Here is a 72,089-nt window from a genome sequence, read left to right on the forward strand (position 1 = left end):
AAGTCCTTCGTTAAATTATCACCTGCGACAAAGAATATGTTTTCTATAAGCTGTACAGAAATTGCTAATAGTAGCTTATTCTCTGTTGAACTTAGTAGGATAACATTTTGTATGATTTTGTCAACTCATATATTTTTACACATGTAGAAGTTAAGATTAGGCACATTTTGCTGTTAATTGTGTAATTGGAAACTGTTTACATTTTTCTGCTTCGGCTACTTTCAAAAATACAACAGTCAGGAAATACCAAAAGTCAGAGTATTTCTAAGCTTTAATTCATCTACTGATTGAGTTTTTAAGACAGGAAAGGCAATTACTTTAGAATTATCAAGCCAAGATGGTATAAATTCACTTAGAAGAGGTCAAAGTTAACAGCAGAGATCCGGCTGTGATTGTCGCATCGCAACATAAATATTTATGAAATTGCTATAAACTGGCAGTTTATTCTAGCCCTGAATTCGAAAAACTCTCTAAGGAGGACTTACCACAGTGATCTGATCTGCAGCGCCAGTAGCTCTTTTTAAACGGAAAAAGTTGAAATCCTTGTAACTGCGTGACTCTGACAAACTAAGGCGTGATCAAAACCGAACTATCTTCCCACGCGCTACGAAGGCGAACAAGTAACAAACGACAAACAATTCCGTATTTTACCTCTGTAAATATGTAGTTCTTCAAGTTCCTAAACCAGCCGTCTAGCCAAATATACACTCCCCGTGCTTAAAAACGCTCCTTTTTTTTCTTGGCGGGGAGGGGGTGGGGGGGAGGGAGGTTCCTTGCGCGTGAGAACTAGCGGACGTTTAGAACATAGCTTAGTGCCCTTTTTTCAACAGCCATTGTATAAATTCTACTGTATGGCACTTATCTTTGCAAATATCAAGAACGAAGTGGACAGTTACCATAGTGTTTTCTAACTACAGCAAAGGCTAACATCATTGGGTGGAGGTTCCATGTATGAAACAGTAGCAAGATGAGAGTAGACATTTTCCTGCAAGAAACGACCGCACATGATCCTACGACGGACCAGCGCACAAAAATACTGTTTTGCAGCCTAGCCTGTTCCAAGCTCCAGAATAGTGAGAACCGCGAAAACATGAACCCGAATTTAAAAGCACCCTCTCTCTGCACAATTCCACTCATTTTGTTTCCTCGGGTTTTGGGCGTTCTCACAAACTGAGAGCTTTGAGGGCCTCTTCATATGATCCCGGTTGACCAGGCTAGCCCGCTTACCGAGATCTCGCCTCACTCTTATTTCTTTTGTAAAAAATTCGATGTGTTCATATGAGAAGGCGGGCCAGCCCGGTCAACCGGGATCATATGAAGAGGCCCCGAGATCTCGGGAGCCCGGGACGAAAAATTTCTCATATGAACACGGTATCCCGGTTACCAGGATGAAGTCTATAACCAAACATTCGCGTCTTAGAACGGATAGATTTGATTATTACGGCTCATTTCTGAGATGTTCTAGTTCACAATAATTCCTTTTCGTAGAAGAGATAAAGATATTATACTTTTGAGGTTTGTAGAACCGATAAAAATGAAAAATTCTTGCCGGGCTTGTTCGGTAAATGTCACGCTCGATTGACCGCGTCACCACTTTTCATCTCGGTAACCGGGATGAAATTTCCCATATGAACGGACTGCAAAATTCATCCCGCTTACCGAGCCATCCCGGTTACCGGGATCATATGAAGAGGCCCTGAACTGGCTAATGTTCAACAAGCTAGTGTCTAGGCATAATTTTAATTATGCCACATGAACATTAGCCAGTAGGAAAAGAGAACTCCAATGACATTCCATGCTTTTTGTGTTTCTCCGAGTTCCGTATCTGCACTTGAAAGACAAAAATTTGACTATTTAGCAGTCAAGGAAGATGCTACGTGTAGATATAAAATGCAGGTGTGGCCCCATAAAGCTTGCAATGTCTATTCTACTTGCTACTGTATCATAGATGGAACCTCCAACCATTAATGTTAGCCTTTTGCTGTAGTTAGAAAACACTATAGTAACTGTCCACTTCGTTCTTGATATTTGCAAAGATAAGTGCCATACAGTAGGAAATATAAAGTGACTGTTGAAAAGAGGGCACTAAGCTGTGTTCTACGCCGCTAGTTGTCACGCGCAAGCCTGCAACCCACACCCCCGCCAAAAAAAAAAAAAAAAAGTTTTCCAACCACAGGGAGAGTATATTTGGCTAGACGGCTGGTTTAGGAACTTGAAGAACTGCATATTTACAGAGGTAAAATACGGAATTGTTTGTCATTTGTTACTTGTTCGCCTTCATAGCGCGTGGGAAGATAGTTCGGTTACCAGGTTTGTAGTTTGTCAGAGTCACGCAGTTACAAGGATTTCAACTTTTTCCGTTTAAAAAGAGCTACTGGCGCTGCAGATCAGATCACTGTGGTAAGTCCTCATTAGAGAGTTTTTCGAATTCAGGGCTAGAATAAACTGCCAGTTTATAGCAATTTCATAAATATTTATGTTGCGATGCGACAATCACAGCCGGATCTCTGCTGTTAACTTTGACCTCTTCTAAGTGAATTTATACCATCTTGGCTTGATAATTCTATAGTAATTGCCTTTCCTGTCTTAAAAACTCAATCAATAGATTAATTAAAGCTTAGAAATACTCTGACTTTAATTGGTATTTCCTGACTGTTGTATTTTTGAAAGTAGCCGAAGCAGAATAATGTAAACAGTTTCCTATTACACGTTACTAACAGCAAAATGTGCCTAATCCTGACTTCTACATGTGTAAAAATACATGAGTTGACAAAATCATACAAAATGTTATCCTACTAAGTTCAACAGAGAATAAGCTACCATTAGCAATTTCTGTACAGCTTATAGAAAACATATTCTTTGTTGCAAGTAATAATTTAACAAAGGACTTGATTTCGGCGTGACGGCCGTTGTTCGTTTCAAAGGCCCTCCTCGTGTCAAAGTACCCTTGACATTTTGGTCTGTCGACGGGGTACTTTGCATTGCCGCCAGAAATATTTTAACACAGTAAACTACAAAGGTTGTGCTTCAACAATGTCTTCATTTTAAATTCAAACTTGACGTACCAATTGGGTTTCTTTTGTGTTGAAATTGGATGAAATTTGCTAAATTTTCAAACTGCCGAAATGGGGTTTCTTCTAACGGCCGAAGCATTTCCAGTTTTCAAGCTTATCTAAATTTAACTAGTGCATTATGAAGAAGAGGGATGTGTTTATATTTTGTAAACATTTCATTAATGGAGGACATCGCGTTTCTTTCTACGAGCGAGATGAAAATGGGTAATTTTTAGTAAGTTTCGTGACCGAAAGGACGCTAATTTGCCGTATTTCAAACTTTGCCCGATTTCGAAAGAAATAACACGCTGACGAAACTTTTAACGTTATTTTTGAAAATACTCCACTATAGAGATTATGTGGGCAAAATATGAAGGAATTCGAAATTTCACGACTGACGCCCGATTTTTGATAATTTCAGAAATCGGTTCTTAAATGAGGCATTGCTAAGCAATGCCGAAATTGATAACGTAATTATTGGCGGTGACTGGAATGTAACCTTGGAGCGTATTGATAAAAAAGGTGGCGCGCAATGGAAACCAACAACCTATCGTGACAAATTGCTATTAATGATGGAAGAGTTGAATCGCTCCGATGTATTTAGGAAGAAAAACCCATCTAAAAAAAGTTTTACGTACGAATCTAAATATCTAAAAGTCAAATCAAGAATAGATTTTTTTCTGGTGTCAACTTCCATAATGAAATTCGTTCTTGCTACCGACTCAAGAACTTCTATAGCTCGTGATCACAAAGCGGTCCGACTAAAATTAAAAATTAGCAATTGTTGTCGCGGCCCTGGCCTATGGAAATTTAACAATTCTTTGCTTGAAGATGAGAAATATGTAAATTTAATCAAGAACAATTATCCAAAAATAAAAGAAAAATATAATGACATTGAGGACAAAAGACTCAAATGGGAGTTAATCAAAATGGAAATAAGAAGCCTAACAATTCCTTATTCTAAATACAAAGCTAAGCAGAGTAGGAATGTGGAAACAGCCATTCAAAAACGTTTGAATGAAATTGATACGTTGATTACAAACAGTAATGGCCTTCAAAACATCGACCCTGAACTAAAAGAATACGATCGGTTGAAACGCGATCTTCAGGCCATTTATGACACTAGAGGAAAAGGGGTAATATTTCGTTCTAAAGTGCGTTGGACGGAGGAAGGCGAGAAGCCGACCAAATACTTCTTCAACATAGAAAAAAGGAATTTTAACACGAAGGTCATTGCGGAACTTAAACCAGATCCCGACGGTAATGTCATTGTAGATGAAAAAGAAATCATGTGCGGAATTCACTCTTATTATGCTGATTTATATAAATCGGAGGTGGATAGTGATAAAAGCGATGACAGTGACTTCAATAACTTTACTGCCAATCTACAACAGCCGAAACTATCTGACGATGAAAGGGATGAAATTGAAGGAAAGCTAACTCTTGAAGAATGCCAGAATATATTGAGGACATTTAAATTAGGAAGGTCTCCAGGAGAAGATGGTTATACTGTCGAATTCTTCAACTGTTTTTTTGAAATTCTTGGTCAGGATCTACTGAACAGTCTTAATGCTTCTTACGACGTTGGCGAGCTGTCAATTTCTTAAAGAAGAAGTCATAACACTTGTTCCAAAAGAAGATTCTAACTTATTGTTTCTGTCAAATTGGCGCCCCATCACTTTATTAAATGTCGACTATAAGATCGCATCTAGAGTTATTGCTAAAAGAATAGAAAGTATACTACCGAAGTTAATTAATCCAGACCAAACTGGATTTGTCAAAGGACGATACATCGGGCAGAACATTCGTTTGTTAACAGACGTTCTTGAACAAACAAAACGGCAAAACATTCCGGGAATCCTTCTCTTGCTTGATTTTAGGAAAGCTTTTGATTCCCTGGAATGGCCCTTTATTCAACAGACTCTTTCTGTATTCAACTTTGGTGAAAGTATCAAACGTTGGATCTCAATTTTGTACGCTAAAAGTGAAAGTTCAGTCTTAAACAATGGCTTTTGTACAGAATCCTTTCCATTGTCTAGAGAAGTTAGACAAGGCTGTCCATTATCCCCTCTCCTCTTTATTCTAGGAGCGGAAATTTTAGCGAGTAAGATACGACAAGATCAAAATATACAGGGGATAAAAATCCACGGTTACGAATTCAAAATTAGTCAATTTGCTGATGACACCTCCTTATTATGTAAAGATCTAAACTCAGTTGAAAATGCCATTGCCTTACTCAATGTCTTTGAACGTGTATCGGGATTGAAGCTTAACCAGTCTAAAACAAAAGCACTATGGCTGGGACCTTGGCGTTTTGGTGATTCTAAACCGTTGGGTCTAAAATGGACTAAAGATCCCGTCAGAACTGTTGGTATTTTTATTTCTTACGATGAAAAAGGTAACTACAAGAAGAACATTACCGAAAAAATTGAGAAAATGGACAACCGGCTTAACTTCTGGAGATCCCGAAGTCTAACTCTACTTGGTAGATGTCTAATTTTCAAAAGCTTAGGAGTTTCACAGCTGATTTATTCGGTTTCAATGTCGAGCATGCCTATAGAAGCGAGTGTCAAGTTGATCACCAACTATTTATTTAATTTTATATGGAACAAAAAAACCTGATAAAATAAAAAGGCAAGTAATGTACCGGGACTATATAAATGGCGGTTTGCGCGTACCAAATATTCTGACTACATTTAAGTCCCTTAATTTAGCATGGATACCCAGACTTTTAAAAAGTGAAAACTGCTCAGATGAATCTTGGTCATATATCCCAAGCTATTATTTTAAAAGGTACGGTGGACTTAACTTCTTACTTCGATGTAATTACGATAACCATTTTATTAAACAGATTGACCTTCCACTTTTTTTATAAAGAAATCCTAATCCACATGTTGGAGTTAAAACAGTTGTATGGATATTACCAAGAGCAAGATTTAGTGCTATTTAATAATAGAGAAATCTTAATAAACGGGAAGCCATTTTATTACAACGAATGGCATCTTAATGGTATATTCTCTATCCGGGATGTTTTAAATGATGAGGGGAAATTTCTTTCCTATCAGGAATTCCTCCAAAAATACCGTCACCTTAAGTGCAATTTTCTTCGATATTTTCAAGTCCTTGCAGCAATTCCGAAACATCTGCGAGAAAAGGCAAGTCAGACCTCGCTTAACAAACGCAAATTCGAAAAGGACAACTTTATGTTCTCTCTGTCGCCAACTGTTTCAATAAACTTACTCAAGGTGAAAAGCAAAGATTTCTATTGGCTTATTACAAAAAAATTTGTAACTAAGGCTACCGGTTCAAGGAAATGGGAACACGAAATTCAGTCGATGAATTTGAGTTGGCCTTGCTATTTTAGTAAATTGAAGCTAATCTGTAAGGAACCTAAACCTAGAGAATTCTATTATAAATTTTTACACAGAATTATTGTTACAAAGGAGGAATTGTATTACTTTGGTATTGAAAATAACAAAGACTGTCTATACTGTAATGAAGGCGACTCGATGGGTCACACTTTCATCGACTGCCACTTTTCCAAGTCCTTTATCAGTAACGTTATGGAATGGTTCAACAGGGAACATGCCACCTCCCTTTCACCCTCCACCGAAGAATTTCTATTTGGTAAATTTGGTAATGATCAGTTATCGTCTTCAGATATGTCGCTTAAGAAATTTAATTATTGCTTGTTATTTGCAAAATATTATCTTTACTGTCAAAAACTGAACAAAAAACAAATCAACTTTGATGAGTTTAAGCAACGTATTGCCTTCAAACTTCGCATTGAAGGCCTTTCATAATTCAACCTCTTTAATATTCATTATTTACTTAGTCTACTTAGTCTATATTTAACATGCCTGTTACAAATTGTGTTTGTGTGTACGTTTTTTGTGCATGTGTCCAGTGTTGTGTAACTGTGTATATTTCTGAAATGTAAAACTACAAATTGTAATCTTGTTATTTCCAATAAAGATTTGCATTAAAAAAATCTGTTGTCACGTGACATTTCAGGGTTATTTTTTAAAATTAAAATCTTTGGAGCGAAATAAGAACAATTTTTATTTCTTCCGGCTTGGAGGCTTCCACTTGTTTCCCACCAACTTTTTTCTGTCAAGAATATTACTTACATAATTTTCACGCTTGGCAACTTTCAAATAACTGAAACTTAAGAATTTATGGGGGACTAGGTACCTGGTCCAGTACAAAATATCGTGTCTGGGAGAAAAATGGGCGACAGCGAAGTAACGATCTCTAAACAACGTCTCAAGCAGTTTCTGCGAATAAAACCGTGCTTTTTCTACCAACATGCATGTTAACACCATCCCTTAATTTCAACCAACCGGGCCTAGGGCCTCTTGACTAAGTATCAGGCGATATCTCACCCGATTTCATAGGATAATTGTAAAACATTTTTCTGCTTCATTAGCTAAATGTCAAAATAGCTCACATTGCCTAAACAAATGACGTCACAGTCGTACAGCTTCCTTACCCCCAAACTGCGCGTCAATCTCCGCTTAGCAGTTTGAGGGTTAAGATCGTTTGTTAACCTTTTCCATGTTTCGCTTTAGTAACTTGAAACTCGCCCCAAAACGGACCTTACCGTAAACAAATCACTGACTTTAGCTCATGACAGTCACAACTTTCAACTTTCAACTCTCAACTTTTGAACATACCACTCTTCCGCACTGCTAGCGGCCAAAGGACCCTTTAATATCGAGCGACCTCTCTGTGGAATGAGTTGCAGCCTTCACTCAAACTTAGCCCTTCCGTGACGGTGTTCAAGCGCCTGCTTAGGCGGAAACTTCTTAGTGACTGTTTTAGTTTTTAGTTAATCCACTAGCTTTATCCTCTTTTCTTTTATTATTGTTTTTGTACTTAGTTAGTTAGTTATGTAATGTTAAATTGACTCTGAAAAGCCCCGTGGGGACGAGCCAATAGGCACTTTACGCAACGACGACGGGAGACTGTCACCACGGCGTTCGCGCCAGAATTAGGTCATGCGCATGCGTAATCGTGAACGCCTTCATGCGTGAAGGCCGTCGTGCTCCCGTCCACGACTTTAGTTCGCCTGTTTTCACGTCGACTAGTGAACGTTGATCAACTGGTGTTTTAAAAGGTGAGTATATAGGTCGAGGTATGTTATTTTCGATTAATTTAGCGCTCCATCGACATTTCTTTTCATCTTTTTTTAAGCTGATGGATTTGCAGCCTATTTTGACCGGGTTGAGCTATATTTTTCTTCATTTTGTTTACAGTACTCAGAAAGCACGCGGGCGGACTTTTCGAAGATTCTCCGAAGGTCTTCAAACTCAAGTTAAACGATTTTAAACCCATGAAACGTTCGTATTTTTTCCTATAATTAAGCTTAGTGAAGGTGAAAGCTGTTGTATATTCGGTGTTTGTTTTATAAGGCTGCACGTTTAATGCTTTCTTGCAATTGTTTGGAAGTTAAACCTGATCAACCGTGCGATTTAAATTATCTCCATAGATGAATAGTGCAGCAGCAGCAGCTGAACCAGAAGTACAGCTGGTAGCAGCCACAAATTCAACGAAGAAGAAAAGGTGAGCCTTATTTCATCTTGTCACAACTAGTGTAACTGTAAATGTACTGATAAACATTGCGTTTTACACCAGCATCGTGTATCTATTTTCAGTAGATTATTCGGATTATTTGATTTACATATACATCCAGTGCGTTTTGTGCCAAACACACATAAACCCTGTTTATACGAGCAGGTTCGCGGCTAAAATAATACGTGGCTTATTTATCCACGGACTATTTTCTCTCTTATAAACGGCCCTATAGTTTGATTGCATCCCGGCTTATTCAGTATGTGTAATCAGGTGGTGAAACGTAATTAGTGAGAACCGTAATTTTTGAGCATAAAGCAAGAACAAGTTGGTCTTAACAGTGCGCATAGTAGGGAGTGTTCATTATTTACGGGGAGGGGGGCTGGCAAATGGGAAAGCGTAACGTTGAAAACTTTTTGGACCCCCCTCAACGATGAAGGAAAACTTTTTTTCGCCTCCCCCATCATGAAAGTAAAAACTTTTCTGAACCCACCCCCCCCCCCCCCAAGAAGATGATCTTTCACTCTGTGAGATTAAACTTCACTCCACCCCCCCCCCCTCCCATTCTCCAGCCCCCGCCCCCCATAAATGATGAACACTCCCTTAGGGGATTTGCTGAATAGGTGTGAAGAAGAAAATTGCTTGTATATATGGTGATTAAAAATTATAGTGAGAGCACCCCACCTCCTCTCCCTCCCAGGGCTCATTACCGTGATTTTAGCCAGTATAAGGGTATATGGACAACGCTCTCCAATGCTGAGGTTTATAAAAACTAAATACCTTCCAATTAACTGTTTTACTTTTCATTCAGGGCATCGCCTATGACTTGGACGCCCGAAAAGGACGAAGCCCTCTGTAAGCAAATCATTCTAATCGAACCGTTTAGATTTCGACCAAGGACAAAAGAGAGTGGAAACGCATGGTCGCAAGTTGCTGATGACTTAAAACAGATCAAGTCTCTTAACATGAACGTTGACCAGAGAGCTGTTCGAGGGCGTTACAAGATACGTAAGTCCCACTTCCTTCAAAAGATGAGAGAGTGAGAGAGGAGGAAAATGGTTCCGGTATAGCGCCTCCCGAGCTGACCCCAGTTGAAGCAGCATTGGAGGAGATCATCGAGATCATCAAGGAGTTTGAGAAGAAGCACACCACTGAAGACTCGAATAAAAAAGAAAAGGTTGAGAAAGACAGGAAAACAGCCGAAGAGATGCGCCAGGAATCTCTAGAAACTTTCGCAGAAACCAAAAAGAGAAAGGCTTCAAATGGCGAAGAAGAGGAAACAGAAGGAGCGAAGTTTAAAAAAAACCGGCGTTCAGGTACAGATACGCTTGCGTATCTCAAAGATAAATCAGATCAAGAGTTGGTAGTAAAGAAGAAGGAGTTGTAAATGCAGAAAAAAAATGCAAGAAGAACAACTAAATGAGCAAAGAAACATGAGGCAACAACAGGCCGGCATGATAGAGGCTTTCAGCAGTATGCAGCAGTCCATGCAGAGGCAACTGCAACAGCAAACAGAGCTGCAACAACAGCAGCAACAACAAAACAACCAATTTATGATGATGATGATGATACAGATGATGCAAAACATGAAAAACAGTTAGAAAATTGATTTAACTGGTTTTTTACTGACTGACAATGTTTTCGTCAGTAAAATGTTGTGTTAGAGCAAGGCAGTTGTTTCTCTATAGGTTTTATAAATTTGAGAAAAGTTTTGCAATTATACTTAGTTGGAAGTTGGTGGACACCCTTTCCTTTTATCAACGTCATTTGTAATACAAAAGCAAAAGTTCAATGTTTCTTTAATGGTTGTTTCCTCTCTTTATTATAACATTTTCAGCAATAAATGTCTGATGCTGACATGAAGTATATTGCCTTGGTTATTACAACAGCATCCCCTGGGGTACTCCCCTTTATAAGCTATAAAAGGTATGTCCCCCAAATTAGTTTAGCCAGAGTAATCTGCTCCACACGCGAATCTCCCTTCTCTAACGGAGCGGTTACTCAGGCTAAACTAATTTGGGCTTAATACCTATGGCTAAAATGAGATGAAGTTGATTACAACGTGTTCAAGGTGTGAAGGTAGACATACGGTCAGAATTTGTTTTTTGCTAGCTAGCTAGCCTGAAACATGGTATGAATTTCGTAGGGAAATTCATCTATTTTGGCCTGAAATGAGTAAGGGTTTAAAGAAATGGCCAATTAATTTTACAATTGTAAACAGCAATAGGACTAACTAAACGCAACAACTGTTAAACACAGTTCAAAGTTTTTATCCAATACTCGATTTCACTGGAAATACGCTTCCAACGTAGGTGGATCCAAGCCAAAATACGACGATGTTACGGACTGGTAAAGACATGTGCGGGCATTCGTCAGCAGGGCACACACCATGTACATTTTGCCAACTGCACTTAAACAAATTATCAAGTTCTTCTTGAAATCCATAAAAGCGAAGTTATTTATAATGTCTCCGAAAACCCACTCTACTGATGTTCTAACACTGCTCATTGCACTGTTGTATTCATTCTGTAGAGGGGTAATCCTGGCACCTTTGAATGGTCCTTGAAGGTGTATATTTAAGGGGTAAGCCGGATCCCCATATACACATAAGGGTTAACCAAGAGGGGAAAATGAGTGGCGTTGCAAATCGCCAAGTAAAGTAGACTCTACTAACATACCACGGCCATGTCGTCTCCCTTCAACTGGACCATACAGGTTAGCTATCAATCCATTTGGGGCGGCAACGGACTGAAATTTATGGCACGGACCCTCTTTTGTCCGTTGTACAGAACTCTTTGGTTTTTCCCAGGCCTAGAAACTGGCCTAACCGTTCCATCGATAAAACCCCAACAGTTTTGAAGCGGAGCTCCTTTAGCATGAATTACATCGGCATAATTCTGAAGATTGGCCTGAGAAAGCCATGGCTGGTTAAAACTTCGTAAACGGTGGTTTTGTGTTTGATAAATGAAGTTCATCATTTGGGTCGATGTCATGCAAAGTTGTGGCACGGGTCTTGCAAATCTTGGCAGCATATCCGAATATCTACATGGGTATGCAAATCGTTTAAGAAAAATACACAGAGCTTCAATTCCGTCCACAACAACACGATTATAGCATCTTATTTCATCTGGAACATGCATCACTTCAGCAAGACGTTAAACGTCGTTCTTGAGGAATCTAAATTCCGACTTGCATTCATCGTCTGTTAGCAGATCAAGGTCAAACTGGTCGTAGCTCCAATACGGTGGATCAAGGTTGTTTGACTTGTTTAAATCGTACAAAAGCAAAAATTCTTCATCGTTTATCAACTTATCACTGTGAGCAAAAAGCAAGATATCTCTAACTTCTCTTAGAGAAGGCATACCGTATATCAAGAGCAGGAATGCAGGTTGTTAAATCATTCATTAGTCGATCAAATATAAAAACAAGACAAGTCAAAGCGGGCCTCGTCGCCGATAAACTCGACATTTTCCCGCCGAAATGAGTGATTTGCATTTCGCGCCAAACCCAAGCGCCGTCCTAGAATCCATCGTTGCGTAACGCAACTCGACAGTCGACGGACTGAGTTTGTCGACCTAGTCACTTTCTGTCGCGAACCCCGTCGTGAAGCCATCCCGTCGTCGTTGCGTAAAGTCTCTAATAAAGTATGTATGTAACTTTAGTTTCTATCCGTGTCATTCATGCGGACAAATTAAGGGTTGTTTCAAAATATAAATACTGTGATTTTCTGTTTTACTTTCTTTATGTTCAAGCCATGTTAAATAGCTAAATACCCAAGAGTTACAGTAGGGAAGGTTACTTTTCTTCATTTTAAAAGGGATTTTCCATTTTCTCAAAAAGACTGCCTGTCAAAAATTAGTTGCCATGGCAACACAAAATTTTGTAAAAAGCCCATGGCATTAACGCAAATATCAAAAAATATATTTATGTTCAAAATTGCTGCGGGCAGAGTTTCCCTCGGCCCCGGTCTAGATAACTATAGGTATCACGTGCAATCCATTTAGTCGTGACGCTGTTCGGTGTAAAGACACATCACGTGCTCTACATGTTTACGTTATCGTCTCATGTTAGTGTAGTATAATCGGATAAAAAAGTACAATTTTTAATTTTAGAGACATGTTTCGGAAGTTTTATCTGCCATTGTCTGTTTAATATTACGCGTTAAAGAGTTAGTTAAATACAAGGGCTAATTAAAGCAACAGCAAGAAATGTAATGACAAACAACAACAAAACAAAAATTCGACACTAAGAACAGCATGTAAACTTAAGTCCCTAATATCAATTATTTTTGTACTCGGCTTCTGTATTATATGTTGTAAATACCGAATTTCTTCCCTTTGACATTGCATCCATGGTTGTTGTAATTCGCTTTGGTCTTTAACCAACACTGTCATGCGAGGGAATATTCATTCATGTCTTTAAAGTAAAAATGTTGTCCTTTTCATCAAACTGCTTGCAAATCTGCTGCTTCTCAGACTGTTTGCGTAATACTACTTGACGTGTGTTTTCACTGATGTTGAACGGGAATTGTAATGCGCACCAAACCTCCAAAAATACGCAGTTTAAATTGAAAATCAAAACACTCTAAACTTGAAAATCAGAATTAATTCGTTGTCGAACCACAAAACTCGAAAGTGAAGCAAACTAGAAAACGAACCAGCCAAAGCTCAAAAAAGCATCATCGACCAAAACTTCGCAAAGGAAGTAATTTTCAAGTAGATGATACCCATAGTTATCTAGACCGGGGGCGGGGGAAATTCTGCCTGCGGCGATTTTGAACAAGAATAAATTTTTCGATATTTGAGAAAATTGCATGGGCTTTTTACAGAATTTTGTGTTGTCATGGCAACTTATTTTTGACAGGCAGTTTTTTGTGAAAATGGCAATCCCTTTTAAAATGAAGAAAAGTAACCTTTTCTACGGTAACTCTTGGGTTTTTAGTTTTTTTTGACATGGTTTAAACATAAAAAAAAGTAAAACAAAATCGCAGTATTAATATTTTGTAACAACCCTTAATTTGTCTGCATGAATGACACGGATAGAAACTGAAGCTGTGACTGTCATAAGCTTAAGTCAGTGATTTTTTTGGTGACGGCCAACACTTGTTTCATGTTACCTTTTCGGACTGTCTTTTCGTTTTGAGAGGCGCTTATGCAACACCTACAGAGGCGTTTATTCATGGGAGAGCACTAAATAGAAGGAATACGGACCTAAAGGAAACAGCATTATAAGAAACGCTAACGAGGTATCTCTCTTTCCAGATGACAGTTTATTTAGCAACTCGAGATACATGCTTTAGTGCTCCTTGTTTCTTACAGGAGAGAGAGACACTCTTCCTTTTTTAAAAAGTTCAGTGAAAATAAAACCATGTACTGCAAAGTCTACACTAGTTTTTCTTCTTAATAAAATACAAATTGATTTACGCGATATTTGCAAACAAATCTTAGTAAAGAATCACAGAACCTACAAATCTACTATTGTCGAACTGAATATGTCACTCTGAGACAACTCTAGTTTGAAGACGACTGCGCCAACGTCGGACTGATTCCAAAGGAGTATAAAAATCAAAGCTCAAATCAAACTTGATATATTACATACAAAATACTTTTATACTTCCTGTATTTAATATTGGAAGGTGATATACTTTTGTTTTACTGAAAAAGGAGGCTAAAAATAACCCATATCGACTACAATGAAAATCGACACTTATTTACCCTCTTTGTAAATGAAAACTCAATCGTTATCTAAATTTAAGGTAAAAATACAAATCAACTCACAACGAACTGTCGGAAATTTAAAAATGGAGCAAATGAAATCAAAGGGACTAGCATCTCTTTTAATTTCGCATGATTAATAATTAACAAACACATTCACTTATGTAAGTTTAAAATGTACTGTCTCTACCTTATTTATACCTTGTAAGATTATAAAAACAATAACTTTCGCTCTACAATTTTGAGAACTCAAAATGCTAGAGGTACCAAATTAAAACTGCAGTCTTGGCCCCCTAACAGCCTGCATTCCGGGAGAATTTCTCCACGGTGTATCAATCTTTTGGTGTATAATTTGGATCAACCCATATCACGAGATAGTAAAGTAGTCTGTTCTTGAATCTAAAGGGACTATTATTCATTTTATGCTTGCCAAATTGAAGTTGCTTGTCACTTTCCAAAAAGAAAACGGAAAGCACGCAAACTTTACTGATTCTAAGTAATGAGAATCTGATAAGTTTATGCCTACAGTCCAAGTGATTGAGAGTTAAAGTCCGCTGTGGTTAACTGTTAAATGTTCTGACGTCCAATTCCAAGTTCCAATTTGCCAGGCATTTCTCGGACAAGGTGAGAGCCTGCAACTGTAAACAAAAATTCGAATTTTAGACTAAGAGTCAGTTTTATAATCCGCTTTTTTAACGGTAATTCTACACCCTTGTGCGTAACGAACTAAAGTGGAGGGCATAAAGATTAAAGGAATTAGGTTTTTTTTTAACCGAACTGTTGGTCTGATAACAACAGCACAAACGTATTCAACTGGTTAATTTTGGTTTTTAACAAATCAATACTGATTGTTGTCAATATAAATCAAAACATAGAACACAGCTAACAGCCCATGTAGGCTGAGAGATGAGTAAGACTGAAGATGGACGTAAGCAATTGGACTGGAAAGACTGAAGGTCTCCCACACACATTATTCAGCAAAAATGGCTTTAGATCCATTCTGGTAAATACATATAAATAAAATACACTGATCATGTTAATTTGTTATTTATCCCGTTGTTGGAATAAGCCGAATCAGTGCATCATTCTTTAGATTCTGCTTTCAAAAGCATTATCATCCTATTATATAAGATGTTCATAAATCGGATATAAGAATAGTCCTATAACAATGTACCTTTAGTCTCCTGTTAAAGAGCCTTAAGCCTTTCCAACAGAATGGGAAAGTTTTGTCCTTAAATAATGTATTAGAACCCTTAATAATAAAGTAAAATATAATAATAAACTAATAATAAAATAATAAACTAACCTTTACTTTTCAAAATCAAACGTCACGTTATCTCCAATCAGCATGAAAGGAGCCCAGTCCCTCACATCAGCATAACCGTTATTTCTCATCCACTTCATGGCCTGGTGAAGAGATTCACTGGCACTTTCCCCACGAACAAGATGCTCATAAAAACGACTCATTAATTTCTTTGTTGCTTCGTCTGGTATGGCCCACAAGGCCACCAATACTGAGCGTGCACCAGATCCTAAGAAAGCTCGGGCGATTCCAATAACTCCCTCAGCTTTTACATGTCCTTGTGCGCTGTGACAACAGCTGAGTACTACAAGTTTTGCTCGCAGTTTAACTTGTGAAATATCAGCCATTGTCAACAGATAGTCTTTCTCGGTTGGAATCCCGTTAATGGGGTATTGAGGAGCAAGAGCAATTTCTCCTCTTTCGGCATCACCGTGAGCAGCAAAATGAATCAGACTTACAGAAGGTATGCGCTGAAGAACCGCGTCCTTAGTTGCTTGCCTCCCTAACAAAGGCACAGCTCCGATCAGTTCTCCTATCATCTCCGCTTCCTCTTTTGCAGAGGGCAAACGGCAAAGGACCCCAAGGCTTCCCTTGTAGGACACGTCCCTAACGTCTGGTTCTCCCACTATCAGTGCTTCGGTCTGACTGTGATAATCTGCTGGACTGTCTTGAATGAGCCCCAGAGTTGTCAAAGAAGGAATAATTCGGACCCTGTATTCCTCTGATAAATAATTTCCACTTTCATTTTCTAAAGCTGCAAATGGGACTTTGTACAAGGCGGGATCAGGAACAATGATGAGTTCAAGTTGGTCAAGAAAGTCAGCCACGGGAGCGATGATCATTCTGTAACGCTCCGCTCGGGTGGGAAGGGGTTGTAGGTTTTCTTCTTCTTCCTCCTCTACAAGGCGGTAAGCTGCCAAGCTTTCTTCCTCGGCTGGTTCACATGTGGAGTCGCTGGCTTTCGAAAACGCCAGTGATCGATCTTCACATTGCTCTTCAGGGAGAACATTAAATTCTCTATAGCTTTCCTCACTAAAAACTTGATGAACAGTTCTTTCCAATCCCTTGGTGACAAAGCATTCGTTGACGTCTATTTCACGAAAATGTACTTGTTTGTTTCTTTTAAGGACCCACAAGAACATATTTTGTTCAAAATATGAAATGTACAAACAACTACAATTGCATTCTTTCTTCACGACCCTTTCAATATCAGCCCATGACGGCGGATTGTCTGATGTTTGTTGTTGCGCAGAATATAGAGCTGAGATTAAGTCTGCCAGAGCTCTGGCTCGTCCAAGTTCTAGAACAGAAAGAGCTTCTATCGCATTTCCACTAACGCAAAACATTGCACTGAGGAAATGATAGGATGAACTGTGCAGGTCCGAAAGGGATATCTTAAATTGGTCATTGCTTCCCAGAAAGCTTCGCATTTTCTCGCACTTGTCAATGCTTGCACGGAGATTCGGAACGATTTCATGTTGTAAACATTCATCTCTTGTTGACAGAATGTCGTATGCAAGATCAAGGTGCCACATAGCCTCTGAACTTATGTCACCGATCTCTCTGCTCATGGCAAGTGCTTTTTCGTGGTGATCTTTAGCATTAGAATGTTTACCAAGTATACGAAACAAAGATCCCAGGTTTCCATAACAAATGGCTTCTTCTCGTTTGTGGCCAATTTCTTTTGCTATTGCAAGATCTTTCCTTAGATATTCTTCACCTTTTCCATATTCACCGAGATATATATACACAGCTCCCAGGTTTCCATAACACGCGGCTTCTCCGTGTTTGTCGCCAGTTTCTTTTGCTATTGCGAGTGCTTTCCTTAGATATTCTTCAGCTTTTCCATATTCATCGAGAGATCGATACACAGCTCCCAGGTTTCCATGACACTCGGTTTCTCTTTGTTTGTCGCCAGTAACTTTTGCTATTGCAAGTGCTTTCCTTTGATATTCTTCAGCTTTTCCATATTCACCGAGATATTGATACACGGCTCCCAGGTTTGCATAACACGCGGCTTCTCTTTGTTTGGCGCCAGTTTCTTTTGCTATCGTAAGTGCTTTCCTTTGATATTCTTCAGCTTTTCCATATTCACCGAGAGATTGATACACAGCTCCCAGGTTTACATAACACGCGGCTTCTCCGTGTTTTTCGCCAATTTCTTTTGCTATTGCAAGTGCTTTCCTTTGATATTCTTCAGCTTTTCCATATTGACCGAGAGACTGATAGATAGTACCAAGATTTCCATAACACGAGGCTTCTTCCTTCCTACTGCCTGTTTCTATCGCGAAGCCCAGTGATTTCTTAAAAAGAACCTCTGCTTTTTTATATATTCCTTGAAGTTTATATCTGTTTGCTAGGTGAGAGGTTACGGTGCATTCTTCGTCTCTTAAGCCAAGGCGGCGAACAAAGTCCAGACTTTTTTTAGCGCATTGTACCCCACTTGTGTGATCGTTAAGAAGGTGGTATGCCTTAGTCATCAGAATGTATAGCCATGTGTTAGCTAATTGTACTTCTTCTTTCTGGGCTGTGTTGTTCAGGATAATCAAACATTCCCGGCACAACTTAATAGCTTGTAGAACTCGACTGCTGTTGAGAAGAAATTTGGCAACAAGTGTGCCAATAACGACGGTCCCCAAAATTTCGACTGTGTTTTCCATGATGGTGTAAACTAAAAAAAGAAAAGAAAACAAAAGTGCAATAGTCTAGGGCTTCTTTATACCGGCAAATGAGCGTTGAGCGGCAACCCTGTTTTCTAAAAATGAGCAGCCGTGAGAATGTCAGCTATAGAGCCGGCAAAATTAAAACATAACAGAGTACAAATCTGTAGACTTAAAGGGTGTATTAATCTTCCGCCTCTATTCAATTTGCGGTGTTTTTAATACGGTTCGAGGAGCTGCGCTTTCCTAGTATTTTTGTTTGCCTACAACTTGTTGTATTAGGTATCAGGTATCAGGTATCAGGTGTCAGGTATCAGGTATCAGGGATTGTGGACGCACGTGTTTTTCGTCATGGAAGGCAAAAAATAACTTTTTTGGGTTTTCTCTGGTATCCTGGTAAATGCGCTACCGCTATCTATTTAGCTAATGGCACAAGGTAAACAGAATCACGAATTTGAAGAAGAAACCACACTGGTGACTAGTGGAAAAAGCGATATCAAATCACCCCATATGCGAATTATGCAACCAAGCCAGGATTTGAACAGATACATTGTCGACAATTTTCATCTACCAGCCGCTAAATCGAAGAATGTCCCTTTTGAATCCATCGACCTTACCATATACAGGCCCTCAGCAAAATCTGTTGCCTTTTCAACTTCAGAAGATCGTCTCTTACTGTGGATAACAGCGTTCCAGTATCGCTACTACGAGCTCACCGGAAATGCAGTAGACTACAACGTCATATGGGAGGAACAAGACAGCCCTAGTTCAACATCAAAGTGCGACAAACTCATTATTCATTTAGTCGGACTTACATCCACTGGTGAAGACCAATTGGTCGCTCTAACAGTCTTTAGCACAACCGGAAGAATTCAAGTTCAGGGTAAGAAATTCGAGGAATGGACCAAATTTGAGTTTCCCGTGCTCCTCAACATTGTAAAATCACTTTCCGATCTCCAACCTCTTACTTCTCTCCCTCGTTATAATGATTTTTCTCTATTTGGATCGTCACTTCACAATTTCTTTACAAAATTTATTCACTTTGTTGGAGATGGAGACATTCCCGCTTCAAACAACGGGGAAAACGATGATAATGGCTCAGCCACCCGAAATAGAACATTGACAGAATTAACGGAAGATCTGGAACCACTCACGGTTTCACCCAACCACTTAAAAACAATTGCATCCATGAGAGACACCCTTGGACAACTAGAAGTGGATTTTACTCATCATCAAATTGTTAGCTCTGGAGATCTCGAGAATATCAAGGACAAAATCGCTAAACAAAGTACAAAAGCAAACACTCGATGATCGATACTCTGATCTATCTTCCCAAATTAAATCACTCCAAGAAATGATTTCTCAACAATCAAAAGTTATTAGGACACTGCAAGATGAAAATCAATCTCTGCACCAAAAAAACTCAGCAAATCACAAAAACAAATCAAGTGTTGCAAGAATCGGAAAATACTCTAAAGGCGGAAATAAATTTTCTTAAAGAGCAAGTAACAGCGCTTTGGCAAAACACCAGACATACATCGGATGAGATAAATCAGCCAGACACAACTTCCGCTTCATCTGTGCCAAGCATCACTTCCGAAAAAAGACCTGGAACCTCAACACCTTCGACGACGGAAACAAGTTCTCCGTCAATAACGCCGAATATCCCTACAGAGAACAGATTTATACCACTTCGAGATCATGGTGAATCTGATAACACATCAAACAGTCGACAGGATATTGATGTGGTAAACAACACTGCTACCACTTCACCAAAAACCAATCCTCCTAACCAGCGCGGCAATGGTATCCCAACTCAACCACCTAGCTTCCCTGCTGTGGTCGACAAATGTGTTTTTCTTTGCGACTCAAATGGAAAGTTTCTCGACAAGAAAAAGCTTTTCCCTTCTGGCCAGGACTTTACTTTTTTCAGATGTCCCACAACCACTCACGCTCGCACAATTCTACAAGACGAAATCAATAAAGAACCGGAGCACCCAAAACTAATTCTCTTCCACAGTGGAACAAATGATCTAACGCCGACCACACTAATAGACGACTTCATCTCTGAAATCTCCGTCTTTATTACACAAGTATCCACAATGTTTCCAAAAAGTAAAATTATCTATTCTACTCTTCTACCTCGAGCAGATATCTCCTTGCACAATCTGTCAAAAATAAACGCGAAACTTTTTGACAGCTGTTCTACATTACCAAACGTCCACATGTTGAGTCATGAAAATATCTTCTCCAAAGGACTAGATGTCTTACATGACAACAAACACCTTAAGAAAAGGCACCTTGGCTTGTTTGCCGCGAACCTCGTAGCAGCAATTCGTGGCCGAGCTCAACAACCACCTCGTTCTGTTCCAAGCCAACCGAACCGCTCTTCGTCCTCACCCTCGCGTTCACTTTATCCAAAGACGGAGGAAATCCATGCATTCCCAACCAATCAGGTTGGAAACGGCCTGAACAAATTCTACCTAAACGCAGAGACACATCATCCACCACCATCGTTTCGCCAGCCCTATACAAGTTCCCTGGAAGGTTATTCTTCCTACAGTAATGCTGTAAAATATGGTCCCCTCAGCGGAACCAACAGACCGACCTACCACACTCCGCAGCAGCAGTCAAAATTAGTTCATGCACAGAATGGTCCGCCTGCAAAAGCGAATGAGCATCTAGTGCCCAACTCTTCATCTCTCCCTTACAATGATCAGTCTGGTGATAGCAAGATCTCTGGAGTGGAAGTACCCAAGGAACTGGTATCGTTACTGCGTTTTATTAAGACTCTACTCTAATGCCTTATAAACTAATATAGACTTTCCTTTGCCTCTAAGTGACATAGCGGGGCTATTTACCGGGATATCCGGTGAATTTGCTCTATTTTCTCTTTTCGGATACCGATATGCCGGAATCAAATCAATCTAATAAGCTCTCCTTTTTTGCCTGGAATATCAATGGTCTGTTTTCAAAGACATTAGGCGACAAATTACGAAATAGTGACTTTTTAAGTATGATCAAAAATTCTGATTTCACAATTCTTTCCGAAACATGGAAAAAAGGGAATATTGAAGTTGAAGGCTTCAAGGTTGTGACTACAAATGCCGTAAAAACAGGAAACTGCGGTCGCCACTCGGGGGGCCTAGCTTTGCTTTATAAGCCAAAGTTTCATGATTGGATCTCAGTGGAAAAACAATCGACGAATTTTTTATGGTTTAAAATTCTGAAGAAATTCACGAAAACTGATAACGACATCTATGTGTGTGGCGCCTATATTCCACCGTACAATTCCATTTACTTCTCTCCTGAACTATTTGAAGAACTTGAAAATGACATCGAAAAATTCTCCTCACACGGATCAATATTCCTCATGGGAGATTTCAACTCAAGAACAGGTAAATACCCAGACAATGTTTGTCAAGATGGCAACTCGATTATAGTAAATGATCAATCTAAATCTTCACAATACGCCTTTCAGCGAAATAGCTTTGATAACGATTTAAATAACCATGGGAAAAAGCTTTTAGAAATCTGTCGGAGTGCAGATCTAAGAATTCTGAATGGTCGAATATCTGGTGATTCATTAGGAAGACCCACATATCATGGAAAATCAGGAGTCAGTGTTATTGACTATGCAGTATGTGATCAAAATTTATTCCCCCATGTGGCGAAATTCATTGTTAGAGAGCCGTCAAGTTTATCAGATCACAGTTCAATAATGGCATGGCTTAATATTGGCACAAATGATAATCACTTAGCCACAACAAATACCAACGATACACTAACTCGTTTACCCAAACAATTTATTTGGGAAAGTAATTCACCACAAAAATTTAGAGCCGCGCTACAATCAAGAGATATACAGAGATTGATACACGATTTTCTTATTGACAGTGGGCCAGACAGAAACATCAACACCTCCCTCGATGCAGTAGAAAATATTATTTTAACAACTGCAAAACGCTGTTTAAAAATTAAGGTCATTAAAAAACTGATCCCTCAAATTATCGTGGAATCTGTATTTCTAGTTGTCTTGGTAAATTATTTTGCTCAATTCTCAATCAAAGACTCCTCGAACATGTTCAGTCGCATAACATTCTTCATAAATCTCAAATTGGTTTTTTAGCAAAAAATCGAACAGCAGACCATGTCTTTACACTACGAACACTAGTAGATAAATATGTCAAATCTCACCAAACAAAAGTATACGCATGTTTTGTGGACTTTAGAAAAGCGTTTGATTCTGTCTGGCACGATGGGCTTATGTACAAGTTGTTACAAATCAATGTCGGAGGAAGCTTTTATAAAATTATCAAAAGTTTATTCTCGAATTCTACGTGTTCTGTTAGAATTGGAAATAGTCAAACGCGATCTTTTCAATACAGTAGAGGGCTGCGTCAAGGCTGCATTTTAAGTCCTCTGCTCTTTAATCTATATGTTAATGATTTAGCCTTTTCGTTCAACAATATTTTGTCTGACCCGTTTATACTACCAAATGGCACCAAACTCAGCTCATTATTTTATGCAGATGACTTAATTATATTGTCACGATCAAAATTGGGATTACAAAATTGCCTTAACAGTTTATCATCATTTTGCAACTCATGGATGCTAAATATAAACCTTAAGAAAACCAAGATATTGATTTTTCAAAAAAGCACAAAAAAATGCGATTATACCTTTCACATAGGCGATGAATTAGTAAATATAGTACAAGACTACACTTACTTAGGAACTCGCATTTCGTCTTCCGGAAATTTCACACTTTCGCTTGAACATCTTCGACAAAAAGCTCTTCATGCTTTCTTTAGTCTAAGACGACACACTGATTTTAGTACACTGAAACCTTCACGTGCATGTAAAATTTTTGACACAATGATTCAGCCAATTCTAACCTACAATAGTGAAGTGTGGGGTGCCTTTGTTAAATCAGATTTTAAGTCGTGGGAAGGCTCCAGAATTGAAAAAACACATTTACATTTCTGTAAACGCTATTTAGAAGTACATAATAAGTCATCCAACGTTGCATGTGGAGCTGAACTTGGCAGATTTCCTCTAATCGTTGACATAAATAAAAAGATACTTAATTACGTACACTACCTCCAAGGAAAGAATGAACATTCTATAGCAAAACAAACCCTAAGAATATCTGTTGACCTTCATTATAGCGGTCAAACTAGCTTTTACTCCAGTCTCATGAAGATGAGTGAATACTATAATTTCCCCAACTTTAATTATAACACATTGAATGAAAATAACATCAAACAATATATAGATCTTATGAAAAAGAAATATATCTCTTATTGGCACCAAACCCTTCAACACTCACAAAAACTCAGCTTTTATGACACAATCAAAACAACTTTTGGCCCCTCTGCTTACCTAGACCTCACAAGGAAAAACGCTTCTAGGAAAGCATTAGTGAAACTAAGAATAAGCAGCCACAAGCTTTTGATTGAAACAGGAAGATACGACAACATACCCCGTAATGAAAGGGTGTGTAATGTTTGCAACCGTAAAACCATTGAAGACGAAATTCATTTTTTATTAGATTGCCCAAGTTACTCTTCTTTAAGAGATATGTTCTTTTCTAAAATAGAACCTAGCCTTCCATTTACACGACTATTAGTAAAAGAAACTTTACTATTGCATATAATGAACTCAACAGACTATTTTATAAACACTCAATTAATTTCATTTGTTTCCTCGTGCTTCGAATTGAGAGATAAACTTCTCTCCGGAATGATAACTTCTACTGTATGAAAAGTTTAAAATAAGCAAAGACTTCAGTTACTTTATTTTATTTTATTTTAAGTTATCTTAAGAATCAATAATTAGCTATGAATAGCTTTTGCAATACTGTATTTGTTATAGTCATGCAAATAAAGCTTGTTGTTGTTGTAAAGCTTGTTGTTGTTGTTGAAACTGGTCACGTGATGCACTATTCCACAAAAAAGTTGGACTCTCTGACGAATGATTTCACAAATGGTATTACTCAGAATTCAAAATCTGAGTTGCCGATTCGGGGGAGGGGTGACGGTAGTTCTAACACCACCAAAGCATGTCCTACATTGAAGGCTTCTTTGTCAAAAAGTTCTTGTTCTAGCTGACCCACTGATCCCTCATAAAAGCCATACCGAGTGATAACCATTTTTTTTAAAAAGATCCCGAGTGCTCCCATTGGAGTTATAAGAGAATATTTATAAGAAAATAAAAAAGGGAAAAAAGATATTTTTACATACAAGCAGTGATTTTTCCCACAGTTGACAAACTGCGGATTTGTGACGACAAGTTTTTGGGCTATATCGGGACAAGATTCTCTTGTCTCTAGGAAATGCCTTTCAATTTTAGGGAATATTCGCTAGCTGCGGAAAGGCCAGGACCTATACGGCAGAAATCACCGGGATTATTAGAGTAGATAGCTCTTGGAACCAACAGTAGACTTGAATCTCTCGAACGTAAACCAGGAAACGGCTTCAGAGTGGGATCAAGGTTACGGTAGATCGACCACACCGGGTATAGTTTGACTCATATCTTGCATATTTTACACATAACTCTAATTACAGTTATGATCTGAAGAAAACAATTCACGGCTAAGTTATTACAACACGTTAAACAGTTTACTTATCTAGGCAACTAAGGAATAGTTTCTATCTTGGCTTGTCTATATATTGTGAGCGAGGAAAACTTTCTCTTTTAGAAGGCTCCAGAAGCATGCAGCTACGACGAATACACCTCAGTACAACAAACATGAGGTGACAATTGGTTATTAAAAGATGTTGTTGACTTCTTGTCTGTAACTGAACCCTTGGCTCAGTATTTACAATAGTCCAGCATTGCGACTAATCATCAAAGGAACCTTACGTGCAAAAAAGGGATTTTTTCTTTAAAGGAAACACGCGCAAACGAGCAAGAAATGACAGAGTCTGCCGTCCTTTGAGTAGAATTTACAAAATTGCATATAAAATTAAATTCAGTGAAAAAAAAAAAATAAAAGAAAATACATATTTTTTTAACATCATTTTTCTTTTGCCAATATTCTGTTCCATTCCATTGGCACGAGTTTCGTTACGAAAGTGTTGTTAATTACATTACATTTTCACCTTCTGATTTACAAATTTCTTCTCTATGAAAGCCTCAAAAAATCATGCAGTTCCATACCATTTCTACCTATTTCATCGTTTCTAATCAAATTATTTGGTAATTTAATTACTTTATTTCACAACGGTTGCACTTAATACCTATTAATAACTACCCCCAACCCCCCCCCCCCCCTCCCCTTCTCCCCGAAAAAACAAAAACAAAAAAAAAACAACAAGAAGAAGTAGAAGAAGAAGAAGAATGCCTTTTTCTTTTCATGAAGTTAAAAACCAACAACTTAATATAATGGAATTATTTAAGAAAGTTAACTAACAATTTGACGGTTTGATCTATTGTACATTTAACCTTTAAGATTTTCTTCGTAACGAGGGCCAATTTCAAGATCATACGGCCAAACAGCCCCCCTGCGGCGAAAACAAGTGATAGATTTTGATACGACTGTGTACGATAGAGCATAAATCATAGTTCTATACTCAATTGGTATCAATAAAGGGTACATACAAGACAATGAAGTTCTAAAACATCGAGCCTTACCACGACTCCACTTAAGGTCAATATGTGCAATACACACAATAGTGGCGAAAAAGAGGTCTGTTATTGGTTAGGTAGCTAAAAAAAGAAACAAGACCAAATAAGCGGTGACGTGTAATTATATAACTTGAAAACGAAGTACTCCAAGCTGGGACCTAAGTAGACTGGAAACACTTGTTTTTACTCCTAAAATACATCTACGTTTCAGTTGCTGTTCATTATCTCGCTCTCTTTTTAATTCTTCAACTCCTCTGGTTATATGACACAAAGCTATTCAGTAGATCTTGTGTTATATCAAAAAGGTATTTTTTTTTTCACCTACACAAAATTCTACAGGATGAATTTCCACGCTTACACGTTCCTATTAAAAGGTGCATGTTGAATTTTGGATACATGTAAAATATTTAGATAGGTCACCGTGCGAATCTCAAAATAAAAACAAATGTTTCTTGCAGCTTTTATTCCGATTTTACGCTGCAACATTTCCACTTCCGGTGTTCTGTGCGCGCGAATTTTGATAGAAATTTTGATTCATTCAGCCGAATGAAAGTTTTCTTTCTGCGGGTGTCTGAACAAGAACTCCAATATATAATAAAGAAAAAGTAAATGGTAGAGTCATAAGTAATGTTATTGGTAGTTTGGTTGAAATTGGACATGACAAAGTACAAGAAACGCACTTTTGAGCTTGAATTTGCGGTATTTTTCTCGAAATTCAGCCGTCAAAGCGTTAAATGAAAGCCCAGAATCAACTGCAAAGTCAGATCACAGGTTTTGTTTCTCAAGATAAATTAGCCACCGTAAAGAAATTCGAACGCTGACGTTTCAAGCGATAGCTCTTCATCGAATTTAAGCGAATCTCACGACGGCGAAGGACTCACGCTCGACTCAGCACTCGAATCTCTTTACGGTGGCCAATTTACCTTTAGTGATCAACTCTGTTGATAAACCAAACATTCATCTCTTCTCCCCACCGACAAAAGTACCACAGTGTCTTTAGAAACTAAGTCCTTTACACTTTGTTTTCATTTTAGTCTGAAGGGTGGCTGAAATGTATTTTTTTTATTAACGAAAAGAAAAAACAATATATAATAAAGTTTACTGAACATACTATGTCCTCTTTCTATTTTTTTTATGTCAGTGTATTCTATTGCCACCAGAGTTTCGTTACAGAAGGGTTCCTTGTCCTCCAGATCTTCTGTTCATTTCTTGATTTCGGAGCGCGTCAGTCAAATTCGCATGCCAGTCAGTCAACAAATTATTAACATATTTTCTTTGCTCTTTAGATACCCAAAGGCCAACGCTGAAGCCGGTGATATATACTAAAGCCATTCAAAAAAAAATAAACTTTGAAAATATATGTACTTACCACGATGCGTCTCACACTTTACAAATCTTCTCAATCGGGAATGACTGGAATACACACAGTAACGGGAAAAACAACGTTTTGTTTTGTCAAGCTAACGATCGAAAGCAAAAGGACAAAAAATTTGAAAAGAGCATCAAATGCTCGAAAAAGAAGCGGCTGAGACTCGAAAATGAAACGTTCATTGGTAATTCAGGAAAATGAATATCAGATCAGATTAAATGCACACAGGTGAATTGAGGCCTGGGCCTAAATTCCTTTCTTAAAAAAAAAAAATTAAATGGGCTATGGTCTAAATTTATTAGCGGCATTTTATAAAACATTAAATAAATCTACCATTTTCTTGATAGCAAAATGAAAGGTTTAGAGGGATCATCTCTTGTCAAGTGACATTTCAGGGTTATTTTTAAAATTAAAATCTTTCGAGCGAAATGAGAACAATTTTTATTACTTCTTCGGGGCTTCCACTTGGCTCCCACAAGCTTTCTACCGTCAAGAATATTACTCACATAATTTTGACTCTTGGAAACTTTGAATTAACTGAAATTTAAGATTCGAAAATTTCAACTATCTTATGTGGGACGAGGTACCAGTAAAAAAGAACGTTTCGCTCAAAACATTCGAAAAACTTAATAATATCCATGCACCAAACTTTTTTTTGCCCTTTTTACCTTTACCTTTGGTACTAGAAAAAGTAAATTATTATCAGAAAGGCAAACGTTTTCTAGCATCCTCTGGCCGCACTGATTTGCTTGGCCAGATTATCACACATCACATATTCCGAACTCACAAAATTTTCTGTTTGCGAATCTTACGAGATTAGGATGAGAGCGTAAGAAGATTAAACCACCGCCAACGTTTTGGGCGAATCACCTGCGGATCTATGCCTTAATATAGTTTACTGGAGCAGTTTTGGTCTTAATAATCATTGAGTATTTTAGTCGACACTAATATTTCGATCCGTGTTCGATACCCACTGACTTTGTCTCCGTTTCAAGTTGTTTTGTTTTTATGTTAGAGTGCTTCGTTTTTGATCCAGTCCCGTGATATTTTTAATAGTCGATGATTAGTTTTCAAGTTTCCGTTGCTTCCCGATCATTTTCCAGATTTAGGCTGTTTTAATTTTGCGTGTCTCGATAATTCCTTTGCGAAGATTTGGTCGATGATGTTTTTATGAGCTTTGGCTGGTTCGTTTTCTAGTTTGCTTCACTTTCGAGTTTTGTGGTTCGACTACGAACTAATTCTGATTTTCAAGTTTAGAATGTTTCGATTTTGCATTTAAACTGCGTAGTTTTAGAGGTTTGGTGCGCATTATATTTCCTGTTCAACAATAGTGAGTACACACGTCAAGTAGCATTACACAAACAGTCTGAGAAGCAGCAGACTTCCACAACAGTTTGATGAAAAGGACAACATTTTTATTTTAAAGACATTAATGAATATTCACTGGCATGACAGTGTTGGTTAAAGGCCAAAGCTAATTACAACAACGAGGGATGTAATGTCAACAAAGATAGGACATTTAATACTTGCAAAACAATGGCAGATAAAACTTCCGAAACATGTCTTTAAAATTAATAATTGAACTTTTTTTATCGGATTAACTACATTACTACAGTCGAACCTGTATTAAGCGGTCACCCTCTATTAAGCGGTCAGTTGTCAAAGTCCCGAAAATTACTTCCCTTAATTACTGTAATCCTGACCTGTATTAAACGGTCACCTCTATTAAGGGGTCGCGGTCACCCTATACTAAGTCCCAGTGAGCTGTTTCTTTTGTCTTGACCTGTTTTAAACGGTCACTTTGTAAAAGGAAACCACTCAAATATGGTAACAAGTAGCGTGCCAGGCAATTGAGTTTCTAATGAGCTGCACAGTCGTGGCGTTAATGTCTTACGGGTCCGTTTCAATACCATGCTCTTCTTTGTCATACTATTTTATCGCCGAACTTTCTTAACCAAGTAAGTGATGTATTCTGTGCAACCTGTATTAAGCGGTCACTCAGCCATTCCCCGAGGGTGACCGCTTAATACAGGTTCGACTGTAACATGAGATATTTCTTGATTGTTTTCAATAAGACAATTATTCCACTCGCGCTTGTTGGATATGACATGATTATAGCCTTGTTGGCTATCTATCATCTCATGTCCAACAAGCGTGAGTGGAATAATTATTAATTATATTTTTGCATTTCCTTTTCCTTTTTTTATATGACGTATGACGTTTTTAAAATTATAACAATACGAACATCAGGATTTTTTTGAATGAAATCCGGTATTTCAACGTGAAGCTTAATTTTCCGCTTTCCATTAATAGCATCAAACCCTTCTAGATAATGTTGGGCATTACCTTTCTGCTAATGACGATCAGTTTTGTTATTATTATTATTATTATTATTATTATTATTATTATTATTATTATTATTATTATTATTATTATTATTATTATTATTATTATTATTATTATTATTATTATTATTATTATTATGCAATTCAACCTCAGAAGCGCGGTGACAAGTCCGGAGGCAAGACTGGACATGAAGGCAGGGGGCTTTTGGTCTCGAGGAGTTACAGCATTTTTCGATGTCAGAGTAACGCATGTTAACTCCAAGTGTAACCAGGGAAAAGCAACATCGACAATCTTTAAAGAGCAGGAAGAAGAGAAAAAGCGGAAGTACCAACAGAGGGTGCTGGACGTTGAAATGGGATCTTTCACTCCCCTAGTTTTTGGAACCAACGGTGGGATGGGAGCCGACTGCAATTGTTTTCTCAAACGCCTAGCCGAGAAGCTCTCAGAAAAGAATGAGGAACCTTATCACATTACTATCACTTGGATTAGAACATTGCTTTCTTTTGAGATTTTAAAGTCGGTACACACATGCGTACGAGGCTCCAGGACACCTTTTCACAAAATTCCATTTGGGGATTTCATTGATGACTGCCGCTTAAACGCTAGCCAAGCGTGTCTCCGCTAATTTTAGAAAGTGAATGATGGCGTGACGTTGTAAATTAGTATTTTAGGATCTTTTTAACAACTTTTTTATTTCATCAAAATTTTAGTCTTACTATTGTTAAAAAATTGTGCTTGAAAATAGCTCTGTTGTACTTGGAAATAGTCGCTTTTTTTTTAATCGAAATGAATTTTAAATATTGAATTGTAAATAGGTTTTAATAGCTCTTTTTTTCTACTTTTAACTTGTAAATATCAATTTTGCTTGGAATATTATTATTACTATTATTATTATTATTATTATTATTATTATTATTTATATTGTGCGATTCAAATTATCTTTTTTCAGCTGGCTTATTGGGTCGTTTATAACATAGAGACAGGTGTTGATTATTTCATTGGACTTACTCCGTTAATGTGTTTTTTTGTGGCAAGATGGTAATTTTCACATCCAATATATATCTGTTTGTTAAAAATGTATCATGTCACTAAGTGGAAATGATACACGGATCATTAATAGTTAAAGGGAACCGCAACGCAGGCAAACCTCAATCCTTGCATCATGTTCTATTGCGCGCGGTATTTCTAGAGTCGAGAAATGATTTTTCAGCAGAAAAGTACGGGATAATTTTAGAAAGCAAAGGAAGGTTGTCTGATATTTTGTTGAAAGAAATTGGTACGCCACTGTTTAATCAGTGAGAGTATTTGTTCAATTTTGAATGATTCGCAAACTGTTTGAAGGAAGGAAATACACGGACGCACCTCAATCCCTTGATTGAATTGTTAGATCTTCATCGCTAACTGGCCTGGTTCGCTTTGGGTCTATCGACCAATGATGGAAAGAAGTTTTGAGCAATCGCTTTGCCTTGGCAGTGGAATTCCCTTTGTATGTCTCATATTACTTATTTCTGTTCCAAATAGTATTGTCTTAATCGTGTACTACAGAAATCCTCTGCGCTGTTTCAGGAAGTCCTTCTCCGTGTTCCTGATCTTTATTGCAGCAATGGACCTCTTCAATGGAATTGTGGTATGTTTTGGAGAAGCAGTGATGCGCTTTTGGTGTGCTTTTGGCGAGAAAAATGTTCCCCGAGACGGTGACAATGTGAAAATTCTGGGATACATTGGAATCAACAGTTCTATTCTCCTGGTAACAGCAATGTCGGTGGATCGTTTCTTAGCTGTTATTTGCCCACATTTCTATCATCGCAAAGTCAAGCCACGAAAAATTCTGCTCTGCAACACAGCCATCGTTGTTTTTTCAGCGATTTTCTCTTTAATCCAACTTGACAAACATGTTCCGATGGATATTTACCTTACAGTTGACATACATTTGCATACCACCTTTCCACTTGTCCTGGCTACGCTTGCATATTTGGGAATATTCCTCGTCCTGAAAAGGCGTGCACGAGTCGGCTTTCAAAGGCAAACGAAAATGCCAAACAATCCAGATCTCGAAGAAATGCGAAAGATAAGAACTGCGCAAATGGAGAGAAAATTTGCATCAACTTCATTTTTCATTCTCCTGTTTATAATTTTGTCCCTTGTGCCATATTTTGTAGCTATCATTATTGAAGTGAATTGTCCTAGTTGTGGTAATCAGGCTTGGTTTTTCATATTAAGGGAATCGTGTGTCATATTTCTGTTTATTAATTCGGCTGTTAATCCACTCTTAACAATTCTTCGCATTAACGAGTTAAAACAGTCAATAAGAACGTACTGTTTTCATTTTAATCGTCAAGAAAATTTGAATCATTCAGGTAACTGCAGCAATCAGCAAAAGTCCTTGGCAATTAATGACCTTCCAATGTGATAGCAACATAATCTTTAAAAAAGATTAATTTTATTTCTGTTTGACATTTTGTTCCATAGGATTTGTCAGAAATATGTGTAATTCAGTGTCATAAATAAAACATAAGAAAAGATTTTGGTGATGTTTTTTTTTTTCATGGCATTTCTATTTCGCTGTTCGTGGAAAATGCGAAACAAATTTCGCCTACAAAAATATATGCCCCTCGGGAAGATAGCGTTTCCGAAGGTAATCTCAATTGCTGACAGAACTTGTGTGAAAGCAGTATCCTTAAGTTAGTGATAAATAATACAGTACCCCCGGCTTTTTACAACCAATTCAACCTTAATCGGAAAGTTCTTTTTTAATGATAATTTTCTATACGTGAAGATAAAAAGTTATAGAAATGTCAATTTGTACAGCTTTACTCTCTCTTCAGTTAAGGTGTTATGCTTCGCTTCCTCTAATGAAAAAATTATCACCATATATTACCATAAGTTTTTGACTGATAAATATTTAATTATGTTTGGTGATGATTATAAAACGAGTCAACAGGGGCCGTTGTATATTCTGGAGAAGGACTGAACCGATTTCTGTGCGCTTTTTGAATGGTTGTATGAGGTTTCTTTTAATGATATATCTAATTATTAAGTTTTGAGTTACTAACATCAGATAGTTAAAAGTGGGTCAAAGTTTACTGAAGAGGCATTTTAGTTCCAGCGACAATTTATACGGCTTTTCCCTCGTTTTCTACGACTGCAAATTTAAATAATTATGAAAGCGTTTTCATTTTACCATTGTTCTTAGATTCTCTTAAGGGAGAAATTAAACATAATTTGTAGTCTACTGAGTAGATATATATGATCATAACTAATGAAAGTTTCGTCGTCCTGTCATTGTCCTTAGTTCCCTTAAAAGTCAAATTATTAAAAATCATATGTAAAGTATACTATATACTATATACTCTTGAAATTTGTTACAAACACTTCCTGTTATCTGTTCAACATTCTCAGTCCAACTTTTGGACGGCATAATATACGCAAAATGCTTGGTACCCAGGCTTACACTGTGTTTTTGAGTAAAACAGAACTCATGTATTCAAAACGATTAGTCCATTGGTCAATCACACATGACCTTACTTAAACCTTGTTTCTTTTGTTAGTCCAGGAGCTGTTCATGACGGACTAAGGTTCCATCAGTACGTCGTAATAGTACTGAAAAGGAAACTCAGCACTTCCTTGGCTATGCAATTGCCCTGTTTTGCTCTTTGAGGCTAGCTTAACCGATTCTTTGTTTAATGTCCTTTAGTCATATTACACGCTTAATCATGGGCAACCGTTAATGCCCGTTCGGCGTTCCGCTTATACTAATCTACATAGTGCAAAACGTGAGAATATATATTGTGAATACATAATGTTCCCGCCACTCCACGCGTCCAGGCCCTCCACGCCATCACATCTCTCCCCCATTTGCGGATAAAGTTCAAGGGTGCATTAGTCTATGTGGTGCAAAATACAACAAAATAAACGAATAAATATTGTTATTCACAGACAAAGTTTTTGTATCTAGTGTCCTTTGTAGACGTTATTTTCCTCCTGGGCCTGTCACGGGCTGCATGTCTTTGCTCACGGTCACTATCATGGTCTGATCGAGAATGGGCTCTGGGCTGCTGTTGTCCATGCTGAGGTTCGCGTATTCTATCCGTTGGCACCGCGTTTTCACCGCGGTCTGTACCGGGCTGCTCCGAACCTGCTCTATCCACGGTAACGGCATCCGGCTCAAATGCGTCTTCACTGTCGGAGTCGTCACACTGAACCGATTCTCTACACCCGTTCTTAAGCAGCTTCCAATCCGCGTAGTTCCTGGTACGAATTTTCACATCGTTCTTGGCTGTGATCATGCTTCCCTTGACACCAATAACCACCATCGGGTCCGGGTCATACAGGGGCGTTAAGCTGTGTTTCCGTTCTTGTTTGCACAATACCGTATCTCCGACTTTGATTTTCATCACAGCTGTGTGTCTTCTCTTATCCGCGTACTGCTTCATTTTCAGTTTCCGTTTTTTGTCGTTGTGGCGGATCACCGTGTCGTCCGGATGTTTAGGTTGTCGCTTGACCTCTGGGAATTTTCCCCGTAGTTCCCTTCCGAACATGAGTTTGTTCGGGCTGACTCCGGTGGTTGCATGTTCAGTTGCTCTGTATGCTCTGACTCCCCTGCGCACTTCATCCCTCACCGGTTTGCCTTCCAATGCAGCAATCCGTGCAGTCTTCTTTATTCTCTGCATAAACCTTTCGACGTCGCCGTTGGCTTCTGCCCACCCTGGTGTGACTTTCCGGTGCTTGAACCCTTCTTCTTGTGAGAATTCTTCAAATTTATGGCTGTTGAAAGGTGGACCGTTATCCGATTTGATCTCCTCTGGTACTCCATATGTGTCAAACACCCTCTTGAACACCGGGATGGTTGCCTTTTCACTAGTGGATCCCACGAATTCGACCACTGGGTATCTGGAATATTGGCAGTAGAATACGAGGGCGAGGTCTCCATTAGCCATAGGCCCGCAAAAATCCACGCTGACCTTATCCCACGGTCCCCCAGGTAGTTCAGTCATCTTCAGTGGCTCGCGATGTGTTTGGGGGGTGTTAGATTGGCAGGCGATGCAAGTGGACACAAACATGTCACATTGGGAGTCCATTCCCGGAAACCATACATGTGCTCTCAGGAGCTGTTTTGTCCGTACAAGCCCTTGATGCCCCTCATGTGCTATCTCTACCATCCTCTGTCTAAGTTTTGCCGGTACGACAATCCTATCCCCTCTCAAGAACCATCCCGTCTACTATGGTGAGTTCATGGAAAACGTGCCTGTATCCCTGTATGCTTGAAACCTTTGTGTCTATCCAGCCTTGGTTGATACACTTCTTCAATTCAACTAGTGCCGGGTCTTCATCAGTAGCTTCCTTCACTTGGTCTCTGGTGACAGCTTTGGGCGTGTTGCACGTCACAACGTAATTTACATAATGGCGTACCTCCTTAGTCGTTCTCATTTCGAACTTGGAACACTCGAGGAGTGACACAGGGTGCCGTGAAGTGTAGTCAGATATGTTTTCCTTTCCCGGGCGGTACTCGACCACGAAGTCATAGTCCATCATACGGTTGACGATCCTTTGGACACGGATCGAGGTCGTGTGGGTGGGTTTGTTGAACACACTTTCCAGAGGTTTGTGGTCTGTCACCATCTTAAAGGGTCTCCCGTACAGGAACAGATGAAATTTCTTGCAACCGAAATCACCGGCCAAAGCTTCTAACTCGATCTGGCTGTACCGTTTCTCCGGGTCTGTGAGGCTCCGACTAGCATACTGCACGACTCGCCAACACTGCTCCCCCGGTTTTCTCTGCGTAAGGGGTTGCGGCCAGCCCCACAGGGCATCCATCAATGTGGAGCTCGTGTTCCGCCTGGGGATCAAAGTATGCTTGGACCGTATCGCTACTAAGCATGTCCTTGAGTTCCTCGAATGCTTCAGAGTGTTCTTGCTTCCACTCGAATTTTCCCGTAACTAGTTCACCGAGTTTGCAGGCAGCCCTCTGATACCGGCTGGCTTCCATGAATCGTGAGCTATATCTGACTGTGCAGAGGAATGAGTTAAGTTCCGTGGCATTTCTAGGGCGTTCCGCCGACTTAATGGCTTTCACCTTGCACGGATCTGGCGATACTCCATCTTTCGAGAACATCAAGCCATAGTAAACCACGCGATCTTTGTTAAACTCACATTTCGCTTTGTTGAATGTCACATTCTTTTCGCGACTCTTCTCAAGGAGCGCTTTCAGGTTTGCATCGTGTTCTTTTGTGTCACGCCCATGTACAATGATGTCATCACTAATGTTAAAGACTCCATTTAGGTCGTGAGTCAATTCCTCCCTGATCGTCTCTTGAAATATCTCTGCTGCTGATCTTGTACCATAGTTCAGCCTCTTATATCTGTACAAGCCAATGTGAGTCGAAAATGTCGTAATGTTCCTCGAGCTCAAATCAAGCTCCAGTTGGTGGTATCCCTTGCTCATATCCAGGTGTGAAAAAACAGTTGATCCGCTAAGTTCATTGACCACGTCGTCTATCGTGGGGTGCTGGGTGTGTCTGCGGGGTATTGCTTGATTTGCCACGCGCATGTCCACGTTCAGGCGTATTTGGCTCTGATCCTTCTTGGGGGTAACCACAGGTGGTGACACCCATCCCGTTGGTTCGCTGACCTTTTCAATGATGTCTTGGTCAATGAGATGTTGTATTTCATCTTCCATTTTTTGACGTACGCTGAACGGTTGTCGGCGTGGTGGCTGTGCGACCGGCTTAAAGTCGGGGTCTACATTCAAATCGACCAGAATTCCCTTTAGCTTTCCAATTCCTTGGAACCGGTCCTTGAATTCCTCTAAGATTTCTTTCACATTGCCAGTTTCTTCAGATTGATTGCTTTCCTTTGCAATCGCATTGGTGACCCGAATCATTCCAAGGTCTCTTCCGTCTATGTAACTAAGCAACGGTGCGGTCTGGGTATCTCCTTTTATTAGCTGCCACGTGACCACTTTCATTTTCGTCTTAGATTCCGTAAGCGCTTCAAAACAACCCAGCACCGGTAGCGTGTTTGCCTCTGAAGCAGCCCCGTACGGCTTTATTTGGCATCTTGATTTTCTGATCTTTACTTTTTTGTCCAGGCCGAATTTCTTGAACGTTGACTCATCCATAGCGTTGACCGTAGCACCGCTGTCAGGAAGTACCGTGACGCCAACGCCACTAATTAGCACTTTCTTTAGGGGCCTATTGTCCGATGGTCCCATAGGGTTTACCTCTTGCAGAATGCACGTGGACCCTTCGTCACTGCTGTTAGACGACGTGTCAGATCTTTGCTCGCCTGCTTGCCCTAGGTCCCTTGTGGCCTTAACTTCTTGCTTGCTTTTACACCATTTCGCAAAATGGTTTCTTTTCCCGCATCTTGTACACTGTTTTCGAAAAGCCGGGCATTTTCTTGGTCCACCTTGGTGCGGCCAATGTTTCCCGCAGTTAAAGCACGATTTTTCCTTACTTCTGTCCGCTGTGATTTTATCGACTTCTTGCTTGACGGTAACATCATTTGGCGCTTGGCTCTCTACTTTCGTAGCGTGTTGATCGGCGCTTTCGAGGCCTCTGGCGTATTTAAGAGCTTCGACTAACGTTAGCTGGTCTTGTAACAACTTTCTCCTCACCCTCTTCGATTTACCGTTCTCTATCATAGCCATTAGTATCTCAGTATCTAGCCAGCCTGCCGGAAAATCACAGTGCTCACCTTCTGCTGTGAGCTTAGAGATGAACGAATCCCAGGTTTCGTCTTTGCCTTGTTTGATGCAACGAAATTTGTGAATATTGAACAGCCGGTTTTGCGATTCTTTGAACTTGTTTAGTAGCGCGTTGATGACTCCGTCCACATCCGTTCCTGTGTCACCAAGCTGTTCAAATATATCGAGAGTACTTTCACCAATCGAATCTAAGAATAACGACCGTTGTTGTGCCTTGTCTGTGATGTTGTAGGCTTTCAAGTGGTTGTCTTTGAATCGTTTGGCATATTTTACAAAACGAGCGTAGACGTTTTCAGGGTCTTTCCGAACATCGAATTCGGGAAATTGCTTGTATCCAATGTTGACGGCCATTCCACTTTTATCCTCGTCGCCAATTTAATGTCCTTTAGTCATATTACACGCTTAATCATGGGCAACCGTTAATGCCCGTTCGGCGTTCCGCTTATACTAATCTACATAGTGCAAAACGTGAGAATATATATTGTGAATACATAATGTTCCCGCCACTCCACGCGTCCAGGCCCTCCACGCCATCACACTTTGTGCTCCTGTTACTTCTTATTTCAATTCCAATTAGCTTTCTATTGTTGGTGATATACAGAAATCCTCTTATCATCGCTTCAGAAAGTAAGAAGGCCATCTCAGTACTGCTGGTGTTCATTGCAATGATTTGTGCCTTTCAATGAATTTTGCCTAACTTCAGCTAACTGGGATTCAAATGGATCTTTCCTGTTTGATAGCTATTATTATTATTATTATTATTATTATTATTATTATTATTGTTATTATTATTATTATATTGTGTGATTCAATGTTTTTTTCACGTGGTGTATTGGGTCGTTTATAACATAGAGACAGGTGTTGATTATTTTAATTGCACTAAAACTCCATTAATGTGTTTTTTTGTGGCAAGATGGTAATTTTCACATCCAATATATATGTGTTTGTTCAAAATGTATCATGTCACTAAGTGGAAATGATACGCGGATCATTAATAGTTAAGCGAAACCGCGAGGCAGGCAAAGCTCAATCCTTGTATCATGTTCTATTGCGCGCGGTATTTCTAGAGTCGAGTATATTGTTGAAAGAAGAAGGTACGCCACTGTTTAATCAAGTTTGGATTCTGACAGCAGAATATTTGCTCAATTTTGAATTATTCACAAAGTCTCTGAAGGGAGGCAATACACGCACGCACCTCAATCACTTAACCGAATCGTTAGATTTTCATCGCTAACTGGCCTGGTTCGTTTTGGGTCCGTCGACCAATGATGGAAAGAAGTTTTGAGAAATCGCTATGCCTTGGCAGTGGAATTCCCTTTGTGTGTCTCATATTACTTATTTCCGTTCCAAATAGTATGGTCTTAATCGTCTACTACAGAAACCCTCTGCGCTGTTTCAGGAAGTCGTTCTCCGTGTTCCTGATCTTTATTGCGGCAATAGATCTCTTCAATGGAATTGTGGTATGTTTTGGAGAAGCAGTGATGCGCTTTTGGTGTGCTTTTGGCGAGAAAAATGTTCCCCGAGACGGTGACAATGTGAAAATTCTGGGATACATTGGAATCAACAGTTCTATTCTCCTGGTAACAGCAATGTCGGTGGATCGTTTCTTAGCTGTTATTTGCCCACATTTCTATCATCGCAAAGTCAAGCCACGAAAAATTCTGCTCTGCAACACAGCCATCGTTGTTTTTTCAGCGATTTTCTCTTTAATCCAACTTGACAAACATGTTCCGATGGATATTTACCTTACAGTTGACATACATTTGCATACCACCTTTCCACTTGTCCTGACTACGCTTGCATATTTGGGAATATTCCTCGTCCTGAAAAGGCGTGCACGAGTCGGCTTTCAAAGGGAAACAGTGATGCCGAACAATCCAGGTCTCGAAGAAATGCGAAAGATAAGAACTGTGCAAATGGAGAGAAAATTTGCATCAACTTCATTTTTCATTCTCCTGTTTATAATTTTGTCCCTTGTGCCATATTTTGTAGCTATCATTATTGAAGTGAATTGTCCTAGTTGTGGTAATCAGGCCTGGACTTTCATATTAAAGGAATCGTGTGTTTTATTTCTGTTTATTAATTCGGCTGTTAATCCACTCTTAACAATTCTTCGCATTAACGAGTTAAAACAGTCAATGAGAGCTGTTCTTCATTTTAATCGTCAAGAAAATTTGAATCATTCAGGTAACTGCAGCAATCAGCAAAATTCCTTGGCAATTAATGACCTTCCAATGTGATAGCAACATAAATCTTTAAAAAAGATTCATTTTATTTCTGTTTGACATTTTGTTCCATAGGATTTGTCAGAAATATGTGTAATTCAGTGTCATAAATAAAACATAAGAAAAGATTTTGGTGATGTTTTTTTTTTTCATGGCATTTCTATTTCGCTGTTCGTGGAAAATGCGAAACAAATTTCGCCTACAAAAAATATATGCCCTACGGGAAGATAGCGTTTCCGAAGGTAATCTCAATTGCTGACAGAACTTGTGTGAAAGCAATATCTTTAAGTTAGTGATAAATAATACAGTACCCCCGGCTTATTACAACCAATTCAACCTTAATCGGAAAGTTCTTTTTTAATGATAATTTTCTATACGTGAAGATAAAAAGTTATAGAAATGTCAATTTGTACAGCTTTACTCTCTCTTCTTAAGGTGTTATGCTTCGCTTCCTCTAATGAAAAAATTATCACCATATATTACCATAAGTTTTTGACTGATAAATATTTAATTATGTTTGGTGATGATTATAAAACGTGTCAACAGGGGCCGTTGTATATTCTGGAGAAGGACTAAACCGATTTCTGTGCGCTTTTTAAATGGCTGTATGAGGTTTCTTTTAATGATATATCTAATTATTAAGTTTTGAGTTACTAACATCAGATAGTTAAAAGTGGGTCAAAGTTGACTGAAGAGGCATTTTAGTTCCAGCGACAATTTATACAGCGTTTCCCTCGTTTTCTACGACTGCAAATTTAAATAATTATGAAAGCGTTTTCATTTTACCATTGTTCTTAGTTTTTTCTTGAAAGAGAAATTAAACATAATATGTAGTCTACTAAGTATATATATTATCATGGTAACTTATAAAAGTTTTGTAGTCTTGACATTGTCCTAGATTCTCTTGAAAGTCAAATTATTAAAAATCATATGTAAAGTATACTATATACTGTATACTCTTAAAATTTGTGACAAGCACTTCCTCTTCTCTGTTCAACATTCTCGATCCAACTTTTGGACGGCATAATATACGGAAAATGCTTGGTACTCAGCCTTACACTGTGCTTTTGAGTAAAACAGAACTCATGTTTTCAGATCAACACGATTAGGCTATTGGTCAATCACATATGACCTTACTTAAACCTTGTTTCTTTTGTTAGTCCAGGAGCTGTTCATGACGGGCTAAGGTTCCATCAGTACATCGTAATAGTACTGAAAAGGAAACTCAGCACTTCCTTGGCTATACAATTGCCCTGTTTTGCTTTATGAAGCTAGCTTAACCGATTCTTTGTGCTCCTGTTACTTCTTTCTTTTGTTGATGATATACAGACATCCTCTTATCATCGCTTCAGAAAGTCAAGTACTTCTGGTGTTCATTGCAATGATTTGTGCCTTTACTTTGAATTTTGCCTCACTTTAGCTAACTGGGATACAAATGGATCTTTCCTATTTCATACTTATTATTACTATTATTATTATTATTTTTATGAAGAAGTAGAAACGTCTGTATGCTATGTGCAATCATTAAATAGTATGATGGGGCGCGTGAGCGAAACCCGTTGACTATAGTAAAAAACCCTAGTCTTAATCCTAAGTAACCTTTGTACATAAATGAAATATGTCTGGCCGTGGAAGTCATCACTACTAATAAAACGTATTATACAATGAAAAGCGTAAAACTCGCGTTTTGATTTGTCCAGAGGAGAGTGTGATTAGAGTATAGACGCACGGTTGACCACATTGAGTGGTGTGACCGGCACACGTGATCAGAGTCTAGAGTCCAGCAAGAGCGACTAATCAACAAAGTTTTGCAAACTGTTTTTGCGAGAAGCGGACAAACAGAGGCAAATTTTCACAGGAAAAGAAAATTGTCTGATGAAAAATTGGACAAAGACCGTTGAAAGTGAACTCAACCAGGAAATTTGTTGTGACGTGACAAGAAAAGAAGCATTTGTCCAAATAAGCTTATGTCGCCAATAAAAATCCGGTAAATGGTGAATAATCCATTACAAATCACCGTGAAGCGACTGACATGCTGTAATATTTTGGAGACAGAAATTCCTTCTTGAATAAAGGTTAGTTTTGAAAGTATTGTTGTATTGTGTAGAGATGGCGTCACTTTTGCTGGAAAGTTTTTGACTCGGCTCAGTCAACGTGATGCTTGCTCACGAAATATGGCAAAAAATCTTGTTTATTGTATAAAACAAATAGACTTCATTTTGCCGTGTGTCTGTGCTCTGATAACGCACAGAGGACGTCAAAGCGTGGTGAGAACATCAGTCACGCTACTCGCCTGCGGCTCGTCGCGTACTTCTTTGTCATCACCACGTTTTGACGTCATCAGTGCGTTATCAGAGTACCGACACACAGCAAAATGAAATTTATTTGTTAAATAATAAAACTATTCAAAATACCTGATAATTCAAAATAATTCAGAAAAGTCAACTAATCTCTAAAGTTTATTGCCTGACTGAGAGTGTAGGTTTTTGTCGAGGGTTCAATAATGTCGGCGATTTATTTATTATCATTCCTTTTTTATATACATTTCTTATTATTACTTATTTTTTTAATACATATATTTTTTATCTTGCGGTCGCAAGATTTCCCTCCTTTCTCGAATTGGCAGAAATGCCTGGATGTTTTCATTTGCGCTTGTTGCATGAGTTACGTACAATAGCTTAAAAAAACTTTTCACGGTAATAGGTTTGTTCAAGGATTTCAGGCTACGCAGTGTTAAATAATTTTCATGCAAAGTTAAAGAGAAATAAAACGTTGTATTGTAAAATAACAAGTGTTTCAGTGAGAATGAATTTCGCCATCAGTAAACAAGAGGGCATCGAGGTGTCCAAACTACCTTATCTTTCATTTTATGGCTGATCAGCTTAATATAATAGATGAAACTTAATTGGATAGGTCAAACTTGTAAGGACCCAGTTTTGAACTTTGGCTGATTTCACCATGGTGTTGTGCAAGAATGGAAGAGTTGAAGTGAAATAGCTGGGATTCTGCGAGTAGGAAAAATTAACTGAGCTGTAACTTTTGTATCCAATTTAGATTTCTGCGTTCATTTTTCTTTTCAGCCCTCAAAACGAAACAAAAGCGACAAAAATAACTCGATAGATATTTCACGCGTTAAAACAACAAAATTGGTTTTATTCTGTTTACAAAGTAAGAAATGCCCGCGAAACAAAAATAAACATCATAATTGATAAAATGACCGGTTGAAACAAAAAAATTAACATGGTTTCGTTAAAAACTTTGCTTGTAGATGTTAATCAGTTCTGTATGCAATTACCAAAAAAGAGATATGCGTCTCTTTTCTCCATTATTTTTGTATTTCAGTCAAAACAAAAGATGCATTAACTGTCCTTTTTTGTCATATATACACTACTTAAACGTTAGTGTACTTAACGATTCAAAACAAATTAAACAAACTCAGTGGAGGAACATAAAGTTAAAGGAAACGACGAGAATTTCGATAATCTTTTTGTTCCAAACCATGATTCAACTGAACATGACACCATTTCAAGAAATGTATAACTAATAACGTAACCTTTGTATACAAAGTCTCACCAGATGCTGTGCGGAGTTGCCTTTGTTCTTAATTTCCTTTACTTATTAACATTTCGTAATAGAAGATAGAAAACGCAAATTAAAGAAGCTAAAGCAACCGAGGGGGATGGACAGCCCAAAAAATAGTCTGAGGTTCCAAGAGGTTTCTGTCGATTTCCAGACATATCTTAACACCGTTTCAGGCTTATGCACTTAGACTTGCTTACAAGTCGAGCTTAAAGAGTGAGAAGCGAGCGAGCGACTTTAAGAAAGTCTAGCTTGCGCTGCCCAATCACGAAAATACAATATCATTGTTTTCACACAAAATAAAAGAGTAATTCCACGTAAAACCGATATTTAATAGTAATTATTTATTTTCTTTCTTTATTATTTTAATTTTTTAAATTCTAGCCAGTTATGACTCGTCATATATGCGCGCACATAGCTTTAACAGACACCCCATTTTATTATAGCTGATAAGCAACATCAACGATGTTACGTTGTCATTTTTTCTCTTAATTCTTCTTCGGTAACATTGGCTTGGCTTCTCATTTTGTTGTTGCGTTCTTGTGTAACACTTCTTAGGTGGAAATCACTCTGATCGACTCGCTGTCTTAAACGCAACACAATTTTCACGGATTGTCTTAGTTCACTGATACGCCATGCTGTTATAAAAGGGTTGACAGCCGAATTTAGAAACAGAAATACCAGGGCTGATTCCTTGAACGTGAAAAACCATGATGGAAGTCTACATTCATGGCATTTGGCTTCAATAAAATTTGCAACGAAATAAGGAAGAAGCGAGAGAAGTAGAACAAGTAAAATAAGGAATGTAGTTATTGCGAACTTTCTTTCCTTTTTTGCGATTCTTAGTCGTCTCAAATTGTAAAGTGTTGGATTGGTAGCTGGCGTTATCGTGTGCTTCTTCAAGTCTTCACGAGATCTCTTCTTCAAAATTAAAAACATTTTAAAATATACTAGGAACATTGTTACAATGGGTAATGCAATATTCAAGTAAACATCTATGAAACGGTAAACATCCATTGAAATCCGAGTGACTTGTACTGAGGCAAAAATTGAGGAAAACACACAAATGGCGGCATTGAATAGTACAAGTCTCCGAGGCTTGATTTTGCCAAGATAGAAATGTGGGTAAGCAACAGCTACAAGACGATCAATGGACATCGCTGTCATTAGGAGAATGGAGCTGTTAATTCCAATATATTCTAACACCGTGATAATGTCTCCTTCTTTCGGGATTCGCCAGCTGCCAAAAGCGCACAGAAACCGCACCAGTTTCTCCAGAGCACACAATGACACCGTTGAAAACGTTCACCATCGCAATGAAGAACAAAAACACAGTGAAAGCTTTTCTGAAGCAGTGGAGAGGGTCTTTGTACAACACGAACAGAACGAAGGCATTTGGAAGCCCAATGATGAAAAACAGAGACGCAAAAGGTATTCCACTGCCTAAACAAAGCGATCTTTCAGAATTTCGCTCCATGACTGGAAGATTTATGAACAACGTAATTTCAGGTCACCTTGAAGTTTGTTCTTTGTGCGCCGTCTAGATTGTTCGACTTACGTGATCTCTTCAGTGAACGTACTAGCCGTGGATTCACACAGAGCAGCCGATTGTGACAGTTCTGAGTCTCTTAAAAACACTGCTTCGCATCGAAACTTAATCAAAAACTAACCGTAAATCAGTAAAAATGCTGCCTCATACTGTGACATACATGGAGCTTACTGTTTGTTGAGCCAATTACAAGCAGGGTTTTTTCATTGCTTTCTGTAATATTTACTTTGAGAAGACAGATGGAAACTCTAAAAAAGGATATTAACACATAAAAGGAAAAAGTCCAGTCTCAATATCATTAAACATTTATGGTTTATGTTTGGAGTGCAGTGGTGTTTCACAAGCTTACGAAAAAGTGGACTTACTATAAGGACTGTGCTGGAGATGCCTTTCAAAATCTTTCCAATCATGAATCTACCCATCTTGAAATTTTTTCGTTAATTTAATTCTTTTTGATAACATCGAACGCTATAGCTCACTCTAGATCTTTTTCAAATTACGAAAAACATGATTATTTTAATGTTGCTTCCTCTGATATTAGAGAGATTTATGGCAAACAGAATGCAAATGGCAGAAATGACCACGTGATCATGTTTACACTATATCGCCAAACGCTCCCTGTTTTTAGTTTCTAGGTATAATTTCGTAATTTTGCTTTAGCATCAAAGGAGAGAATGATTTTTACTGTTCTAATCTGGGTACTAATTATGTCAAGTAAATATAAACGCGAATCTCACGTTTCCATAAGACGTGATTCTAAATTTCTATATTTGCATGTTGCCTTTTTATTATACATCAGCACTTCAAGTGGGTCATTTAACAAACAGATGGTGACTGGTCGCACTTTATTTTAAAAAAAATTGCCTGTAATTTTCGCTTTTTTATGTTTCTGTCTTTTTTTTTTCTTTTTCTTTTCTTTTTTTTTTTTTAGCCATAAACAGTTTGTGCATCTTAAATTTTCTGTATTATAGAAACAAACGATAATGCAACCAAAAAGTTAGGTTTGTCTTGAATATATATTAAAAGAAACTGCTTTTGATGATTGCGACAAAAAACGTTTAGCCTGACAACGGAAATTAACTGTCGATCCAAATACTTTTAGCCCAAACATCATTACTAGGCACAAAAGGCAATTACAGGCGTTCCGGTGACGCACGACTGAACCTGACGGCATCGTGGGTGTGTTACCGTCCGTGCTTATTTTTTTATAAAAAGGCACAGAGGAACATTTGTCAGTTTAAAAATACAGTACTGTTATGTTCGCGGGCAATGATACACGTTTTCTTTTTAAAAATTAGCACTCAATTTAGACAGAACAAATCAGTTAAAAATGCTTTAAGGCTGAGCAGTTTCTTAGTAACATGGAGATCGAATTTCAGTTATATGACTTCCGTGAACTTTGAAACTGAAATATTGGACAATATTGGTAACGCCAACGAAAATGTCACTTGAAAATAAATATTCGTGTTACTTGCCTTGCTTCGCGGATTTTCAATCCTTCATGAATATAGTTTTGACCACAAATGTCCGTTGCGGTGCATGTATATCTTTACCAAATAACATCTAACATAGAAGTGAAAGTCAAATTGTTTTTATTATCAGGCAAGTCGCGAAACAGTTTTTATCTGCTCCACATTAAAATTAAAACCAATGTTGCCTATAGTGGTAAAAGATAAGAATTAGAAATGAAATCGAGTTAAATTTCATTGTATCACTTTGTTTTGCTTCTGTTTTTTTTCTTTTCGTCTCTGAAGGATGAGTCAAACCAGTAAAGTTTTACACCACGGTTTTCCTGATGATAGGTCATATAGGACAAGCTGAGTGTTCCTCATTGAAGTTTTCGCGGGGTGGGAATCATCTGCACTTGGCTCGCTGCCTTTATGACTCAAACCAAGAACAATGGTAACTGACTTCTTCAAATCCTCGATGCGTAATGCCATGAAGAAAGAGTTGACGGTGGAATTAAAAAACAGGAACACAACACACGATTCCCTCAGCGGGAAAAACCAGTTCTGTTTACCCCAGCTATGACAGTTTACTTCAATAATGATAGCCACAAAATATGGGACCAGAGAAAGAACAAGAAACAGTAAAATGAAAAAGGAAGTTAGAGCCAACTTCCTTTCCTTTATGGTCATTGCTTCTCGTCGCCTGCCGTGAATCGCTGTGTTGTTGGACAAGGTCGGTTGGTTCTGGAGAGAAACTCGCGATTGCTTCCTTAAAAGGTAAACATGATATTCCCAGATAGGCCAAAGTGGTTGTGGAAAGAGGAAACGTCACGTGTAAATGTTGATCTATTAAACGGTAGACTTCTGCTGAGATACCAGAAAGTTGCAATGAGGCAAAGATCGACGAAAACACAACGATGGCTGCATTGCATAGCACTAGTGTCCTAGGCTTGATTTTACGGCGATAGAAGTGGGGAAAATAACAGCAACAAAGCGGTCGACCGACATTGCTGTTGCCAGCAAAATAGAGCTGTTAACTCCAATGTGGCCCAGAAACCGTAGAGTATCCCTCATTTGGGGGAATTCTTTGATCGTTAAAAGCGCAAAGAAATCGCATCAGTGTTTCCCCTGAACATACCACAATGCCGATAAAGAGATCCACCGCACAAATGAACATCAAAAACACGGAAAAAGCTTTCCTGAAGCATCGCAAAGGGTTTCTGTACTGCACAGTCAAGATGAAACCATTTGGAACTCAAATTAGATATAAAAGAAACATAAAGGATATTCCCGTACCCAGACAAAGCGACTTTTCAAATTCGTGTTCCATAATGAATTGAAGTTGTAGGAAATGTTGCGGTACTGATAAGACTGGCTGTTTAAATTTGCGCCAAAACGACGAAGAGAGATGTCGCTTTTTTAGCAGTCTATTGTCTATATCCAAAAACCATTACCATCTGTCGCATTCATGTTCTTCTTAAACGCCATTAATAAATAAACAAGCGGTATCAATAGCTTCACTAATTCGTTTTTCTTGTTCAATGTTTCGGAGAAAACATAAAAAAATGAACGACAAATTTATACTGAACAACTTTGGATCCATAAATTTATCCGCCAACCCATGGCCAGGCCATCCTTAAAAGTGAAAATAATGTTTTAAAAAGTTATCCAGAACTAATAGGAAAAACAAATGCAAATGGCATTGAACACCTGCCTTTAGATAGGATGGGATCTAATCGAACAATCATGAATATATGTTGGATCACCACCAATGACATTTAGAGCTTTCTACTTTGTTCCAGACAGCTCATATCAAAACGGCTTGGGTTTAAAATGCCTTTTGGTTTTCCTTTTCAGTTCGGCGTCAGCTGCTTGGCAGTTAAAGTACATCCCACAACTCTTAGGGCCATTAGCGGATGCTGCGATATCTATGACTACATTAAGTAGGTGGCATCAACATTAATTAAGAGATGACGTGAGCTCAATTTTACTTTGAACGAAAATTGCTATGTTTTATTCAAAAGTGGAATCCCAAATAGATAGCTAATAAAGGCAACGAGGGGTCTATTTTGTTAAATTAATTCATGTTGTCGGTATATCAGTATGATGGTAAGTGATAAAAGGATTGGGCATTAAGAGCGCCTTTTTTTCATGACCGAGTGAGTGATGGCACAGGGTTCAAAAATTGACTACCCTCATATTTTGCTCAGACATACTCTATGATGAGTTAATAAACGTCGTGTATTTCTTATGTTCAGCTCTGCTTTTGTTTTCCAGAAAATTACCAATAACTGTAACGGGCGCCGACCGTCACAAAATGGCGGAAATTAGTGCGTCGAGTAACAACACAAGCACTTCGCTCGTGCAAAGCGCAAAAGGAAGCACGGTTTTTTCAAATTGGTAGATTTGTGTAAGAGTCATTGGCAAATGATTCAAGTCTAAAACCAGGATTGTTTACTTCACTGGGAATACACGGCAAGAGTTTGAAAATCACCAATATTTCATTGTTTAAAAATCTCATTTTTGAGCAGTTTTTCAATAAACATTTTTATTATGCGGTATAACTCAGAAGCGCTTGAGATTAAGGTTGTGATTAGTGAAAATAGTGTTCTTTTCAAGGCTATAAAAATTAGTCTGGGGCTTTTAACTTATGCACGAAAAAACCATGCTCTATGTCGAGAAAATCACAAACTCCACTTGTCAAAAAACACAAATAATCGAATTTGTCTCTGTTATCGAAGCCAATATTCCAAGCAAATCTTAGTGCTTAGCACCTATTTGATTAGAAGGTCAACATTACAAGTTTACCTTGCTAAAACAGTAGCTGTAGATTGGTTTTCATTCCTACTTTCTCTTCAAAATTACCATCTTCCCTCTGACAGCGAGTTTACGAAATCAACAACTATCTGAACCGTACCTGGGTGGCTCTTGTACAAACATCGGCGCTATTCTTCGCAGTTTCAAATACACCATATCTGCTATCTTTCTCTAACGTACAACTGACCTTGTTTCATTGTAAAAAAATGACCACTGAGCGAGATTTTCGATTACTGAGCGACACTGTCGTTTTGACTTCTTCAATCGATACATATCATTTGTATGTCACGCAATGACATATCACACTCCTTACAAGGAAGGCTTGGTTACCAATATTCCTTCAGGTGTTACACAAGTTTTGCGGATAAGGAAATAATTTTGGTTTGTTAAAAAAGACACTCTGTGATCTAAAATTCTTAAAACAAATGGAAAAAACGCCAAAAAGAACGAGATAGGTTAAGGAAGAAAGAACCACCGACCGACAGACAAGCAGCCCGAACGATAGAAAGAAAAAAAGAAACAAAGAAAACGAACTTGTAAGCAAACAAAGGAGGAAATGAAGGAAATAAACAAATGTAAAATTTAGAAGAAGGAAAGTAGTAATAAAATGATGGGGAGGGAAAAGCGTGAGCACGTAACACTAAAGAAAACCAAATTTAATAAGGTGAACCAATCCTAATGATATAATCACCATCGCGTCATTCAAATTTTTTAAACAAACAGATGATCGCGCAGCCACGTTGTCCTTCCGGATAACATATGAAATGGATATCAATTGCTCTTTTCAGAGGTTAGCTGGGGGACAGTGCTCCCAAGATAAACGAAGTCGAGCAAAAGAAAAAAAGTGCCCTTATCCTCCCGTTGCTTTCATGTGGAAAAAGCATCTCAGCACACACACAGTCTGTCGGCGTAAGTGATGTAGAGTCGGAGATCAACTTAATTTTTGCACGGGCTTCAGTTTTCACTGCACCTTGTGACATTTCGGGCATGACTATCTGTCCAGTTCATCCCTCCTCTTTGGGCAATGGGTGGTGGAGAGGTTCCCAACGATACCTTATCGAGCTACGCCAAAGGGAAATCGCGCAAGGCTGACCGCGGTATTAACAAGGCGCTTTCGGAGACTATCTAAGACGTACCAGAGCCAACAGGTACAAATTTTCCCGTAAGGCAACGTAGTTTTGCTAATTCATGTTAGGGGAAGGTCAATATGAAATTTAAAAGTTGTGTCTTATTTTCAAACTGAGCGAAAAGCCGTAAGTCGGAAAAAATTAACATATACTTGCAACAAGAAGCTCGCATTTTTAATAACTAGCCTGTTTTTGGTGTGCGATAATTTAATTATAATGTTTATCACGAACTGAAATTTTTTCCGTAAATGAAACCAACATGCTTATTTTCCTGGAAACCCAACTATAAATGCAACGCTTATGCTTTTATTATTATTATTATTATTATTATTATTATTATTATTATTATTATTATTATTATTATTATTATTATTATTATTATGGATACTTTTTATAGCCGTAGCTACTAATCTGTGAAGAATTCCGTTAAGTTCTCTCAAATAAACTGAACTCTGACAGTTACACAATTTTGTAGTCTCATTATATTCCCTCAGAAGCCCTTCGGACTAATCGCTAGTACTGAGAGTGGTCATATCCAGGGCTCATTACAGTGGTTATTTTACATCTCCAAATTGGAGACGGGGCCGCCATAAAAAATTTCAACGTGGCCATCCGAACCATTTGAGGGTCTAACCTTCTTCTCTAAATATCTCTGACCATGAGTATGGGTGCGGCCGTGGTTAGAACCCTGCGGTGCTTAATATTATTCTAGAAACTTTTTGTTTTTTTTTTGTTTTCAGGAGCACAGTTATCCTAATAATTATCGTTGCTTTGGGTAGGAATATGCCGTGACTGTAAATTGCAATTAATCCGGATTCATCGGCCATATGGAACTGTGTAGCTCAAGCTAAGCCTAGCTGATGTTACAAAGGGCATTGAAAATGTTGTCCTTCTAAAGGACATTTGTTTGTCTTTTAGCATGTCACTGACACATCAGTTCATCGCAAACAGCCTTACATGAAAAAGATTCAGTCACTTTGTCTAGGCTGCATCTGCCAGCAATAAGATTCGTTTTCCGGGCTCTTATCTGCTTTTTGCTTTAAGTATGTTCTTCATTGGCCTTACAAGCTGAGTGCTAAAAGCATTGGTGGCATTTATACCACTGTTAGGCTAACCTTCAGGCGACACTTACACCACCGGCCCGTGTTACACTACCCGCCTTGAATAGCTTTCGCAAAACGCGGGTAGTGTGCATCTGAATAATGTAAAAGATGATTTTAATAAATGGTTGATTTATTTGAGCGTAGCTTACATAAAGCGCGAACTTTCTTATCGTAAAGAAGTAATTGTAATTGCCTTTAAATGCGGTTATCTTTTGTTGTTTTAGTCTCGTCGATAAAGTCAGGCAAGGCCGGACATGGTGTGCCCATTTGACACCAGCCCCCCCCCCCCCCCCCCCAGTGGTACCCGTTCTGTCCACTGCACGTGCACGATTTAAAAAGCATCTGCTTGTAAAACATTTGTACTAAAAAATCCCATCCTAAAAGATAAAAATCTGGTAACAGATTTAGTACCATGTCAGCTAGGGGATTTTAAGCTTGAAGTCGGACGCAGACAAACTGCCGCGGAAAAAATATCATCTGGTTGTTAATTTTGTTGGGGGTCCTGCGCGCTCGGTCTCATTGCGTGACAAACATGATCGTCTCATTCTACAGACGATTCCTCTTGTGTGCGTCTTCGGGCTGCAAAATTTCTTCTTCTGCGACTATAGATAATCGCATCATCGTTCTTAATCGTACAATTGAGTTACCTTATTTGCTATAGCTGTGTGGAGACTCAAATATGGTTGAATCTGTCAGGAACTGTAATGTTTCATGCAGGAGTCATACGTATGGTTGTTGATTACTTGTGCTTTTGGTAAACATGGTCGAAGGGAAGATAACAATTTTGAAGGGAGAGTGGCGATGAAAAGCAATCTACAGCTACAAGTTTTGCAAGGTAAACTTGTAATGTTGACTTTCAAATCAAATACGGTGCTAAGCACCAAGATTTGCTTGGAATATTGGCTTCGATAGCAGACTCTAATTCGATTACTTGTGTTTGTTGACAAGTGGAGTTTGTGATTTTCTCGACATAGAGCGTGTTTTTTCCCTGCAGAAGTTAAGAGCCCCAGACTAATTTTCATATCCTTGAAAAGAAGACTATTTCCACTAATCACAGCTTTAATTTCAAGCGCTTCTGAGTTATACCGCATGGGAAAAACGTTTATTGAAAAACTGCTCCAAAATGAGATTTTTAAACAATGAAATATTGGTGATTTTTAAACTCTTGCCGTGCATTCCCAGTTAGGTAAACAATCCTGCTTTTAGACTTGAATCATTTGCCAGTGTCTCTTACACAAATATACCAATTTGAAAAAACCGTGCTTTTGCGCTTTACACGAGCGAATTTCTTGTGTTGTTACTCGACGCACTAATTTCCGCCATTTTATGACGGTCGGCGCCCGTTACAGTTTTTGAGAATTTTCTTGAAAATACAGCCAGCTTTGAACAAAAAAAATATATCACGTTTGTTGGTTTATCATAGGGTATCTCTGAGCGAAATATGAAGATTTTGAATTTTTGAAGCATGTGCCACATTTTACTGATATCACGCGGTCTTCACAGACATTCTCTCTTAACAGCTTCTGACGGGAGATTGTTGCAAGCTGCTGGGATACCGCGGAGAAAAGAAAAATATTTCTGTAAGGATTGACAAATGACTGACGATCATCAATCCAAATGCTAAGTTATGTAAGTTTGTGGTAAAAAAGGTAGTAACACTTAAATTACTCGGAAGGAACAGACAAACCTTTAAAAAAATTGTTAATGGGACATAAAAAATATGATTTGGTGTTGTTCACAAGAACATTTTGGTATAATTGAGAAATATTTAGCAAGACAACAGTATGTTGAAGTTTTGACTGGCATCATGTTGGAAAGAAACACCATTCTCAGCCTTGATCTTATCTTTGTTCCCTTGTTTAGCGGCTGTTGTGCAATAATTTGGACAAACTGTTCAATCAAATCATTTTATTTCACACTATCTGGTTAGAAATACAAGAGGGGAGAAAAATACAGTAAACAAAGATACAGGTTAGACAGGTTTGAGCAATCATTAAACATTAATTAATAAATGGTAACTAAATGGTAACAAAAACTATAGGCAAGATACAACTTAAATAAAAATTATTTTACACTATGCTTTCCACGTAATTCATAACTTTCTTATGATAAAGGTTTGTAGGCACTGGGTAGAAAGTAATGTTATTGAAAAAGCAGAATAAGAAAGGCTCTATAACCGACACAGAAGAAGATGAGTTTTGAAATGTGAGATTAATTTCTTAAAGTGTTAGAAGAGCTAAAGAAGTGTTTCAAATTTGCTGATACGGTTTCCAAAAAAATTGAAGCTGGAGTATGTAAAGTAAAGTTGTCAGTTCATGTTGCCGCATTGTTAACCTGGTCTGGATTCGGGTAGGTACTCTCCCGCTATCTTATTTGGCCCCATGCCTCTGACATAAGACTCACCTTAACTCGATAAGGTCGCGCAGGCCTGGGAATTACCCTGTGGCTTTACAGTTTTTTGTATTATTATTTGACGGACAGTTGAGTGTAACGTCAAACATGGAGCTGACATTAAAATCTTGTCGCTATGTTTAGATTTTAACCCCAGTTTACTTTCAGTCAAAGAGTTTTTTTTTTATTTACACCACATGATCATATTGTCTTGGCAAGATCACATTGATTATATAAGTAGCAAAATTAGCAAAAGTGTTTTTTATTTATATATTTATGCAGGAAATCTGGTTTAGCATAGTTAGTTTAAACAGAGTCCTGGTTAAATAGGAAATAAACAAATAACAGAAAATCAATACAAAATAGCACACTAATAAAATACATAGAGACCCACTTTTATTAATGGGATTCCGTACAGAAGCGCTTGAAGTGGCGTTTCGCCAGGGATTTGAACATACTAAAGTCAGTTGCTGATCTAATATTACGCGGCAAAGAATTGTAAACACGCGCACCATTAATCCTGAAGCTTCCCTGGTACTTGGTTGTTTTAGCTTGCGGCAGTCGTAACTGGTCACGATGCCTGGTGTAATATATATATTTAGCCAAGCCTAAAAGCGGAGCTCCAATTTTTTTCATAGCATTTATAAAAATCTGCTTAGTGTATGAACGTAATAACCTTACCAGTTTCTCATCCTTTCTGCAGTTATATTTTTAGTGTATATGCAGCAAACTGCCCAGACAATAACAATGCAATGCAGAGGGCAAATTTTTTTTAATGCTGATTTGTTACAATAGAGGCTGGCTGAACACGCCAGTTCTACATTCCGTTGGTTTCTTAATTTTGTGTCCAAAAACAACGACTTCTTTCAAGTTCTTTGGAGTTCGATTGTTTAAGCCGGGTTGTTTGTACCACAAATACATGAAAATCAAGTGCTGCAGCTAGAAAGGGAATTCCTAAACGTTAGTTTTCGTGTTTCTTACAGGAATCAGCAGAAGCCGGATTATTTGTGTCAAAGCTAAAAACTTGGATAGGATTGACATTTGCTCAGTTGAGAAACTGAAATCAGTCATGGCGACCATGCAAGTGCTTTTAACTCGCTACTTCTTCTTACAATTAGCAATTATCCTACGACATTGCGCGGAACAAGTATCGCCTGATACTTAGCCGACGAGGCCGTAGGCCGAGTTGGCTAAAATCAGGCGATATTTCGCAAGATTGAGCAGGATAATTGTTTTATTATTCAACACATTGATAACTTAGCACAGATTTATAGCAGAAAAGCTGAACTTTATTTGTCAAAAGAAAAAAAGAAACTTGTAACATTTTCCCGCGCGCGGACCGGCATGAATGAAAGTGGCAACTTTGTTCAAGTTTGAATGAAATCGAGAGCGTTTTGCATCAAGCTCAGTAAAAAATTGAGTACTCGTCTTGTGCGCCAATCGCTCTGGCAAGATTTTCTAAAAATTTCTAGCACCAAAAGCTAAAGCCAAGTAGTATATTGAAGCCACGAAGGATTTGTTGTGTCAGCTGGGCCGAGCTGAAAGACTGGAAATGCTTTTCAACGATTTCTCGGGTGAGTGTTTCTTTGTTTACTACGCAAGCAATTTCACGATCTTTCCTCAGTGTTTTGACAAACGCATCTAGTGCCTTGTTGCTTGCAAGAACTCTGGATCTTTTATGAAACTAAACGGTTTTTCAAGCGGCTCTAGATCTGATGTTTCTGAGAACAATTACTTTGTACGAGTTCCGTCTATCTTTTTGTCTGCCAGATAGCTAAAATTTCTCGAGGCACTTCAGTGCGAGCTCGGATTTTCTCAGGTAGTTTTCCCCATCTCTTCAAGACGAGTCGAGATCTCTGTTTAACAGTTGCGAGAACCAATCTAAGGAAATACATGTACTGGAAGAAAGAATTTTCGTTTACAAATGATTTTTAAACGGCCGTCGAATTACACGTCATGATAATATTTTTTTTTGTGTAAGAGCAAGTTACCGGCCCGGGGGAAAATGTTTGGAAATTCAAAACTGTGTCAATTCTGCTCCTATAGTAATAATTCTAGTCTCGTCAACCAAATGGAAAATACGGGAAAATAGTCTTTGGTGTATGGTAGAATTATTTCAGAGCTTTTAAAATTGTGTCTGTTTACAAACGCATGGGAGCCGTGTGGTGCGAATGAAAAAAACACGGCCACGAAACAATATTGTACAAAAATTAATATCTAAACGAATATCGATGGTATCGAGAATTTAATAAACGATAAAAGCATCTGCGTAAAGCTTTAAACACATAACATAAATAAAATTATCGATTGTTGCCTGGAAGAAAGCATTTTCGTTTACAAATGATCTGTAAACGGCCGTCGGAATCACGTAAACATGACATTTTCTGCGAGAGCAAGTTAGCTCCCGGGGAAAAATGTTTGGAAATCCAAAACTGTGTCAATTCTGGTCCTATAGTAATAATTCTAGCTAGTCTCTAAATAAACGTTAACAAATGGAGAATACGGGAAAATAGTCTTTGGTGTTTGGTAGAATTATTTCAGAGCTTTTAAACTTATGTGTGTTTACAAACACATGAATGCCGAAAGGTGCGAATGAAATAAACACGGCCACGAAACAGAATGTTCAAAAATTAATTTCTACACGAATATCGATGGTATCGAGAATTTAATAAACGACTAAAATATCTGTGTAAAGCTTGAACACGCAACAGAAAGGAAAGTTATCGATTTTTTTCCGGGAAGAAACCTTTTGGTTTACAAATGATCTGTTGAAACGGCCGTTGTAATCACGTAAAAATGGTATTTTTTGCGAGAGCAAGTAAGCTCCCGGCGAAAAATTATTGGATATTAAAAACTGTGTCAATTCTGCTCTTAATTAGTAATAATTCTAGTCTCTAAGTTTAAGAAAAGGAGAATACCGAAACGTACTCTTTGGTGTTTGGTAGAATTATTTCAGAACTTTGAAACTTGTGTTTGTTTACAAACACATCTATAAGCTTAAAGGGGAAGTATCACGAAAAATTGCTGTCACTTCAAAACCCAAAAATTTTTGACTGTCAGCAGAAACAAGGAAATAATTGTCAAGTTTGTTAACAATTATCACCCCAGTGCAATAAAACTGTCGATTAGTGCCTCTACCCAGAGACAGAGTAGGCCGGTTTGGATTGAAACCTGAAAAATATTAGGCTAATATTTTTCAAGTTCTCGCATTTTTGTTTCCAAAATGCGCTAGACCAGATCACAAGTTGTTTCTTTCAAGAATTGAGTTGATTTCGTTCCTCTCGTCGTTCTAGAATTATTTGGAAGGTAATTGAAGGTCTTATTTCATCGTTTTTAACAAAAGATATCAAAAATCCCATGATACTTCCCCTTTAAGGGCCGTGCGCTGCGAACGAAAAAACACACGGCCACGAAACAATTTTTTCAAAATTAACTTCTCGAATATTGCTGGTATCGAAAGCGATTGAAGTGTCTATGTAAAGCTATTTTAGAGTTCTAAAAGTTACCATAACTGATCACGAACGGGTGATATAGGCAAATGTGAGGCTTCTTTAAACTTAAGCTTACTTTTCTTTTCCGGTCGGCCTGCTCTAACTTGCTATCCGTCGCTCTCTTCCACGTTCAACTTTGCTTGATCGTCTCCGCTTTTTTGTTTTCTTTTTCTCTCTCTTTCTCTTCTTTCCACGTTTGTTAACAGATCCAAAAAATACGTTTAAATTGTCTTTGTGTTTTTTGTTCTTTAGCATTTCTGTTGTAAACGCATCTTGCCAAACTATCTCGCCATGCAACTTCCCGCCAAACAAACACGGGCGCATTAGCATTGTGGGACTGCGTACGGACGGACGGTCGGACGGTCGGATGGACAGAAATGACGTCATATCCAAACCAAAATTTCTCGCATTCACGGGTTACCAAATTCTCTTAGCTATGGGGCTCCGCTGCGCGCGCCTGCGGCTCCGCTGATAAATTGTGTAAATAGTATTGTGTATATAGTATATATTGTCACAAAACTTAAACGTCATGTTACAAACCAGTGACTTATAAGTATCAATTATACACTTGTATATTCCTATCTAACCTGTGGTTGCGTATTGTGGGGAAATAACTATGAGGCACCCTTAGCAACACTGGTAAAGTTACAAAACAATGCAGTTAGAATCGTTAATAACGTCCCGCTTCGTTATCATATCACCCCTTATTATGTAAATCTTGCTCTTATCAAGCTACCTGACATCGTCAACTTTAACACCTGCCAACTTTTTTTCTGATTATATTGTAGATGGAAAGCCTTCCAATTTCACCCTTTCCCTAGTACCTGAGCAACATAATAACGCAACTTCAATTGCTTTCCTACAACATCTGAATCCTAGTCCTTTTAAAATAAATATTAAGAAAATTTTGCACAACAATTATTGGATGCTATTACTGGAATGATATTCCTATATCTATTCGTCAAAAACCAACAAAACAACCATTTAAACGAGCTCTCAGTCAATAAGTTCCTAGAGTAGAGGCCTCAGAACCGCCACGTTCTCATTTTCCTACTGTTTGATGCATTTTCCTTGTTTACCTTGAAACTTTTGAACACACAATGCATGCGTAAGCTGCCATATTTTTCTAATAAAACATACGCAATTTACATTCAGGTGGAAAACCCAAATGCAAATAAAATTCGAATTGTTTTTATTATAAGGCAAGTCGCGAAACAGTTTTCACCTGTTCCTTATTAGAATTAAAGGCAATGTTACATGCAGTGCAAAAAAAAAAAATCACAATTTTAAATCGAATAAAATTTCATTGTAGTGGTTCGTTTTGCTTTCGTTTTTTCTTTTCGTGCCTAAAAGATGAGTCAAACCAGTAAAGTTTTACACCACGGTTTTTCCTGATTATCGGTCATATAGAGCAAGACGTGTTTCTCGTTGAAGTTGTCGGGGGGTGGGAATCGTCCGCCGGCTTAGTTCGATGCCTTGATGACTCAAACCAAGTAAAATCCTAACTGAGTTCTTCAAATCCTTGATACGAAATGCCGTCAAGAAAGGATTGACGGTGGAATTGAAAAACAGGAACACAACACAGGATTCTCTCAACGAGAAAAACCAGTTCTGTTTGCCACAGCTATGACAGTTTACTTCAATTATGATAGCCACATATAATGGGACCAGAGAAATAACAAGAAAAAGCAAAATAAAAAAGGAAGTTATAGCCAACTTTTTTTCCTTTTTGGCCACTGCTTCTCGTCGCCTGCTGTGAAGCGCTGTGTTGTTAGGCAAGGTCGGTTGGTTCTGAAGAGAAACTTGCGATTGCTTCCTTAAAAAGTAAAATATTCCCAGATAGGCCAAAGTGGTTGTGGAAAGAGGAAACGTCGCGTGTAAATGTTGATCTATTAAATGGTAGACATCTACTGAGATACCAGAAAGTTGCAATGAGGCAAAGATCGACGAAAACACAACGATGGCTGCATTGCATAGCACTAGTGTCCTAGGCTTGATTTCACGGTGATAGAAGTGGGGGAAAATAACAGCAACAAAGCGGTCGACGGACATTGCTGTTGCCAGTAAAATAGAGCTGTTAACTCCAATGTAGCCCAGAATCCTTAGAATATCGCCCTCTTGGGGAATGTTTTGATCGCCAAAAGCGCAAAGAAATCTCATCAGGGTTTCCCCAGAACATACTACAATGCCGATAAAGAGATCCACTGCACAAATGAATATCAAAAACACGGAAAACGCTTTCCTGAAGCATCGCAAAGGGTTTCTGTACAGCACAATCAAGATGAAACCATTGGAAACTGAAATAAGAATTAACAGAAACAGAAAGGATATTCCCGTACCCAGACAAAGCGACTTTTCAAAATCGCGTTCCATAATAAACTGAAATGGTAGGAAATTTTGCGGTACTGATAACACCGGCTTTTTAAATTTGCACCAAAACGCCGAGGGGAGATGTTGCTTTTTTAGCAGTCAATTTTCAATATCTAAACTGTTATCATGTGTCGCATTAATATTCTTCTCACACGCCATTAATAAATAAACAAGCGGTACCAATTGCTTCATTAATTCGTTTGTCTTGTTCAGTGTTTCGGAGAAAACATCAAAAAATGAACGACATATTTATACTGAACGTGTTAGGACCCGTAAATAGACATAATGGACATAATGTAATCTAAAATGTGTATGACACTGACTTGTAAAACGCTAAAAACCAAACGTTTATAAAAACTTTAACAAGACGTTTCGGCCAAAAATCTTCGGCCTTCGTCGGTTTAAAAAAATGACAAATAAGCAAACGCTTATCTAACGGTTCACAGTATGCGTGTGCTACAATCATGACGCGTAACGAACGATCACCGCGCGAGAGAACAGATCACGTGAGTGTCTTGTTAAAGTTTTTGTAAACGTTTGGTTTTTAACGTTTTACAAGTCAGTGTCATACACATTTTAGATTACATTATATTATCAGGTATTGCATTCATATTTTTCTCACACGCCATTTATAAATATACAAGCGGTACCAGTAGCTTCACCAATTTGGTTGATTTGTTCAGCATATTGGAGAAAACATCAGAAAATTAACGACAAATTTAAACTGAACATCTTTGGACACATAAATTTATCCGCCAACCCATTAAGCCTTTAAAAAAATTATTGAGCACTAATAGAAAAAAAAAAATGCAAATGGGATTGAAAACCTGCCTTTAGACAGGATGGGATCTAATTGCACAATCATGAATTAATGTTTAATCACCACCAATGACATTTAGAGCTTTCTACTTTGTTCCAGACAGCTCATATCAAAACGGCTTGGATTTGAAGTGCCTTTTGGTGGAAGTTCCTTTTCAGTTTGGCGTCAGTTCCCTGGCAGTTAAAGTACATCCCACGACTCTTAGGGCAATCAGCCGACGCTGCGATATCTATGACTACATTAAGTAGGTGGCTTCAACATTAATTAAGAGATAATGTGAGGTCGTTTTTACTTAGAACGAAAGTTGCTATGTTTCGACGCCCGACGATGAGTAGGAAGTAATGTTATTAACCGAGTAGATTAGGATCTTTATAGCGAAAAAAAAAAGATTAAAATAACGGTAATTTTATATTAGGTCACGTGACAAGGATGGAATTGTTTGTTAATCTTCAATGTTCATTCAAAAGTGGAATTCCAAATAGATAGCTAATAAAGGCAACGAGGAGTCTATTTTGTTAAATTAATTCTTGTGGTCGGTATATCAGTATGATGGTAAGTGATTGGGCATTAACAGCTTCTGACGGGAGATTGTTGCAAACTAGGATACCATGGACAAAAGAAGAATATTTCTTTAAGGATTGACAAATGACGATAGACGTCTTAATGGCAAGTTGTGTACGTTTGTGGAACAAAAGGTAGTAACACTCAAATCACTCAGAAGGAACAGACAAACCTATGAATATCATATTTCGGAAAACAAATTTTGCTAAAAGTTGCTAATGGGACATTAAAAATTAATATTATTTGGTGTTGTTTACAAGAACATTTTGGTATAATTGCGAAATATCTAGCAAGACAACAGTAAGTTGAAGTTCTGACTGGCACCATGTTGGAAAGAAACACATTCTTCGGTTTGGTCTTATCTTTGTTGCCTTGTTTGGTGGCCGTTATATGATAATAATATGGACAAACTGTCAAATGAAATCATTTTATTTCACACCATCTGGTTAGAAATACAAGAGAGAAGAAAAAAATACAGAAAGCATAGATACAGGTTATATAACTAATAAATATATACATTGAAATCAGTGTACAGCAGGCAAAGTAGGAGAACTTTTGAGATGGCTTCTGTTAATTTATACATAAAGGAGATAAATTTGGAGCAATCATTAAATATTAATTAAAAAATGGTAAGTAACTAGTTACTGTAACAAAAGCTAGAGGTTAGATACAACTTCAATAAAATTATAATACACTATGCTATCCAGGTAATTCATTAATTTTCTTATAATGAAGGTAGGTAGGCAATGGGTAGAAGTAAATGTTATTGAAGAAGCAGAAAAAGAAATGCTGTATAACCGACACTGAAGGAGACGAGTTTTGAAATGTTAGATTTATTTCTAAAACTGTTAGGAGAACTAGAAAAGTGTTTCAAATTTGCTGATACGGTTTCCCATAATTTTGAAGCGAATGTTGCCACATTGTCGACCTGGTCTGTATTCGGGTAGGTACTAACCCGCTCACAGTTGGCCCCATACCTCCGACAAAAGACTCACCTTAATGCGATAAAGTCGCGTAAGCCTGGGAATTACTCTGTGGCTTTTTCAGGTTTTCGTATTATTATTTGACGGACATGTGAGTGTGACGCGTCAAACATGGAGCTGAAATTAAGATCTTGTAGTTTTTTTTCCCCGTTCACCAGAGTTTACTTTCAGTCAATAAGTTCCTAGAGTAGAGGCCTCAGAACCGCTAAGTCGTCATCATTTTCCTGTTGCTTAATGTGTTTTCCTTGTTTACCTTCTTGAAACTTTTGAACACATAATGCATGTGTAGGTGGCCATATTTTTCTAATTAAACAGACGCAATTTACATTCAGGTGGAAGACCGAAATGCAAATAAAATTCGAATTATTTTTATTATCAGGCAAGTCGCGAAACAGTTATAATCTACTCCACATTAGAATTAAAACCAATTTTGCATGTAGTGCTAAAGAATCAGAATTTTTTAATTGTATTGGTTTGTTTTGCTTCTGTTTTTTCTTTTTGTTTTTAAAAGATGAGTCAAACCATTAAAGTTTTACATCAAGGTTTTTCCTGATTACAGGTCATATAGAATAAGCCGATTGTTCCTCATTGAAGTTGTCGGGAGGTGGGAACCATCCTCTCTTGGTCCGCTGCCTTGATGACTCAAACCAAGAACAATCCTAACTGACTTCTTTAAATCGTTGATGCGAAATGTCATCAAGAAAGGATTGGCGATGGAATTGAGAAATAGGAACACAACACACGATTCTCTCAACGCGAAAAACCAGTTCTGTTTGCCACAGCTATGACAGTTTACTTCAATTAAAATAGCCACAAAATATGGGACCAAAGAAATAACAAGAAACAGTAAAATGAAAAAGGAAGTTATAGCCAACTTTCTTTCCTTTATGGCCATTGCTTCTCGTCGCCTGTTGTGAAGCGCTGTGTTGTTAGACAAGGTCGGTTGGTTCTGAAGAGAAACTCACGATTGCTTCTTCAAAAAGTAAAATATTCCCAGATAGGCCAAGGAAGTTGTGGAAAGAGGGAACGTCGCGTGTAAATGTTGATCTATTAAACGGTAGACATCTACTGAAATGCCAGAAAGTTGCAGTAGGGCAAAGATCGACGAAAACATAACGATGGCTGCATTGCACATCTTTAGTGTCCTAGGCTCGATTTTACGGCGATAGAAGTGGGGGAAAATAACAGCTACAAAGCGGTCTATGGACATTGCGGTTACTAGCAAAATAGAGCTGTTAAGTCCAATGTAGCCCAGAATCCGTAGAATATCGCCCTCTTGGGGAATTCTTTGATCATCAAAAGCGCAAAGAAATCGCATCAATGTTTCCCCAGAACATACTACAATGCCGATAAAGAGATCCACTGCACAAATGAACACCCAAAACACGGAAAAAGCTTTCCTGAAGCATCGCAAAGGGTTTCTGTACAGCACAGTCAAGATGAAACCATTTGGAACCGAAGTAAGAAATAAAAGAAACAGAAAGGATATTCCCGTACCCAGGCAAAGCGACTTTTCAAAATCGCGTTCCATAATAAACTGAAATTGTAGGAAGTTTTGCGGTACTGATAAGAGCGGCTCTTTAAATTTGAACCAAAACGCCGAGGGGAGATGTCGCTTTTTTAGCAGTCAATTTTCTATATCTAAACTATTATCACGTTTAGCATTCATATTGTTCTCACACGCCATTAATAAATAAAGAAGCGGAACCAATAGCTTCACTAATTCGTTTGTCTTGTTCAGTGTTTTGGAGAAAACATCAAAAAAAATTTATCAAATCAAAAATATTTGTACTGAACGTCTTTGGACATGCACGCAAATTTATCCGCCAACTTTTAGCCAGGCCATCCTTAAAAGACAAAATAATGATTTTAAAAGTTATTGAGCACTGTACTAATAAAAAAAAAAAAAAACCAAAAACAAAACAAACAAATGCAAATGGGAGTGAACACCTGCCTTTAGACAGGATGGGATCTAATCGCACAATCATGAATATGTTGACTCACCACCAATGACATTTAGAGCTTTGTACTTTGTTCCAGAGAGCTCATATCAAAACGGCTTGGATTTAAAATGCGTTTTGGTGGAAGTTTCTTTTCAGTTCGGCCTCAGTTCCCTGGCAGTTTAAGTACATCCCACGACTCCTAGGGCAATTAGCCGACGTTGCGAGAGATGATTAAGAGATTAAGAGATGATGGGAATTCGCTTTTACTCAGAACGAAACTGCTGTTTCGACACCCAAAGATGAGTAGGAAGCAATGTTATAAACCGAATAAATTACGATCTTAATAGTAGAAATATTTACCTTTGTTTGAAATACCGGTAATTTTATATTAGGTCACGTGACAAGGATGGAATTCTTTGTTATCTTTAATTTTTATCCAAAAGTTGAATCGCCAAGGAAATAGCTAGTACAGGCAACGAGGGGTCTATTTTGTTAAATTAATTCATTATAAGGATTGGGCATTAACAGCGTCTGACGGGAGATTGTTGCAAACTGGGATATCGTGAATAAAAGAAGAATCAGTCCAAATGCCAGGTTATGTAATTTTGTGGTACAAAAGGTAGTAATACTTAAATTACTCGAAGGGAACAGACAAACCTTTGAATATATCATCTGTACGAAAACAAATTTTGCTAAAAATTGTTAATGGGACATAAAAAAAAAAATATGATTTGGTGTTGTTCACAAGAACATTTTGGTATAATTGAGAAATATCTAAACAAGACAACAGTAAGTTGAAGTTCTGACTGGCACCATGTTGGAAAGAAACACCATTCTTCGGTTTGGTCTTATCTTTGTTTTCTCTCTTTTTAGCGGCTCTTGTATAATAATAATATGGACAAACTGTCAAATCAGGTTCTTTTATTTCACACTATCTGGTTAGAAATACAAGAGGGAAGAAAAAATAGAGCAAAACATAGAAACAGGTTTTATAACTAGCTTATATATACATCGAAATCAGTGCACAGCAGGCAACGTAGCAGAACTTTCGAGGTGGCTGCTGCTTATTTACACTTCAAAAACTCATTAATAGTTCATAAGCCATTGACCTATCAATTGGTCGATAATACATCACGTGCAGTAACTTTATATTGATAAACCTCCTCCTTATTAGTATGTGGTGTTTTATCAGCTGATAAAACACTCCTTATTAATATGCGGTGTTTTTCTCGTATGCTAATTTCCAACGTTCACGAAAGCATAATTGTTATGAATACTATTGACACACGCTTTTTCAGGAATGTGTTTGAAGCCGTTCAAAAAACATCGAAGCACGTGTTTTATCGGATCTAGAACCACTCGGCTGCGCCTCGTGGTTTCAAACCCAATGAATGGAACACTCCTGCTGGTTTTTTAAACATTACATACAGGAAGGAAATATTGAGCAATCATTAAACATTAACTAAAACATTGGTAACTAAATAGTAACAAAAACTAGAAGTAAAATACAACTTCAATAAAATTATTATTCTCTATGCTTTCCAGGTAATTAATTAGTTTCTTATGATAGAGGCACTGGGTAGAAAGTTAAGTTATTGAGCATGAAGACAAAGAATAAGAAAAGGTCTATAACCGACACTGAAGGAGATGAGTTTTAAAATATGAGATTTATTTCTAAAACTGTTACAACAGCTAGAGGAGTGTTTCAAAATTGCTGATACGGTTTCCCATAATTTTGAGCTGGAGTATGTAAAGTAAAGTTGTCAGTTCATGTTGTCACATTGTTGACCTGGTCTGGATTCGGGTAGGTACTCTCCCCCTGTCTTATTTGACCCCATGCCTCCGACATAGGACTCGCCTTAACTCGATAAGGTCGCGTAGGCCTGGGAATTACCCTGTGGCTTTTCATTTTTTTCGTATTATTATTTGACGGACAGTTGAGTGTAACGTCAAACATCAAGATCTTGTCTCTATATTTAGCTTTTAACTCAAGTTTACTTTCAGTCAATACGTTCCTAGAGTAGAGGCCTCAGAACTGCCATGCTGTTATCATTTTCCTGTTGTTTCATGTATTTCTCTTGTTTACCTTCTTGAAACTTTTGAACACAATGCATGCGTCAGTAGCCAAATTTTTTTAATAAAACATACGCAATTTACAATCAGGTGGAACAATCAAATGCAAATAAAATTCAATTTTTTTTTTTTATCAGGCAAGCGGTGAAACATTTTTCACCTGCTTCTTAGTAGAATTCAAGAATTCAAGAATTCAAATCAATGTGAAAAAATCGAATTAAATTCAATGTAGTGCTTCGTTTTGCTTTTGCTAAAGTTTTACACCACGGTTTTTCCTGATTATAGGTCATATAGAACAAGCCGAGCGTTCCTCGTTGAAGTTGTCGGAAGCTGGGAATCATCCGCGCTTGGTTCGCTGCCTTGATGGCTCAAACCCAGAACAATCCTAACTGACTTCTTCAAATCCTTGATACGAAATGCCGTGAAGAAAGGATTAATGGTGGAATTGAGAAACAGACACAGCACACGATTCTCTCAACGCGAAAAACCAGTTCTGTTCACCACAGCTGTTACAATTTACTTCAATAATGATAGCCACAAAATATGGGACCAGAGAAAGAACAAGAAACAGTAAAATGAAAAAGGAAATTATAGCCAATTTCCTTTCCTTCTTGGCCATTGCTTCTCGTCGCCTGCTGTGAACCGCTGTGTTGTTGGACAAGGTCGGTTGGTTCTGAAGAGAAACTCGCGATTGCTTCCTCAAAAAGTAAAATATTCCCAGATAGGCCAAAGTGGTTGTGGAAAAAGGAAACGTGGCGTGTAAATGTTGGTCTATTAAGCGATAAACATCTACTGAAATACCAGGAAAATAGCAGTGAGGCAAAGATCGACGAAAACACAACGATGGCTGCATTGCATAGCACTAGTGTCCTAGGCATGATTTTACGGCGATAGATGTGGAGGAAAATAACTGCCACAAAGCGGTCGACGGACATTGCTGTTGCCAGTAAACTAGAGCTGTTAACTCTAATGTAACCCAGAATCCGTAGAATATCGCCCTCTTGGGGAATTCTTTGATCGCCAAAAGCGACTACAATACCGATAAAGAGATCCACTGCACAAATGAACACCAAAAACACGGAAAACGCTTTCCTGAAGCATTGCAAAGGGTTTCTGTACAGCACAATCAAGATGAAACCATTTGGAACTGAAATAAGACATAAAAGAAACAGAAAGGGTATTCCCGTACCCAGACAAAGCGAAGTGAAATTGTAGGAAATTTTTCCGTGTACTGATAACACCGACTGTTTAAATTAGCACCAATACGCCGAAGGGAGATTTCGATTTTATTAGCAGTCAATTGTCTTTATCTAAACTATTATCACGTTTCGCATTCATATTCCTCTCACCCGCCATTAATAAATAAGAAAGTGGAAACAATACTTTCACTGATTTGTTTGTCTTGTTCAGTGTTTCTGAGAAAAGATAAAAAAAAAAAAGAACGGCGAATTGATACTGAACATCTTTGGACCCGTAAATGCATGTTCCAGGCCGTGACAGGCCATCCTCAAAAACGAAAATAATGTTTATTAAAGTTATTGAGCACTAATAGAAAAAACAAATGCAAATGGGATTGAACACCTGCATTTAATCATGACAGGGCTTTATTGGACAGCACGGGATCTAATCGCATAATTATGAGTATATGTTGGATGACCACCAATGACATTAAGAGCTTTCTACATTGTTCCAGACAGCTCATATCAAAACGGCTTTCGTTTAAAATGCCTTTTGGTGGAAGTTCCTTTTCAGTTCGGCGTCATCTCCTTGGTAGTTAAAGTACATGTGCTACTCTTAAGGCAATTAAATTAGCCAAAGCTGCGACACCGTGACTACATGAAGTAGGCGGCATCAACATTAATTAGGAGGTAGTGTGAGATCATTTTTACCTAGAACGAAAGTTCCTATGTTTCGACACCTAAAGATGAGTAGGAAGTAACGTTATATCAACCGAATAAATTAAGATCGTTGTAGCAAAACTGTTTACCTCTTTTGAAATACCGGTAATTTTGGATCAGGTCACATGACAATGTTGGAATTGTTTGTTAATCTTCAATTTTTATTTAAGAGATATATACCCAAAAAGCAAGCTAAAACAGGCAATGAGCAGCCTATTTTGTTAAATTAATTCATGCTGTCCGGGTAATACCAGTTTGATGGTAAGTGCGACAAGGATTGGGCATTAACAGCGTCTGACGGGAGATTGGTTCAAACTGGGATAACGCGGACAAAGGAAGAATATTTCTATAGTGATTGACAAATGACCGCAGATGTCCAAATGCCAAGTTATGTGACCTTGTGGTACAGAAAGTGTTGTAACACTTAAATCACTAGGAAAGAACACACAAACCTATGAAAACAAATTTTGCTATACAATGTTAATGGCACATTAAAAAAGTATGATTTGATATTGTTCACAAGAAAATTTTGGTACAATTAACAATAAGACGGTGAGCTCGAGGTTTCTATCGGCTGATAGTTGGCGAGGGGCGAAGCCCCGAGCCAACTATCAAAGGCGATAGAAACCGAGAACGAGACGTCTAATTGTTTTAGCATACCTCAGTGATCGATCTTTGAAGCAAAAAAATCTTTTTATTTCATAAAGTTTGATGTATTTGTGCAATGATGCATGCTAAATCGCGCGCGCTCTGACAAACTGCCGTCTATCGATCGATAGACGGCACCTGTGTAGCCAATCAGATTGCGCGTTACGCGATAGTCGGTCACTGAGGTATGCTAATTGAGAAATATTTAGGAAGACAACAGCAAGTGGCATTCAGTTCTGACCGCGATTTTGGAGGGCAAAGTCATGCCATCCAACATGGCGGCCAAACAAAGCCTTAGAATTGTTGAAAACTCAAAGAAGCGCAAACCTCTCCCATTTGCGATTTCACTGTAAAATATGTTGTCCGCATCAACTTTGATGTGCTTTTTGTGTTTCTAGTATTATCGTGATGAAACCTCATTCTTTAAGGGGACGTGGGTCATGTGACTTCTTAGTCTAGGAGTACCTTAATCCACACACGGGAGATTCAAATGGAATTCAAAGGGACGACCTGAAAACAATGTGATATCTCCGGTTTAATTGTTTGGCAGATTAATTAAGACAAGAAAGGTCTAGAAATGTCGTAGACTTGCAAGCAATCTGACTGAAAAGAACCACATTTTCAGTCACAAATATATGTCAGAAGTAACTATTGACTACCATTAACAGTTTGACAATAAAAATCACACTGAGATGATGTTAATTAGAGAGATAACAATAAACGAAAATATTGTCAACTAAATAGCGACAAAATAGAACAAGAATGTAAAAAAAGATACGAAAATCAAATAAGAAGAGTCCACCTGAACAGACAAGTTTATTTGTTGGTTAATGCTGGATAAGTAGGATGTTTTTTATTTGAAATTTAATTTAGGAGACGCAGAGCCCAGGATGATAGGCTACCCTGAGAAAACGTAGAAATAGGTCAGGTGAATAACTGACACAACCATGTGCTGAAAATTAATATGAGAAAGTAACATGGATAGCTTAGCAGCACAGAGACGAGAAAGAAACACCATTCTTCTGTTTGGTCTTGTTTTTGTTGCCTTGTTTAGCGGCTGTTGCATCATAATATGGACAAACTGTCAAATGAAATCATTTTATTTCACACTGTTAGGTTCGAAATACAGGAGGAGAGAAAAAATACAGCAAACATAGAAACAGGTTATATAACTAATAAATATATATATTGAAATCAGGCAAAGTAGCAGAACTATTGAGTTGGCTGCTGCATATTTATACATAAAGGAAAGAAAGTTTGAGCAATTATTAAACATTAACCAAAATAATGGTAACTAAATAGTAACAAAAACTAGAGGCAAAATACAACTTCAATAAAATTATTATACACTATGCTATTCAGGTAATTCATTAGTTTCTTATGATGAAGAACGTAGGCCTTGGGTAAAAAGTAATGTAAGTCAAAAACCAGAATAAGAAAGGCTCTTTAACCGATACTGATGGAGATGAGTTTTGAAATATCAGATTTCTTTCTAAACTGTTAGAAATGCTAAAGAAGTGTTATAAATTTGCTTATACGGTTTCCCCATAATGTTTGCCACGTTGTTGACCTGGTATGGATTCGGGTAGGTGTTGACCCGCTATCACATTTGGCCCCATACCTCCGACATAAGACAAACCTTAACTCGAAAAGGTAACGTAAGCCTGGGAATTACCCTCTGGCTTTACAGTTTTTTTGTATTATTATTTGACGAACAGTTGAGTGTAACGTGAAACACGGAGCTGAATTTAAGATCTTTTCGCTGTATTTAGCTTTTAACCCAAGTTTACTTTCAATCAATAAGTTTCTAGAGTAGAGGCCTCAGAGCTGCTACGTTGTTATCATTCTCCTCTTGCTTGATGTATTTTTCTTGTTTACCTTCTTGAAACTTTTGAACACACAATGCATGCGTAAGTGGCCATATTTGTCTAATAAAACATACGCAATTTACAATCAGGTGGAACAATCAAATGCAAATAAAATTCGAATTGTTTTTTTTTTTTATCAGGCAAGTGGTGAAACATTTTTCACCTGCTTCTTAGTAGAATTCAAACCAATGTGCTAAAATACCAGAATTTTAAATCGAATTAAATTCATTGTAGTGCTTTGTTTTGCTTCTGTTAAAGTTTTACAACGCGGTTTTTCCTGATTATAGGTCACATAGCACAAGCCGAGTGTTCCTCATTGAAGTTGTCGGGGGGTGGGAATTATCGGCGCTTGGTTCGCTGCCTTGATGATTCAAATCAAGAACAATCCTAACTGACTTCTTCAAATCCTTGATACGAAAAGTCATCAAGAAAGGATTGGCGATGGAATTGAGAAACAGAAACACAGAACACGTTTCTCTCAACGCGAAAAACCAGTTCTGTTTACCACAGCTATGACAGTTTACTTCAATAATGATAGCCACAAAATATGGGACCAGAGAAAGAACAAGAAACAGTAAAATGAAAAAGGAAGTTATAGCCAACTTTTTTTCCTTTTTGGCCATTGCTTCTCGTCGCCTGCTGTGAACCGCAGTGTTGTTGGATAAGGTCGGTTGGTTCTGAAGAGAAACTCGCGATTGCTTCCTCAAAAAGTAAAATATTCCCAGATAGGCCAAAGTGGTTGTGGAAAGAGGAAACGTCGCGTGTAAATGTTGGTCTATTAAACGATAGACATCTACTGAAATGCCAGAAAGTTGCAGTGAGGCAAAGATCGACGAAAACACAACGATGGCTGCATTGCATAGCACTAGTGTCCTAGGCTTGATTTTGCGGCGATAGAAGTGGGGGCAAATAACAGCTACAAAGCGGTCGACGGACATTGCGGTTACCAGCAAAATAGAGCTGTTAACTCCAATGTAACCCAGAATCCGTAGAATGTCACCCTCTTGAGGAATGTTTTGATCTCCAAAAGCGCAAAGAAATCGCATCAGTGTTTCCCCAGAACATACTACAATGCCGATAAAGAGATCCACTGCACAAATGAACACCAAAAACATGGAAAACGCTTTCCTGAAGCATCGCAAAGGGTTTCTGTACAGCACAGTTAAGATCAAACCATTTGGGATTGAAATAAGACATGACAGAAACAGAAAGGATATTCCCGTACCCAGACAAAGCGATTTTTCCAAATCGCGTTCCATAATGAACTGAGATCAGAGGAGAATATTTTGCAATACTGATAACACTGGTTTTTTACAATGCCGAAGAGATGTCGCATTCGTAGTAAACAATTGCCTGTAGCTAAGAGATCTACTGATCACGTTTCGTGTTCGTTTTCTTCCGTACATGTCATTTCTAAACAAACAAGCGGAACCAACAGCTTAATTGAAGTCTAACTGATTTGTTTGTCTAGTTCAATTCTTCGTTGAAAAAATCAAAGAATGAACGACACGTTTACACCGAACATCTTTGGACACGTAAATTCATCCGCCAACGCACTGGAAAATTTGAACCATTTACAGAAATTTAACAATTATCCTGCGAATTCGCCCGGAATATCGCCTGATACTTAGCCGACGATGCCCTATGCTGTGTTGGCTAAAATCAGGGGATATTCCAGAAGATTGTACAGGATTATTATTCGCCACATTGATAACAAAGCAAAGTTTTATTACAGAAAAGCTGGAGACGATCTTTATTTTGCCATTTTTCTCCCGACGCACTAAATCACGTATATCGCAAGATATCTGTTGACTACGGACGAAGAATATTCAGTGCACC

At 38.1% G+C, this 72,089-nt stretch overlaps 5 protein-coding genes and 4 pseudogenes across 7 annotated transcripts; 3 read left to right on the forward strand and 6 right to left on the reverse strand.

Annotated features, from left to right (window-relative positions):
* The first annotated feature begins 8,527 nt into the window (after positions 1-8,527).
* On the forward strand, positions 8,528-10,378 carry LOC146466653 (uncharacterized; annotated as a pseudogene). The gene is made up of 2 exons (XR_014867939.1): positions 8,528-8,618; positions 9,439-10,378. The product of XR_014867939.1 is annotated as an uncharacterized LOC146466653 (transcript).
* A 289-nt stretch (positions 10,379-10,667) lies between these two features.
* LOC146466654 (uncharacterized) lies at positions 10,668-12,098 on the reverse strand (annotated as a pseudogene).
* Positions 12,099-13,922: 1,824 nt separating this feature from the next.
* Positions 13,923-18,359, reverse strand: LOC146466655 (tetratricopeptide repeat protein 28-like). Of its 2 annotated transcripts, none has more exons than XM_085126948.1 (2): positions 15,648-18,359; positions 13,923-14,973 (listed from the first exon to the last, which is right to left on the reverse strand). In XM_085126948.1, the coding sequence occupies exon 1, from the start codon at positions 18,302-18,304 to the stop codon at positions 15,650-15,652; it is 2,655 nt and encodes an 884-aa protein (XP_084983074.1). In that variant the 5' UTR covers positions 18,305-18,359; the 3' UTR covers positions 13,923-14,973; positions 15,648-15,649. The 2 variants fall into 2 exon arrangements, with proteins under 2 accessions (XP_084983074.1, XP_084983073.1); XM_085126947.1 differs by having other exon boundaries at positions 13,923-14,979.
* A 12,438-nt stretch (positions 18,360-30,797) lies between these two features.
* On the forward strand, positions 30,798-32,061 carry LOC146466656 (adenosine receptor A1-like). Its single transcript, XM_085126980.1, has one exon. It carries the CDS (start codon positions 31,084-31,086, stop codon positions 32,059-32,061), a length of 978 nt encoding a protein of 325 aa, XP_084983106.1. The 5' UTR covers positions 30,798-31,083.
* Positions 32,062-38,624: 6,563 nt separating this feature from the next.
* On the forward strand, positions 38,625-39,668 carry LOC146466657 (adenosine receptor A1-like). The gene has a single exon (XM_085126934.1). It carries the CDS (start codon positions 38,625-38,627, stop codon positions 39,594-39,596), a length of 972 nt encoding a protein of 323 aa, XP_084983060.1. The 3' UTR covers positions 39,597-39,668.
* Positions 39,669-45,300: 5,632 nt separating this feature from the next.
* Positions 45,301-48,038, reverse strand: LOC146466658 (uncharacterized; annotated as a pseudogene).
* A 10,168-nt stretch (positions 48,039-58,206) lies between these two features.
* Positions 58,207-59,583, reverse strand: LOC146466659 (uncharacterized). The gene has a single exon (XM_085126977.1). It carries the CDS (start codon positions 59,457-59,459, stop codon positions 58,482-58,484), a length of 978 nt encoding a protein of 325 aa, XP_084983103.1. The 5' UTR covers positions 59,460-59,583; the 3' UTR covers positions 58,207-58,481.
* Positions 59,584-62,172: 2,589 nt separating this feature from the next.
* On the reverse strand, positions 62,173-63,436 carry LOC146466660 (uncharacterized; annotated as a pseudogene).
* Positions 63,437-69,583: 6,147 nt separating this feature from the next.
* LOC146466661 (adenosine receptor A1-like) lies at positions 69,584-71,558 on the reverse strand. Its single transcript, XM_085126976.1, has one exon. The coding sequence runs from the start codon at positions 71,507-71,509 to the stop codon at positions 70,532-70,534; it is 978 nt and encodes a 325-aa protein (XP_084983102.1). The 5' UTR covers positions 71,510-71,558; the 3' UTR covers positions 69,584-70,531.
* Positions 71,559-72,089: the final 531 nt, after the last annotated feature.

The sequence above is a fragment of the Pavona decussata genome, unplaced genomic scaffold, assembly GCF_977016875.1.
Source record: "Pavona decussata unplaced genomic scaffold, jaPavDecu1.1 SCAFFOLD_142, whole genome shotgun sequence".
NCBI lineage: Eukaryota > Metazoa > Cnidaria > Anthozoa > Scleractinia > Agariciidae > Pavona > Pavona decussata.

Bases quoted from the DNA above. Each gene is read 5' to 3' on its own strand.
- LOC146466655 (XM_085126948.1), bottom strand. From the start codon at position 18,304: ATGGAAAACACAGTCGAAATTTTGGGGACCGTCGTTATTGGCACACTT.
- LOC146466659 (XM_085126977.1), bottom strand. From the start codon at position 59,459: ATGGAACGCGATTTTGAAAAGTCGCTTTGTCTGGGTACGGGAATATCC.
- LOC146466657 (XM_085126934.1), top strand. From the start codon at position 38,625: ATGGAAAGAAGTTTTGAGAAATCGCTATGCCTTGGCAGTGGAATTCCC.
- LOC146466656 (XM_085126980.1), top strand. From the start codon at position 31,084: ATGATGGAAAGAAGTTTTGAGCAATCGCTTTGCCTTGGCAGTGGAATT.
- LOC146466661 (XM_085126976.1), bottom strand. From the start codon at position 71,509: ATGGAACGCGATTTGGAAAAATCGCTTTGTCTGGGTACGGGAATATCC.